This window comes from Thermobia domestica, chromosome 14 (genome assembly GCF_964235325.1).
Source record: "Thermobia domestica chromosome 14, izTheDome1.hap1.1, whole genome shotgun sequence".
Taxonomy (NCBI): domain Eukaryota; kingdom Metazoa; phylum Arthropoda; class Insecta; order Zygentoma; family Lepismatidae; genus Thermobia; species Thermobia domestica.
In genome coordinates, this window is record NC_137467.1 from 35,340,539 (window position 1) to 35,412,627 (window position 72,089).

Below are 72,089 nucleotides of genomic sequence, written 5' to 3' on the forward strand. Positions count from 1 at the left end.
TACGCCAATCGAACATTTGTCGTTACTTAACAAACGCAACTACAGATCGTTACAATGGGGTAATTAGGGGGCGCACGAAAAATTCGTATTTAGGTTCTAACCTTTGATTTTTGTAGCTTTTCCCGACTTTTCTGTTTACCGTAATATATTTTTGGTAATTAGAAGTTTTGTTCCTTAAATATCGTTATAATACTTGTAGGATACATTAGTGGTGTACCAATGTTTAATTTAAGATAGTTTCCGCCTGTCTGGTAGCACTGTTGCCAGCTATAGACAATTTTCATTCCAGATTTTAGGAGGAAATTTTGGGAAAATTATCTGTTTTGTCTCTATTATTTCCTCTTTGTTGGCTACATTGGAACAAATGTACCAGTATCTGGAAGTCTCGTCTTTGCTCTACACAACGCGCTATAGAATGCTTCAATAGGCTATTTAGGAGAAGTACAGTTGAGGTTTATAGTAGACCTTATTCTCTAATTGGATAGATAACTGTGATTTTTTAAAGGTAGAATGAGATATTTTTTATTGACATGTTTACTTTATTAGATATCGTCACAATACTTGTAGGATATATTAGAGGGATACCAAAGCTTATTTTAAGATAGTTTGTGTGCGTCTGATAGCAGTGTTGCCAGTTACAGAAAATTTTAATTCCAGATTTTAGGGGCAAATTTAGGAAAAATCCCTTTTTAGTTTCTATTATTTCCCTCTTGTTGGCTACACTCAAACAAACGTACCAGTGTCTAAAAGCCTCGTACTTAGCCTACACAGCGCACCATAAAAAGTTTCACTAGAATAATTAGGGGAAGTACAGTTGAGGTTTATAATAAACCCTGTTCTGGAAATGGTGAATTTCTGAGGTAGAATGAGATATTTTTTTAAATTTCATGCTTACTTTGTTAGATATCGACATGATACTTGTAGGATATATTTTTGGAGTACTAAAGTTTATTTTCAGATAGTTTTTGTCTGTCTGATAGCAGTTTTTCCAGCCAAACAATTAATTCCTGATTTTAGGTTAAAAAATCGGAAAATTTCCCTTTTCCCCTCTATTATTTCCCTCTTGCTGGCTACATTGAAACAAACGTACCACTATCTGAAAGCTTCCTCTTTGCCCTACAGAACGCACCATAAAGAGTTTCAATAGGATAATTAGAGAAGTTGTAGCCCCGGCACATCTGTTGATTTTTGCTTCTGAGGCGTAAAAAGTGTCAAAATTTCTTGTGTATGACGACAGAAAATTTTTCTTACTCTCTTTGAATGGAAGCCAGCGACTTCAGGATTTCACTGTATCTTGTCAAGACACCAAAGATTTTTTTAGGTGACTTGATTCCATATAGCAGCAGTGGTGTTAGATACAAAAAAAATGATATTCGGTTAGGGATGTTTTTGTAAATTTTCACCCCTACATTTCCCTCAATAATTTCCCACCCATTTGCAACACTGCAATGCAACTTACACCAAAAGATAGACACACCCATTTTCTAAAAAGCAAGGCCTTAACCATATTAATCGAATGAACGGTTTTTGAGCAATAAGTCACTAACTGACAAGGTAGGTAAACGCCAAAAATGACCTGGGTCCGAATGGAATAATCACACAATTTTGCTCGTATAGGTACAAGGAAACAAACGACATGTAAGTTACGAGGGCTTCGACTCAAGTTCTGTTGATTATTTCAATAATCTGCAACATAAATCAATAAATAATAGTTGCCAGAAAAAAAAAACAGACATTTGAAAAAAAACATGAAAAAGAACGATGTTTTTTATTGAAAAAAAACTTCACAGAAAAAAACCGTTTTTTTACAACACTAGGGCCAACACTGGGACTTGGTTGGTTGCTAGTTACCGCCTAAAGAACACTGGATCAACGTTGCTTTTGTCACCAAAGATCAATGCAACCATATTTTAACGTTGGCCCAGCCATTTTGGTTACATGGGCTATGACCATCCGACACCAATCGAATTTAAACACCGTTTGCGGCTTTTGCTTATGGGGAAAAATATAAATGAAATCCCTCTTTCAAATGAAGTTCGTATCGCGCAAGAAGATTATGGAGATTTCTTGACATCGAAATTATTAGAAGGAATTGTACCAGATATGACACAACCCTTGTCAATGATTGAAGGCGAAACCGAAATCGAAAATATCTTTGTATCAGATGACAGAACACCTACCGAATCGCCGGCTATTGAACAACAGACAGATTGCTCAGTGGAAGGGTTTCGATTTCTTGCTGGATACATCGCTCATCAAGGAAGAAAATACGACACATTAATGGGTACACTATCTAGAGATGTACTTTCTTCCATACCCGGTACACCATCTGAAGGGAGCTCCTCCGTGGCTAAGCGGTTAGCGTGGGAGAGTCGGGTTCGATTCCCCGCGGGAGCTCAGGTGGTTCGGATTCCACGTTAATCAGTAGGTCCATGTCTGATATAGCCTCGCTGCTGAACGGGACGTTAAACCCCAAATCAACAACAGCATCTGAAGTTTGGATCGAGTTTCTGTTGCGTTTTGGTCTCCTCGTTCCAGGAATGGATGTCAAAAATGAAAGGTTTTGAACTTATTTTCAATGACATTAATGGTACCAGCACTATGTCCGGTGAAAAAAACATTGTAAAAAGAGAACCGCGAAAATAAGTGAAAAGTATCCTGATATGAATGAACATTTAGTTAAGATATATGTAAGAACTAGGTCGTTCATTCGCATAAAATACATGAATAATAGAAATAAAATTCTAAAACCAAAAAATGCCCATAAAATAAAATCTCGACTAGGCATGCCTCAGCCACAGTGAGGCCTACAACAAACAACTAAGCAGAAAAAGGCACGTAGGTTTATTATTTAAAATTTTTTATTATTGTTTATTTCCTGTGCAAACCTTGTCTTGTCTTGCTTGTGGCTGTGCGCTTCGCGTGTCTGCTTCTCTACACTTTCTCGCCATCCTAGCTGCTCCTGCAGTGACGTCATTTCACCAGCCAATCAGCGTCCCTTTACCGATATAACCCAGCTTTATTCATTCTATTAACCTTGAATCACTTTACGAAAGAAATACGCAACCGCAGAAGATTGGAAAAATAAAGTTACTTTTCTGAAAGTTCTCGTAAATAATTTCATTAAAACACTGGCAAACAATATAAGGGAAGTATAAGAACAGTGGTAAATTCTTATATCATTTAAATTCACAATGGCTGGTGAGGCGTCTGTTAAGTTGGAATTGATGTGTAAAGAAGAAATTGTTTATGACTTACCTCAGGAAGATCCACTCGAAGGGAAAGGGTGGACATACGAACTGATGACTGACAACAAAGAGTTAATATTATGTACAACGGAAGGAGAGCAAACAATGGACAAGGGTACAGCTTTGGATGTGAAAGTGACCGTTGATATGCTGAAATCAGAATTTGCAGAATCAGATCCTGCATTGGAAAGTAATTTAGAAACGCTAAGAAAAATAGTGGTTCAGGAGACTTGCGCGTCGTACTCTAATGACTCCCAACAATTAACCACAAAAAATTTAAATTCAGTTCGGCCAGAAAGGTAATGTTCAATTTTTCATATACTAATTGGTTCAGAGTGATAATACGGTTACATGGGTTTGGAAAATCGGTTAAAAGAAATGCTTCGCAAGAAGTATTTAGGTATGGGAGATATCTCGAACGTAAGTTAATAAATCTACAATTTGGAAATGGCGTGGCACACATACGGTACACTATCTGTATACCAAATAATAACAAGAAATCGATTTTTTGTCAAGATATAAAGGATTATATTTTTTTTCAAGATATAAACTACTACTCATACAAATCTTATGTAGTTTATATCTTCATAAAAAAAATGATTCTTTTATTATTGATTACACATTACTCACTAATTGTTGCACATATTTAAAATATAGGTGGTCGACGATATTGTTTTATTTATATAGAAACTTTTGTAAAATAAGAAATCGCGAGAATGATATTCATCCTAAAATTTTCTAATTTAAACGTGGAATGTATTATATTGAAAAAAAAAAAAAAAAACTATGAACGTTTGTAATTTTACTCAGGATTTAGCTCAAATGGATCTAGCCTAATTTCTCCGGAGGGCTTAGAACGACATTAGCAAAATACAAAATAAAGAATAATTTTACCACAATGGATGTTCATTAATTGTAGAGGTCCATACACAAATCCATTTCATAGCTGCACTAATTTCTTTAAAGGAAGTCGACTTTTTATATTCTCAGCAATCATTTCTAGGGTATGGACCTCCATTTCTCAATATAGGATCACTTTAGGGGCTTAGTAAACGTACATGAGGTATGAATTATTGTACAAACAACTATAACGAGCATGCGCTAGATGGCCAGTAAATAGAAGATTGCTATGCAGATTAATGCATTACGCAGAATGTTGGTAAACGAGGATAGCGCAAAATACTGTATTTAGGATAAACTTACATGTCTTGCGTGTTGAATGTGTACTTGAACGTTCCTAAGTTTTTTATAGGTAACATTCTGAAATGCTTTCTTTGCTTGCATATTTGTGTTCCGAAGTACCACAATACATTAGGGACGTAATTTCTTAATTATATGGATTCCTTCATTCCCAAACATTTTTCTAGTCCCGTGTCATGATTTGACACATTGAATTTTGATACTCCATTTCGTTTACAGTGGTTACTAGATACCGTAACACAGGGTTAATTTGCACATTGGTTGTTAGTTTGCACGAAATATGAAAAGAGTTTCATAGTCCTCTGTCGGTACAACCATGAACTGTAAACAGGAAGTTTCAACTACGCTGTAAGATTTTGGCTATTTTGTTGGGGTTAGCATCAGTTCTAATTACCAGGAGGGTTTGTTGTAGTGGTACGAAAAGCAGTTACTGTAAAAACAGCCTAAATTTAAAAGAATTTCCGTCAAAGTTAAGTGATTTTCGTAGGATACTAGTGCGTTTAATTGGACTTTGATGCAGTTCTTGAAACTGAAATGTGAAACGTTTCATACGTGGGGTTCCTTTCAACAACATACAAAAAAGTATTACTTTGCAATGTTTTCATTCAGTATTTAAACATTTGGTTAGAGTGCAGTTTATGCCGAACAAGTGATTTTGTCACCGAAAGTGGTTTTGGAGAAACAGAATCACAGTCACTGGAACAGGTACGGAATCGTTTTTATTCCTTTTGTTGAGAATGTTGTTTTGGTGTTTTAGCGATCGGTGTTAGTGATATAGTCTCTTGTGCTGTGATTGGTTGGTTGTGTTGACGTCGCTGATTGGTAGTTATGTACTAATGTGTGATCATGCTGTATGTTTGAATTTGGTAGTCGAACATGTGTTACTTTGGTGAAGGAAAAAGAAGATAGTGAAATGTGCCAACTGAAGTTAATTTCGATGTCGGTTCGTTCTTGTAATTTTGTCCAGGATTTGAACAGACCGTTTTGCGAGTTTGATTGTTCTGATATTATTTATTATTATTATTATTATTATTATTATTATTTTTTTTTTTTTTTTTTTTTTTGCTTAAACATGTTTGTGATACTGAAGTGAATTCGTATCGTTTCGGAATATTGTGTGGATTGATTTAACATTGAAGAGAGTTTGTTCGGTAGACGCAAATTTACTGTCGGTCAAATGCGCTGTAGGCAAAGGTGGATAGTCGGTGATATATGCCGTGAAACTAATGAGATATTTTTGAGTGAGTGTAGTGAGAACTCTCGCAGTGCTGATTCTCTTTTAAAAATTATTTCTAAGCGTGTACGAATCCTGATTATTACTGATTGTTGGAAGGGGTACGTGTTTTTTTTTTTTTCGTCATGCTGCATTGATTTATAATTGGTGGTGAGTGTTACTTTATTTTTTTGCTGTTAGTTTTTCTGTATTACGTTAGATTTATAGTAGTGGTTTTATTATTTATTGTGGTTTTCGATGTTTTCTTTACGAGTTCTTAAGTTTCTTTACGAGTAGCCCCCCATTTAGATCTCAAAATTGATAGTCACCGTTTTACCTGAATTGATTTCTCGGAAGACTTTAGAGTCAGTTCTCAAAGATATTGCCCTTGTACTTAGTAATTGAAGAGTAAATTCTTAATGAGTGTGGTAGATCATTTGGTTAGCAATCGTAATATATAATCATTGTTATGATATATCTTAGTTTGCTGGTGAAGTTAGATTACGATTGCTTATTAGGTGGTCTGCAAAACTTCTGCAGAATTTACTTTTCTATTGCTTCGATTCATGGAATTATTTTTGGGAACAGATCTCTGAAGGTTCCGAGGAATCGGTTCAGCTGAATCGGTTCCAATGAATGTTCGGCATAAAGTGCACTCTTACCAAACATTTTATACTCTACACTAAACTGCATGCATTTTATTAACATTGATATTATAATGATGGTATCGGTATCAGTACTTACTTTGGTTGTTCCATTATGTTGGTGAAATGTAATTTATTTTTCCTTGTGATGCTTCACTGATTTATAATTAGTGATAAGTGTTTTTTTAAAATTTTTGTCCTTCTTACGTTAGCTTTATAGTAGTGGTTTGACTAAATATTATTTTTTTGGATGTTTTTATGGTGCTTGAGTAGGGTGTGGGTGGGGTGGTAGTCCCCATATAGATATCAATATTGATAGTGACCACTTCACCTGAATTGATTAAAAATGGTGTTTAGTAACATTTTGGCCCTTGTCTATATAATATAATTCTTAACATTGTACATTATTTTGACTCGGACAGTAACTAACCGATTCAGCTGATCCGGTTCCGGGAGCAAACTGGAGCAATTTCGGAATCATTCCTAAACTGCTTCCGACACAGGATCAGATAAATCGTTGCAGTCACTGTTTGAGTCAAAGTAAAGATTTGCCTAAAAATCTATTCCTAGTGATTCCTACGTGTATAAGCTGCAAGCCCAGTCCCCAAAAGTCTAGTGATTATTTTAAAAGTATTTTTAAATGAAGCGCCTCTCATACTACTTTTCTGGATCTGCCACTGTTCATTATTTGTTTTCTAACAAGCAATCCGTTCCAGCATCTACCTAAATAGGAAATTTACCTTAATTTAAAACACAGGAAGGATCCAGTGGTAATAATTTCCTGTCTAAGCGGTATTTTGCACTGATGCAAATTAACACCTAGTAAAGGCTTAAATGCCTTCTCCCAGTTTTACGTTTTTTATGACTTTATAACGTTTCGCATTTCTATTTCAACTACTGCATCGAAGTCCCATTATACAGGGTAGTATTCTACGGAACAAATTTAACTTCGACGGAAATTCTTATAGATGATATCTGTTAAATTCTATCATCCTTTTCAGTGACTTTGCAGCCTTTACCTCTACTAGAACAAACTTTCCCGGTAATTTGAACTGAATTAACCGCAAACATTATAGCCGAAATACAGTTACATGTTCTATCTTACGGTGGCAATTGAAACTTCCTCTCTATTGTTCATGGTTTTACCGACAGAGTACTGTGAATCTCTTTTCAAATTTTGTGCAAAGTAACCCCGTCTTATGGTACTTCAAAGTAGTATTATGCAAGACATCATAGTTTTGATTAAACGGTAGGTTATATATCATTATTTGGTTTACCTTAACTTGGGAAAAGGAAGTATTAAAGATGTTATTAACTTACTCTTTATCTTTCCCTGTCATCACGTTAGGAGGATGAAGCTCGATTCGTATACTAATATATAAGAGCTAGTTATTACACACTTATAACTAACATTATGGAGTAGGGTACTATAGACGTGAAAGACCCCAAAATATTAGGAAGAGTAGAGATGAGAAAATGATCAAATAGGGCCGCTATCACTATCGAATCCATAGTCTTCTAGCGCAGTAGGTGCTTCTCATTGGTATTTATTTTGTTTAATTTTTAAAATAATAGTTATTATTATGATTATGATAAGGAATTAGAAATGTACCGGAAAAGACATTAAAATCGCAAGATTGTTGCTTTCTTATTTATTCTTATCAGTTTCTTATTTCAAAATTTTTTGTATGCACATTTTTTGCCTGAACCTAGTGCTACTTCGCCTGGCGCATGGTAAAATACAAGTTTGTACAGTACTATAATATGAATTTTTACCTAATACTGCGGAAAAAATTTGCAATGTGTATGATTTGTTTAACATAACATGAAAAAGATATACCAAAAAATATATATTAATAATCATAACCGTGGACTATTGACTAATCGTGGACAATACATAATGATTCCAGTTATGTATAAAAATATTTATAATAATCTTTAAAACATTCAACGCTCGAAATCGAAAATGACATCAATAAACACTACAGTTTGGAAACACGTCTCAAATAAATAAAAAAATAAGAAATTATTTGTGATCCATATCTAGGCCCATTCTTTCTGTAAGGCCCTCGAAAATTTTAGTCATTTCACTTGTCTTTTAAATGGTGTGATTTCAAATTATAACCCCTATAATGAAAAGCAGAACGGACGCCATTAATAGTTCCAAATTGTAAACATGTTACAAATTAAAAGATTGGGTATAATTGTATAGCTCATACCTAGGATATTATTATCCCTTCCTAGATTGTAGAAAATGATAACTAATTATTTCACTCATCGGATAGCAATAACGTGATTTGAATTGAAACACCTCCACCTTAGTTCCTCAGAGCGCGTAAATGAGAAGTCAAAATTTAGAGTAGGTAAAAAAAATAGAAGAATTGGATAATTTTAGTTTCTTTTATCTACGGACATAATTGTATGTTTTATATTGTATCATATAACAACAAATGTGTTTCTCCCAGTTATTACGGATAAGACAATTTCAAATTATGTCCTTTGTGTTGAGAAGCGGAAAAACTATTATTATGAACCACAAGTTTGATAATGTTTCAAGAATATGGATTTAAAATATTTTCCCGACTTGTTTCGGATTTGTACCTTTTATTTGCAGCTATTCTACAACCAACTTTACGGAATAAATAACTTATTTATTTTCATTTTTAGTAGTTAACTGTAACAAATTAGGAGTTTGTGCTTCTAGAATTTAGAAATTTGTAAGAATATCTTTAGCTGGAAACTACAAAGAAAGTTGTATTTTTTGTATTGTATTGTATTGTATTGTTGAAAATTATATTTTTATTTAAACCAATTGGAAGTTTAATTGTGCAGTTGTGCTTTGAAAGTTCTCAAGAAAGAACTGTCCAATAAATATCATTGTAAAGCATATTTACAAAGCTCATCCCGAGAAATATGGTTGTATATTTAGAAATTTACTACTCTGGCCAGATGTGATATATGCTTTGTAAGCCCGAATCTGGCCAGCGGGCTAATCATTTTATATATTAAGAAGAAGGTGTTCTAGTTTTTATTACTTTTACTTTAATGTTACTTAATTATGCACCAAGGCAGACGGTGATGACAGCAATGAATGAACGGTAGAGTGAAAATGTGGGAGGAAACGTCAGAATACCCCAAAAACCCAGGTACACGTTTTTGTTCTTGAACTAGAAAACCCGATTGACGGAAGCTAAACGAACTAGCAGAGCTTTACCACTGAGCCACCGTGTCTCCAATAAAAATAAAATTGTACCACTTTACAGCTCTCCTACAATACATATGTTATACTGATATTAATTTATTTTGCAATTCAGGATCTAACTAAAATATTGTATAATTAAGAACATGCTACTCGAAACTATTGGCATAATAGATTTTGTCTCTTTTTTCCCTCTAACTTCTGCGCTGATGACGGGTAATTAATTAATGTAACTGATTGTAAAATTAATTTTCAGCACTTTTACGTCGGGAATCGAACTCTAGACCACGTGCACCAATGGCACACGCTAGCAATTCGAACAACGGCGAAGGCTTTATCCAAATGCACAAACTGTCCTATGACAAGACTAGTGATGGACAAATGCCCGGGAAGATTCCCAAAAATGGAAATTTTCTTCGAATTTATGAACAATCACAAATGAAAATGCATTCTATTTCTATATATCAGTTCAAAGTTAAAATCGTTTTTATATCACAGTATATTATTACAGTTGTCCCCAGAGGAGTCTTTAAAATGTATATTCTGAAGGATGTTATGTTATTTTATTAAATTTAGAGAGTACGCATAAATGGATATTTATTTATAATATGTTCTACGAAAGAAAATGTGTTTCAAAAAAGGTATAGTAAGTCCACGTACTTTTAAACCACTAAAAAGTTTAAATTTACATGTAAATGGATATTCTATACTTGACTCTACTACTGATATAAACATATTAAATTTTACATGTTATAAACAAATTAGGTTGGGTAACTGCCACAAGACACATGTCCCACAATTTTGTCAACATTTAGGCATAAATATGTATGTTCACAATATTTGCAAGAAAAATTCTTATCTTTATAATTTTGCATGTAATATTGCCACACGACATTTCTTTCTGCCCATTTCTTGAAATGTCATGCTTTAGTTCACATGTAAGTGAAGTCCGAATACCTCTTCAAAAATTCAAGCCAGAGACAGGAGACAGACCGACGTCTATTACTAACATTGTTTCAGGGTTTATTGTTAGTGCTATATATCTATTTCTACGTAATTCTACATTATTTTACAAAATGTTTCCTTTTCATCATTTGTAAATTAGTACTTTGCTATTTTGGCTATTGTTTATCTTTGGTGGACCATCATATGCGCCTACTTTTCGCGGTATTCTATTCTGATACAGTTGTTTTATGGCTTCATATGTTAAATTACGTTACCAACATTAAATTCAGACGGCATTGCCGAGCGAGCTTTAGCGAGTGAAGTCGGGATAGAGCCCCGCAGGGCTCTTTGTTTTCTATCTTCGTTACCAGCAATTCATTTCCTTTTCTCACATAAATCATTTCCTCTTACACTTACGGTTTGTGCAAATTCCCTACCGCCCTAAAAAATTGTGTTCGATACTTTCTTGAGTACTTCAACATCACTATACACTCTTTTGTTCCGTAAATTGTCCTACGTTTTGCTAGTTTTTGGCCTCTATACTAAACAATTACCCTACCTTTTAGTTCAAATGGAAATGGAACTTAAGAAAATCATATTATTAGTTATATAAAGTAGTCAAATAATTTTAGATTTTTTAACGAGCTAATTCTTTAAAAACTAGAAGTAAGTCATAATATATTAATATAAAGTTATTAGTCATATTGTTCTTATAATTTGGAGGATAAAGTAAAGAAATGGAAATAAATACCTTCCTGGAATTTTATAGATCAGGAAGATAACCCTGGAATATTCAGGGTCTCAAATAAGAAAGTAAGAAATTGTTTGATTCATATCCAGGCCCATTCTTTCTGTAAGGCCCTCGAAAATTTTAGTCATTTCATTGTCTTTTAAATGGTGTGATTTCAAATTATAACCCCTATGGTAAAAAGCAGAACGCACGCCATTAATAGATCCAAATTCTAAACATGTTACAAATAAAACGATTAAGTATAAATGTATAGCTCTTACCTAGGATATTATTATCCCTTCCTAGATTGTAGAAAATGATAACTAATTATTTCACTTATCGGGTAGCGATAATGTGATTTGAAGTGAAAGAACTCCAACTTAGTCCCTCAGAGCGCGTAAATGAGAGGTCAAAATTTAGTGTAGGTATAAAAATAGAAGAAATGGATGATTTTATTTTCTGTTTTCTACAGACATAATTGTATGTTTTATATTGTATCATATAGCAACAAATGTGTTTCCCTCAGTTATTACGGATAAGACAATTTCAAATTATGTCATTTGTGTTGAGGAGCGGAAAAAGTATTATTACTAACCACAAGTTTGATATTTCAAGAAAAAGGATTGGAAATATTTTCCTGACTTCGAATTTCCTTTTTTCAGATTTGTACCTTTTACTTTTGAGCTATTCTACAACCACCTTTACGGAATAAATAATTTATTTATTTTCATTTTCATTTTTAGTAGTTAACTGTAACAAATTATGAGTGTGATTTCTACAATTTAGAAATTTGTAAGAATATCTTTAGCTGGAAACTACAAAGAAATTTTCAACTCGTTCTATTTCAAGCGCTTTCCAATTCGATTTTTTTTTGTGTGTTGCTCTGAGCCTATCGTAGAGGTATATATTTGACATACTGCTACTCCTAGTATAAGAGCCAAGTAACTCGTCAGTATTTTTTTCAAATGAAGAAGGAAGTATTAATGTCCGTACTGACAAACAATGAAAGAAATTTTGATCGTAGCATTAAACTTGTTTCAAACTTGATCAGAACGGCTCCTACTCTGCAGATGGTATAATTTGAGACCGTTTCATTTCTTTTAGGCGAGTGAAATGAATTGAGATCTTATTCGAGAATATAGACGAATGTAAGAATAACCCAGGAACGAACTTTGAAAAATTTCCCAACCATTCTATTTGAAACATATTGCGAAATTTATCAGCTATTGCCAGTTATTTTGCTTCTAATTGCAGAGAATGTGATTCAAGATCAAGATATTTCTTATTATTTGATTGAAATAAATTTTGTTAGTTTGCTTTTAGATTTTAGGCAAGTGAGAATGGCCCAAGATACAAGTCCTGCAGGATTTTGTATTTTTTATTTAAGAAAAGCTTTGGAATAGAAGATTAAGAATAGATTTATTATTACAAAATAACTATGCAAAGTGTGTTTTTTGACAAAATAGAATCTTAGTACCTTTAACAATGTGCCCAACGTCGGCTTCTTCTTTTTAGTTTTCCTCTAAAGGGAAGTGGTCATTATGACTGCTAATCGTTTTCTGAGTAACGTTAGTTTCTGTTTTTGTTATGGGGCAGCAGCATTTTATCAGATAATGTTCTGGCAGTACTTTTGAGAACTGTATTTTATAATGGACTTTTCGTTCTTATATATAGAACTCCTGTAGCCTGACATCATCATTATTATTTAAATTCATTTCAGAACGATGTTAAGTCAAATTTCGCTTTGGATTAATGAGATGTACTCATAAAATGCCAGGAAAGCGTTATTTATTTATTTATTTATAAATTAGCCCTGTACAGTCCAGATTAGGAATATAATTGTAAATACGAAATTATTAAGTACATCCCGCCTTTCGAACAAAATATTTTAGTAGCATAGAAAAATATACTGTCTAAGCTGAATTTCATTCTGGATTGCAGGTTTACATTAGGAAAGCACGACCATGGCTATGAATCCAAGGTTTTATGAGAGAAATATATAAACTGCTTTAAGAAAAACTATTGTCCACTTTTGTTATATGTCTTACACGGGGGAATATATTCCATGATCCAATCGAAAGTGCAGGAACGTGAGAGTACAAGGAGCCAAGACTGACGAGAAGGTTATGGTGCTAATGGTTTATAGTTTACTTGTGTATCTGTTTTTCTATGTATTTTGTGTTTCCACGTATATTTCCCTTTTTTTTTTAATTTAACCTTTTCTCAATTTTTAAAAGTGTTTTTTTCACACTATTTTCGATTGAATTCCACCAAACTATGAGTTTTCTACCATTTTGTCAGTACTTGCGTGTATTGATAGCTTTTATCATACTTCATACTGCCTTTTTGGACAGTTCCATATTTTTTCACTTAAAGATGTAAACGCTGAGCTATTCCATATAAAATCAGGCAGCTTACGAGTGAAGCTTCAAAATTTAGAGTTAAATTTTACATTTCAAGTAGTATTACCAGTTGGCGAAAAAAAGTGGAAGGCTGAGATTTTTTCGAAGTCAGTTTTGAAATTACAGATACTGATAATTTACCAGCAAAATATTCCATGCTTGACATTTGTTTGATTAGCACTTGCAGAGAGCTCAAAGCTCATAGGATACTAGCAAGTAGGAACATAGCACTTGCAAGATAGATATTTTCTATTTTGTATGCAAGTAGTATGAGAATCGTCAAAGTAATTTAAATGATATTTTTATAACTTGTTTATGGTAATGAACAATTTGTTAATCAACTAATTTATATTTTAACTGAGTGTGACGTGAAAAGTCACGAAATATGAAAACTGTATGCAAGGTGGCTATAATATCATGATAGAAAAACACATGATTTGGGTACTACTTTCCTAGTGCCACCATTAGCACAGCTGCGGAAGTATTTCCAAATAAGCAAACGGAGTGAAATGAATTGTATATACTCAGTCAGAAATGTCCAGTATATACTGTATTCGCATCAATAGTAATTGTATTTAAGCGCAGAACTAAACTTTAACAAACTTGAAACCAGAAACTTAATGAAACGACATAATGATCTTACCTTCCTCCAGACACTATTATGTTTAGACCTTGAATTTACCATGAAACCATTGCCTCCAAGAGTCTTAGAAACACACAAATCTTGAGAGATAAGGTTGGTAGCTACTCTTTACATTTCTTATACGGTACAGCTTCTATACACTATTCATACAGTATACGGTACAGCTTCTACACAATATTCATCTTACCTTCTTGTTTCAAAAAAAAAAAACGCAGCGAAATGATAGCTATTTCACAATAAGTTACTAGGTTTGGAAACACACCTGCTCGAAACACAGGTACCATAGTGAGTCATCAAAATTGGCAGAAGGCAATTTTATATACACATCCAGGATAACAATGCTACCAACTTAAAATGTGCAAAATATAGCTACAGAACCAAATATTTAAACATGTACAAATTTTAGCATGAATTCCAAATTGAAAAGTTGAATATAATATAATTTAAAGATAGAGTAGTCACATAGATTGATTATTTTATATCTGTGGAATCAAACTTCAGAAAAACGATCATGTCGCATTTCATTATATTTGACCCAGAAGCCGTTGATTGTAGGGAGCGTAAACCCATGGCCGATAGGTTAGTTCGGCGTTTGGTCTACCATGCAGTAACATGTTAGTCAAATTTGATGTTTAATCTTCTAGTATAAAAATTACAGGATCCATGATCTGTAACAATTTCAATCGTTTCTTTGTGTAATTCTCTTTTACCTTTCTTAATTTTAATAGTCGGAATGTATTATTTCAATTTTTCCTTTTATGGTTAATTTTCACCATGTTCTGCATTTTCTTTTGATAATTCTTTTTAGCTACATTACTAATCGGAACTTTTAGAATTAATTCTTAAATGTTCACCTATTTCTTTTTAATACAATTTTTTATTACTCGTCCTAGTCAGCTAACCATTAACATTTAAGGAGGCTGGCGTTCTAAGAAATAGTAGCTCCTTAATCCAGGTGAATTGTTTCAGTTTATGTCTTATAGCTGGACACCGACCATGACACGCAAGGGCATTTCTCCAATTGGAGCAAGAAATAAGTAATATTTCGGCATCACTTAGAGAAGCACTAGATAGATAGGATAAATTACATTCACGTTGAGTTCTAAGAGATGAAAATTAATGCAAACAAACTTCTTTATTTCCACCTTTATCTTATTTTTTCTTTTAATACAGATGGCCGTATGGCACAATTGATAAATTAAGATTTCACGTACTCACAATAATCTTCGAGCGGTCAACTCCTTCAGGGGCGTTGCAGTTATAACAATCTCAGACGTTCCACGTCGGATAATCCCAAGGATCCGCTGGAGTCCTCTGCTGATAGTAATAAGCGATCGTCCAAGCCGGCACAATTATTCCTTCCTTTTCAATGATTTGGAGCCAGAGTTTGTCTCACAAAACTGAAATTAGAAACGAATGTTAAGGTGCTAACACATATGTACTAGTCACTTCACTACTGATTTCTGCACAATATTAGAAAAAATATTTTACACGAAGGAGTATGCAAATATCGTACAATCACTGATGATAAACTAAAAAAAAATCGGCTCTCACGTATGCAAACGGTAATTTAGCTTGCGAAGCTCAATCCGTACAAGGGGAGAACTCATAAGAGTATAACGTGTGTTTACTTTAGAACAATGCACCCCACTCGCCTTCGTGTGTGCCCTTCCGAGCGACGACCAGGCGTTCGTGCAAAGCACTCAAGGTTCTTTTAGCAAACCAAAGCTTGTATATGGTCAGCCGGGAAAATCCCGATTTTCACTCCTAGCATCGGGACCGGAATTATCGTCGTATTAGCTTTTAGTTATAGCAGTGCGTAGGAGGAGGGTGATTGTCCCGAAAGTCAGATATAAAGAAAGAGTCACCAGAAATGCAGCACTCACGTGATCAGTGTCCTCCTCCATATACGAAGCTTCGTTAATAAAGTTTAAAATTAACATATTCCAAAACTGGTGTCGAATCTGGCGTAATATCACGACTATTTTTTTTTAACTGTATACATCTCAAATACGGAAGTAGTTCAAATTTACTATTACATCCAATTTCATTACTTATTTTATTAGAGGAAGAGTGCTAAAATCTATCACTTTGCAGTTGCTTGTAATCGATTCTGCATTCAAATAGTATGTTCATTTTTTCCGTTGAAATTCAATTCCAACTGGACATGGTTAAAATTAGCCGTCTCCGGTTTCAACATTTATCGCTATAAAACGAAAATAATAACAGGTATGTAGTAGCTGTTGTTTTGTAAGTGATTAGTAATCCTGTTATCGGATTTTCATAGAGAAAAACTGTATAAGCTGTTGAGCAGCTTTTCTGCGATCGGGTCAGCGTCCCAACGATACGTTCTGTCTTCTTCCTTAGCTTTCTATTCAGATTAGAAGTGCTACAAATTAACAAGATTTTTCAACATTTATCTCTATAGAAATGAAAAAATAACGGATAACTAGTCATAGATATTTGAGATAGATCTAGAGTCCAAGGAACAGATTCCTTCTTCGATCTTGTTAATACATGGGAACATATTGTTACAGATGTACTACCTCATGTTTGAATATTGAATTCGCATAATTTGGAAGTCGATTGTGAAACGATACTCACTTGTTTAATTTGGGTATTGTATAAAATGTTTAATAAACCCCACCAGGTTGATACTTTTAACCATGCATAAAAAAGTTGTAGCCACGTAACAGCTATTTGGCAGAAGTTACGTGAATGATTAATAAAAAAAATGTGACACCTTCACACTTTCTTTTTTACTGGCATGAATTTTAACCTTTACCCTGATTTGAAATATTATTTTAGTACTAGGCACTGCTGTTATTTGTTCGTTTTCGAGCCAATATTGTATGTTTTAACCAGTACAAGATTTTACCATTCCGACATTTGCGTTGGTAAATTCACACGTTCCGCTAATACCGTATCAGTTGTTCATAAACACAGATATTTTACGAATTTTGTAACTTTTTGAACTTCATTATAGTTACCTTAGTGTAAACATAATGTTCAGCCGGCATTGTATATGTTGGTGATTCTACCTACCTGCACAATTGTGTAGGTCAGTGCTGAAAGAGTTAAAGATGGTTATTAACAATCAGGAAAAAGACGTTAAATTTTGAATAACTTACGTAGCGTGAGATGAACGAAAAGAAATTTTACGTGCTATATATTTAGTTAACAATTACAATAAAAAACATCACATTTTTATACAAATAATGAAATCGATATGTCTACGATAGGCGGGTCACGTCGCTTGCGTCACTAATATGCTTGTTAACTGTAAAACTTTTGTGAAATTTTGGTGTGTCAAAAAGGAAAAGATAATACTACAGGATACGATACTCTAAGAATGGGCTATGATGATGGAAGTTGGCATGGTTTAGTGTAGGATGATACCCAGTCGAGAAGTTAAATTTATGAGGTGTGGGACTTCGGGTTTGGTTAATCACTGGGTGAATGAGTTTCGCATATTCTTGAGTTTATACTAAAATTTAAAGTGAAATATATATTTTACTTTTTAAGCTATTACTGCTACAAGTACACATTGAAAATTACTATGAAAACTTCAAATGAAGGTCACGTTTCTTGCAATTGAGTTACTCTTTCGGCCTTCATTCACAATTTCGCGAACGTATGTTCAGTATGTTGTACTTTTTTGTAACCAGCGAAACAAACACCTGATCACGAGGGTGCTACCTCTGCAACAAAGTGTGCAGAAAACCAATGCTTAACTTCAACTTTGAAATTTCACAGATAGTACAGTAAATACAACCAGAACCAAGCTTATGCTTATTGTCCCTGGTTCAGGGTTTGTGCAGGAACTTGATTTTAATTCGTACTTTATTGATATGCGGACTAGTTTCAACACGCATTTATGCGAATAAAACATATTGACTGAAATAGTATAAACAAAATGTATACTTTCTTCGAAATGGGATGGTAAAGTCGGGAAAAGATTTTCTTGAAAATTTATTTCATATGTTAATTATTATTATTATTTTGTTGTTTTTACGTTGTGTTTATAAATGTCCAGTGTTCGTTACAACATTAGTCATATAGTATTACGTAATTCTATTCCACCAAGTGTATATTTAAAGAAGTTATATTATGTAAGATGCCGTTAAAGGTACGTAGATATACTTAGTAAAGAGTGTCCGTAAGTGTTCTTCCCTGGGTATTGTATTGTAGTAGCGCGGGAATGAAACAGGAAATATTACTGTAAATTATCGAGGAAAAAATTGTGATTCTTCGATATTTTTTCCCAAGTACGTAGATATACTTCTCCATATAAGTAAATTGCTCCATATAAGTAAAGAAAAACGTTCGGAAATGATAAAGGCGTTGTTTGAATGAGAAATGATGAAAATACTTTGTTTCGGAGTAATTTTTTAAAGTGGTATACAACAAGCCTTTTTGCTGTTTTTGGCGTTGCTCTTGTTAAAACATCTAAAGAAGTCTATAAGTTGATTTGAAGTTCACAGCTTAATTTCACAACATCCCCTTGAAATTGTAGTTTTTCTACATTTTTTATGCTAGCAAAATTGTGATCACTTGAGTGCATCAGATAAAGCGTGATGAAGTTCTGTAAATTGCATATTCATTTTATATCATATGGTAAATTTATGTATTATGAGATCTGCGCAAAATTTTCCGTTTTCATCTCGTAAGTCGTAGATAACATGCTCACTGGTATAAAGATTTTTCATGATAAATTTCACCTCCCAAGTATAATCCACTCATCAGATACTCTGCTTTTAGCGTAAGATTTATAGCTTTTCTTTTATTCGTAGGATATTCATTCTAGAGTCAGTAACGTAAGAAAAGATAAAAAGTTTTCTAAATGAGATACATCATACATGTCTGGCTAATTCCAGACATGTAAAATTTAATTTCAATCAATTCAGCCATTTCTGTTGGTAATACCAGATTAGGTTGATGTCAATTTTTTTGTACTGAGGTATAATATGCAGAATGTTCGTCTTCTCACTCTTGAATGTTGTAATTCCGAGAACACTGCTGCTCGCTACAATTTTTTAAAAGTAAGAAAGCTATTGTGCCAACTGTCCTTTCTCTAACAGGAGAGACCAGTTAGATTATAAGAGTTGACGTACGAATTTAATCCTCTTTCCGTCTTTATGATTCCCATTTGAATGAACGTAACGTATTAAAATGCCACTTAAATGTAGACGCTCAACATATTAAATTATTTATTTCAAACCGTTCAGCAGCCTGTATTTTATAATGTGATGCATAACAAATTTCTTCAATTTTTCGGTATTCAGAGTGTAGCATTTATCTTCGTACGCCCTATTTACTTTTAAAGTGATAAACAATAACGACTTGAGTGTTTCACGATGCTAATAACACTCGAGAGGCATTGTTTGCAAAAACCCTGTGATAGCAAGATTCCAAACCCAATATATATTTCGATTTGTGCGAATGACATTACACCAGGTTATGATAAATTTAAATTCTATCTTTACACCACAAAGATAAAAGCACTATTAATAATCTAGGAGTAACGAAGGTTTTAATGGTTGTCCACATTATCTTAACGTGGAATTCTGGAATCGTTGTATCATGTATTTCAAATAAGTAGATAAAAATTACAAGAAATTGAAAACTCTATGCTTCTCAAAAGTTTTTATTTAATAAGAATGTATGAGATGTAACTACGTAGCTACATATCAATATACGCAAAATTTTACTATCTCAAGGTATCAGACTATATAAGATCGCAACTAGAAATTTGTATAGTTAAGGGAAATCACGTATCTTGTGCAAAATTTTAAAAGTTGTTATATCGTCCCTTTGTTTCTTTGTAATCATAGCGACAGTTTTTTGTAGCTGCAATTGCAACAAGTTCTTCCGATTTTTAAATTTTCTGACACAAAAAGTAATGATATATAATTAATGTTAGTGACAACGGGTCTCTATTTTCACTTATAATAATGAAATGTTTATTCCACATAGCACAAAATAAGTATTTTGGTATGTACCAGGTTAACTCTGATATCGTATATATCGTGACGGACATAAGTCTTTGACCAGGTAATGGCGACTGCTTTGAAACAAATGCAGCTTATGAGAATTAGGTCTTTCATATCTGTATTTTCATGTGCACAAGAAACATACTTCTGGGTCATGATCGCAGTGGTTCATGGTGAGTGGGGTCGTAGTGTGTCATGATGGTGGTGGGTCGCAGTGGGTGATATGCTGTTGACCCACGACCGACTGACCAACCGATTCAATAAACAACTCCAACTGTGGCACTTCCCGGAATATCCGTACAGATTCTGGAAAAGTTCCAGACAATATGTAATGGTTACATTTTAGGTTAAGATATTGCTAGTCTACTGTTTTATCTTTGAATAGAATTGCGATTCGCCGTGGCTTTTTTCTACATATTTTTTCGTGAGAAAACGTTAATGAGCAATAGAAAATACAACTTTTTCGATTCGGATCGGTTTGGGTTAACAGCTTGAAAATAAAATCCTTTAATGTCCAACGATTATGCCTGTTAGGTTAAGGAAGACTATGATTAAAGCAAGTGAATTATGATAGACAAATTGATGAAATGAGAAAGTGGGAGTATCCCGAGAATACCCACGAGCACGATGTCAGTCTCAACCTTGCTTGCCTTGGGAACGAACCACGCACCCACACATCAGATTGTTTATTAGACGGTCTCACTTGCGATTCCCGATGGGAAAGCCTTTTAAATATTAAATGTTCTCGATGTATCTGTGTTCGTGTCCAGGTCGTTCAAGGTTATTGGAAACACCTGGGAAACAAGAATAACCAAATACAATAGAGATAAATTACGGAGATACTTTGGGTCTTTTTTAAATTTAATCTTGAATTCACTGTACTACACTATGTTATCTTGAGCAAAATCAGTGATTAATGTTAATAAAAAATTGAATCTTAAACGTTTGCAATTCGCTACATAGAAACTCTTTCATAAATGAGCAATTCGCAACTCTTACTTAAAAGAGCGGTCTTAGGGTAGTGGCTTGATCATTCGCTTTGTGTGTTAAAGGTCCGCTGTTCGATTCTCTTCGAAGATATTCAGAAAAAAATATAATTTAGAATGTTAGTATTTCTGATGTATAATAAAATGAAGAATTATCAATTTCTCTTTTGCTTACAAGTTAGAGTTGAAACGACTTCTTTCACAGGGAAAACTAATTACATGACGTCACAATCTCGATTCCTACTGTCTGAAAACTTCGCTTGTTTCGAAAACAATTCATGAATACAAATGGGTCATCCTTCAGGTCTATGAGTCACAAAATTGCCTGAATTGTTATTAACTGTTCTTCTACTCTCGCTAGAAACAATAATAATGTTTTCCTTCTCCATTTTCAACACGTTCCATATATTCATTCAAGAAAAATTGATAAATAGTAACTATTGTTTTTGGTATGTTTTGATGATATTTCAATATAACGCAACCATAATCCAACGTCTTTTACCCAAATAAAGGGTGTTACTTCGAAAGGGTATCGTGATGAAGACAAATCCTACTTCGCTTCTGTTAAGGCATTCGAAGTTTCGAATTTCATATTTTCCAGTAGCTGACACCATTTTCCTCTCTTTGCAAAGTATCTCTTATAACTCAATTCCTCCTTATAGTGTGTCCGAAGAATTTATTTTCATTTTCGTAATTTCAGTATGCTTATTTGCATCGCAGTAGGTCGCAATATTGAGGTATCAAATATTCAGTAATAATAATAATAATAATAATATAGATAAGAAATTCCGTACGAGGACACATTGTATTAAGCCTGTAAAATCGCCCGTAGCGTTAGCCAGAAGTTACAATGTAGTCGGGATTAAAGAGAAGTGTTAGGACTATCAGGACATACCCTCTCCATACGTCCCTACAACTAGCTAAATGTTATAACGGAAAGTTTCGAGACAAATTTCGTGTAGAAAGTAGGGATTCTGAATTCACAAGACCCGTAAGAAAATTTGTTTTTAAGTAATGGTTAGGCCGGCTAAGCTACAGAAGACGTCGATGAAGAGAACGAAAGAAATATTCGAATAAAGAAAGTGGGAGGAAGCGGAACACGGAAAAAACCGAAACACACTGTGTTTGTTCAGCACAATACTCACTAGGCGGGAGTTGGGTGAAACAGGTTGAACCATTAAATTTAGAACACTTCAGCAATAATAATAATAGTAATAATAATAATGGTATTAAATGTTTTAAAGTTGCTCTAAAATTTGGCAAAACTTACTTAAACGTAGAGGTTTCGGGGAAGGGGTTCCGTACCTTCGTGAGACATTTCTCCAGCTACTCAAATTTAATCGAAAATTTTCCACTAAAGTTTCATGTAGAAAATATTCTATTGTACGTTTTGAGGAAAATAACTGTAATAAAAAGAACTTAATATCATTGAACACTAAGGGTTATATTAAACTAACATGTGCAGTTTGCAGATGTAATTCTATAAGCTTTGCTACAAAAATATATACACCGACCATAAGTTAGTGTGCACTGAAATACAAGGTTACAAAATAATATATAAGATTCAGTCTACAGAGCAATTGTTACCTAAAGAGTAGCATATACTCTTTCGAGAATCGAGATGAGACGAGCAATGTTTACGATACTTTTCGTCTCGTCTAGATTCTCATCTCCAAAGCGTGACGATATTGTGAGTTAGCCTTGTCCCGTCTCGAATTAAAATGTTAAGCCTCATCCCGATTTTGTTCGGTATGTTTTAGGATCGAGATGAGAAATTCCCCTTTTAATGGGCAACATTACACAAAACCGAAATATTTTTTTGTGTCACGTTCTGCTTGTAATGGTATCACCTGTGCGATAATAAGTTTTTATTGTTTAAATATTTCACGAGATAATTATTATTATTACTAGTATTATTCCTGAAAATTTGATAGTTCAAGTATTGAAACAAACGAGTATTCAAATATTTGAATGTAATAAAACGTCTGTCATTGCCGATCAATCGCAATAAAACTTCGTAAAGTACAGAAAAAAAAAGTTGCTGGACGTGTATTTGGTGGTAGAACCTCCAGATTACTGGTCAAGCGTCTAGACCACTGAACCACGAACACTACGCTGTAAATGATTCGTCTTTAGTCTGGTTACATTAAGTCTCTCTGTCTCAGCTTGTAAAGTTGTATGTTACTTTTTTCTTCGTTTCGAAACGTCTTTCGTTTTCCACATATGATGATATAAGTGAATAATCTTCGGTACAGTTTATAATAATAAGTTGAGTTTTTCTTAAACCTTTGGTTCACAACTTTGTTTTTTCTTCACACGAAACTACAGATATGACAGATTTAATTCTAATACTCTCCATTTGTTTCAAAGGAGTCGCCATTACATGGTCAAAGACTTATGACCGCCACGATATAAATGATTGTTCAATTTGATATAATGAAAAAAAACTACAGCCTCTTATTTTGAAAGTAGAGAGATATGGAGCTTTCTCATTGGTACTCCATTTCTTATTTCTACAATATTTCATGTAATAAAACAAATTAAGCGTAATTTTATCCTGAAATAAAGCGAAAAATTACCTTTTTTTTTGCTACTTAATCATTATCTCCAATCACATTTCGTTATTTGTTGAATATCTTACAGGCCCGATAACGTATTTGCTTCCCACGGAGAAGAGAATACGTTTATTATATTAAAAAAAGCCATTTCTCATTCAGATGAGGAACGTCATAGTTCGACGCAGTTTGGCAAAGGATTTCATCGATCACGTTTGTCAAGACATATGCTGACACAGGAAAGTGAAAAGCGTCAAACGTACCAAAACAGTGATAAACGCTTTAGTCAAAGTTCAAATTTGTCAAGCGGTAAGTTAGTTCATACAGGTGAGAAATCCCACATCTGTGGAGTATGTGGAAAGGGATTTCGTGTATGCTCAAGATTGGGTAAGCACATGTTAATCCACACAGGAGAAAAACATCACATTTGCCAAGAGTGTGGTAAGGCATTTAATCAAAGTTCACATTTGGCTACACACATGTTAATCCACACAGGAGAAAAACATTACACATGCCAAGAGTGTGGTAAGGCATTTACTCTACGTTCAAATTTGGCTAGACACATTATAATCCACACAGGCGAAAAATCGTACACTTGCCAAGACTGTGGTAAGGCGTTTAATCGACGTTCAACTTTGGCTAGACACATTTTAATCCACACAGGCGAAAAATCTTACACATGCCAAGAGTGTGGTAAGGCTTTTAATCAACGTTCAAGTTTGGCTAAACACATTGTAATCCACACAGGCGAAAAATCTTACACTTGCCAAGACTGTGGTTTGTCATTTAATCGACGTTCACATTTGGCTAGACACATGTTAATCCACACAGGAGAAAAGCATCACATATGCCAAGAATGTAGTAAGGCATTTAGTCGACGTTCACATTTGGCTAGACACATGTTAATCCACACAGGACAATAATCACAAGTGCGGAGAGTGTAGGAAAGCATTTACTGGCAGTTCACATTTGGCAAATGGCAATATTAAAACAAACATTTCAATAACCAAACACATGCAAATGGTGGTCAATAGGATTTAGTTTGGAATCAGCTTTGGCAAGACATGTAACTAGACATAGAAAGGGATTTGACGCACCCACAAGATGTTAAGTCAAGTTTTGAAAAAAAAATTAAATTCACGATAAATATCGTACAAAACAGGTCTGCAATAATACTAAATATTAAAGGAAACAATAAGTCCTTCAAATGATATACCTTTACTTTGTAAAGGAATGTGTTTTGGAAGACAAGTTTTAAGTTCGTAATTTGGGCGCAGATATTACGGCAAATTGGTTCCGCATCTACTCTACGAGCTGCTCTTCTGCCTTCCCCTCACAGGAATTGCAGCATAGTGAAAAAGTGGCTGACGCCGAGGAAGATTCGAGTGACGATTCCTCAAGTGAATGTTTATCTGAAAATAATAACTCCAAATATACCCCTTCTTGAGTCTTCAAATATGTAATGGAGTTACGGGTAACAAGTTTAAGCGACATCGATAATGAGGGGAAGCTTCCTCATCAGCTACAAGTGTAGATCCAGCGGATAAACATGTTCCATGTCTATTCCAACACTAGGGCCTTCTGGACCATCTGCGATTTGGCCGCATCTTGCTGGCCGATACATAGTTGCGCAGGTTTGTTTTCACCGCATATATTTATATTTCACAAGATATTTTTTCATGCTCATTGACGGAAACTGGGCAAATTGAAGAAAAGTAGCGGTCAAAAATCAAGTCCTCCTCCCTTCCACATCAGTTAAATTGATCAGACGAACTTCACGCAAAAATCGTATTAAGGTTGTATGTGTCAAAAGAAGACTCACTAATAATAGTGAACATGATTTCACCCCAGTTGTTAACGTCTTTGATTTTAAAGCGACTTTAACGGCATTCATATCTAAAGTGTTAGTGACGGTAACGGAATTCGTGGTGTATGTTCGGAAAGAGTTTGTGTACCAAAACTTCGGTACACAGTATCTTCCACTCTTTTTCGCTCACTGTCGTTTCTGAAGCGCGAGATGATGTAAAGTGAATGTGCATGTGGGTTGTTGAAAATAAAGTTCGTAACTATGTTTCGTATTCCTTACCTATTCTTTATTGTGTACTCAGAAGTTGTTAGGTATACTGACTTACCAACTTCTCACTCGTTTTATAAGAAAAGTTGTTAAATCAAATTTTGAACTTTGTTCAAAAACGTTGTTTAACTTATAAATAACTGGTACTGTAAGACATCGCATACCTGTCAAAACGAACCAGCACAAAAAATTTTAGATCATTGTATTGATATATCGGTATTACAACATATTTCTATAAAATTTAAAGCGTGATCCTGTAAAAATCTAGCAATAATGAGTTAGCAACTTCTGATTCTAGTGCGTCATTTATTTCGCGTTCAAGCTTGGCAAGACAAATTTTAATATACACAAGTAGAAAACTACACATACGATGAGTTTAGAAAAGTATTTCGTTTGGCAGGACATTTTAATACAGAGATGAAAATCTCACACGCATGACAACACACAGTTAAAAAGAAGAATATATATATATATATATATATATATATATATGGAGTTCACATTTTGCAATACATATGTTAAAAAGACACAGGAGAAAACTTTATTAAAAAGAAAAGTGTTCTAAGTGTGTAGAAATGACTTAATTAAAGTTTATATTTTGCAACAGATATATTAATACAGATGGGGAGGATCTGCTCGTGTGAAGACTATGAAGAATGGTGTAATCGAAGTTCAATTTTGGGGGAAACATGCTATCTCATACAGGTAAAAGATGGCTATGCATAATTGTGAAAACGGCTTACATGAAGTCCACATTTTGTTAGTAAAAAAATATTGTAAGATATGTGAAGCGATTTACTGAAAAATAATTTTTGTACATAAGATGGTATTGTCAAGTTACACGCGTGATAAAATATACAAATGCGAAACATCTTAGTTGTCAAAAGTTCGCGATAAAATTCGTTAAATATCTCGTTCCTTACCTTGATCCGCTCACGTACTGCCAATTCACGTTTCCGTTCGCGACGACGTCAATACGGCCATCATCGATTAATCACATTTTTCAGCTCTGTGTATGATGCAAAGTGTATGTTTTGGCGCATTTAGCTTTCTTAAATTAAGACAAATCATTGTTGACCAAAAGTATACTTTTCATTTAAATTAAATTACAACACTCCTAATATGAGTGAACACACTGAACAAAACACAAAAGAACAGAATACAACCTAATCAACATCCATGTCACTGAGCTAGCAGTGATAATGTTGATATTTATTGCAGGGAGTAGTAATCATTAAGTGCTTCTTGCACATGTGTTTCCACAATATGTAGATTCAAGGCGGGTTCAAAGTTAATCAACATCCACGTCACTGCCCTCTTTCTGAGTTTGCTGGCATGTATTCCAAGTAGTAGTAATTGTTGACTGCCTTCTGAACACGTTTTTCCCAGAATCATTACATTTAAGGCAAGTTCTGTTTTCTCTCGATCCGGAGATGTAGGAAATATCTCTTCGGATTGGTTAGACCGGTTCATCATCTGTAGTTTGATTTCCGTATAGTGCCAAGAACAGGAGCTTTTTTTTTTTTTTTTTTAATTGAGATTTCAGAACGAGCTTTCAGGTTTTCATTTATTAGTTCTAATGCTAACTCATACAGATATGGTATTATTTTATTATTTTTATTTTAGGGATGTTAAAAATGAAACAGCGACTGAGAAATAATGAAAGTTTTACTTACACTTTATGTAAATGGGAAACGAAAAAAAATCACGTTTTGGCTCTCTCTGACGGCAGATGGGCCATCCACCCTCCAATACAAACTTTAAGATTGTACTGAACCGGAAGTAATGTCTTTGATAATTTTCTCGTACAGGAGTGATACGTTTCAGAGTAGCGAGATATTGCTTTAGGATGACACATAACTTTCTAATTCAGATTTATAAATGGGAGAAACTTGTTTTCCAAGAACAGGTTTCCCTGAAACATCTATAAAAATGAGCGAAAGTGGAAAAGAAATAACAGATGACGTCGAACGCAAAAAGGTTTAGCTTATATTGTCCTGTCCAGAGGTTCTCAGGCCGGAGAGAAAATAAAAGTAACTCATCCTCTGGAGGAGTGATAGATAAATGAGATAAAGTGGACGAGCGAGCGGATTGAACAGGGAAGTATGTTGACTATGCAGTTTAGAATTTATTACAAAATAATTCATTAAAATTTTCTGTTCCTCCCTCAACCTCTGCACCTGTTGCATCGTTGTACATTACAAGAGTTATCCTACAAGGTTTAGACCTAAGACCAACATTGTTTAATGTTGATGCTGGTGTCTGATTTTTTTAAAAAATATAGTCTAGGTATTTGCTGCATCTCAATATCTTTTTTATATGAATACCTATATCAGAAATTCTTTTAAAGATATGTGTTCATTTGGAAATGCATACCATAGTTCCTAAAGCTTTTTCTTATTTCGGAATGTGTGGCGACTCGGTTCGTAGTGCCTTGTTGGAAATTTCATTGTTTTTACTTTCTTGAACAGTACAAAGTACTTATTGTTGCATTAAAAACGTCGGCGAAAGATCCCACTGTCTTGTCTATTGTTCCATCTAGTAAAAGTGTCCACTGTAACACCATAGTACTTTAGAAATTTCATTCAAAGGCGCCTACTTCAGGCCGGCACAAACTTTCTTTTTGAGTTGGATTGCTGTCTTCTGGGATTGGGAGTAAGACATGGAACGGGGAAATCGCGGCCTGGGAGAAGCAACTCTTTATATGAAATGACACATTCTGTCGGAAAAATAGAGATGACATAACCTAAGCTGTTATTTTTACGCGCGTTATGAACATTGTATAACCCAAATCGAGTCCTTCAATAGAATTGTCGACAAAAAGGTGTCATTTGTGTCTGATGTTATCCCATGTTTACTGTCGATCGATATCTAAGCCCAAGTTATAGTCACCAAAATGAGCAACTATGATGGCAACTGGAAGTGATTCGTAGCATGTTTCAAGTAAACTTTGAGGACTGTTTCCATATGGTCTGCAGAAACACCCGACGAAGTTTGTGTTTTTGGACAGACTTACCTCAGCTCAAATAATTTCACACTTACGTACGAGATGATTCTGTGCTCTGCTGCCCCATTTATACTACGAACACTCCGCCCCTATGGTCTTGTGATCGTTTATCTATTTAGAGAATTGGTTGAGAAACGGCATTCCACTGTTCCTTACCGGTTCTTTCAAACATGTTTCACTCACCACTAAACATCCATATTCCGGCAACAAACTAATATTCATAGCACAGTCCGTAAAACTGTTTTTAACTCTTTGTGTATTTTGGTATTATACTTTAAACGTGGTTTTCTGTTCACTGCATTTTTGATAAGATTCTTCTGTACATCACCACATTAAACAGAGAATATGGAGCACCTGATTTGGCACACTTCTCTAGCGTGCGATCACGTTGTCCAAGTCACTCTCACTCTTTTCTTGGCATCTGTGTTGAACATTGTAAATTATATTAATTGAGTGTTATGTAGCAATAAGAGTTAACGGTATTTCACTGCATTTCCAGCTGGAGATACTGTCAAACGCAGACTCTAGCCGTAAGCTTACTACTGGATTCACAATGGAAATGATAAAGCACAGAGAAAACAAATATTTTTTCCGAAACAGCAGCACGAACCTCTATTTTCTACAGTTTGATGCCATCTTTTTGAACTTTATTCATAGACGATCCTAAGTACATTCAAAGTTTTCTTAGTGCCGAACACAGATTTCCGGTGTGGATAGCTGCATCATCCAAAATCTATCAAAAACTTTTGATCCTCTAACCATAAGTTTTCCACATAGGTTTCCTTGTCCGATTACCTAGCCCCACTCTGGAGTTATACCAACGCATAACTTTCCCCATATTACAGTACCATATCGAAAAACAATCTAACCTATATCAACAAACGCTTTCAAGCTCAGCATCCTTTATTCATGCAGTATCTAGTATCTCACTTTAGACCCCACACCAAATCGCTATCAGCATATCCCTTGTCCCTAATGTTTACGCTCTGTCAGTACACTTTACCCTCCTGAGATTCATCGTTCTTAACCCTACAGTGGTAATGTGAGAAAAAATTCATGAATGATAACATTTTGCCTCCTGGACCGAGAAACAGTTTTGCCTGATAAGATGTGAACTAGGATTTAAATTTTTATTATATTTACAATATTAAATACAAAATACACCAGACAGTGGATACACTTTAAGCGAAACTGTACATTCATTTCATTGAAGCAATATCTTCCTTGTTTTAATAAGCTCGATAACTATGTGACTATTTTATTGCTTAAATACCGGCACTCAAAATAAAATATTTATTAACTAGAAAGAAGTAAACCAGTATTTCTCCTAATAGCGGTGTATTACACATAGGGAAATTCACGTTTCAATTCTACAGCAGTCTCCACACATCATTTTTGCGTGCCTTAGGCAAACCCACTTACAACACTTTTGGCAAAAGTATCTCCTCTTTCTGTGTTTACACATGTAACATCGTCGTCGTTTTCCTAGTTGAGGAGGTACAGGAGCATCTTCTTCTAGAATCAATCCAGAAAACCTTGCCTCCGATTTTCGAAGCTCTGTGGGATTTCATTTATTCAGTGCTCTCTGTTTCATCAATCTTTTCCCAGTTCCTTTAGGTATTTTCTCTCTTAGAATTTACTCGCTCTTTTCGCTGAATGTATAACTTTACCATTGATCGCCTCTACATTTAAGAAGTGACAAAATAACGCCATTGGGCATCGCCTAGTGTTTCTGTCTTCGTCATATTCAGTACGTATCTGGTCTATTTTGTCCACCTCACCTTTAGTTTCATTGTAAAGTGTGACGATCTCTGGCTTCCCCTTATCTCCGGTACTCTCATCTAATTTGCTGTGATTATGCATACTTGAGATCATCACTACACACCGATTTTTCTTAGGTGCGTAGGAGACAATGGTGCAGTTCTAATGAAAACCAAACACACTCATGTATTCTTTCCTTTTTTTTTTGGCATTCACAAAGATGGGGGCAACTTTTCCTTGTTTTTAGGATTTGTCCCTATAATTGTTAACTTATTGTCCCATTCCATTGATTTAACTAAATTGTGGCTTGTAAACCAATAATTGTCAAAGTTCACGTTGCGAGATAAACCATAAATCGGTTGTCACAATCTCTTCACTACTTCCTCTGGTTTGTCATCTATCTGGAACGAACCTTCTGGTTCTGTCCCCACATACGCTTCCATATTTGTTGTGTAGTATAAAGTTTCCCCAACAAGACTAAACATTTTAATTCCATATTTTGCAAGTCTTTTGGCTATATAATACGAAGTCTACATCTTCCCCGGAAACAGACAAGTGTCTCATCCAAAGTTGCTAAGATACCAATTAAGAAAACTGTTGTTGCAGTTGTTCAAAAATAATTAAAAGAAAAGTGACGAATTGGGGCTAATCTGGGGCTGAAGGTTATATCTGATTATTTTATTCATTAGCATCTTCCACTCTTTGATCCATCGTATCCTGCACAGTAATCACTTTCTACTCAGTTTGGCTTACCCGGTTCCCATAATCCCATAGAGATGACCCTACGCAGAAGACACATTCACTTGTCTGATTAAAATACCCATGTATTGTCTTGTGCTTCGCACCTCCTCTCATTCTCCATCCTCGCTATCACTTTACAAATTTTTCATTTTCTCTAGTTGTATTGTATTTATATTGAATTAATCTGTCTATATTAAGTTGTGTGTTATATATGTTTACTTCCTTTATAATGCTAAGGATCAAAGTTCCTTATGCCCAATTTTTTGTTTTTCTTTTTGATTTTTGTTAGATTTTATACCGTATAATTGTAAAATTTCGATAGAACACAGACCAGCACTTACACTTTGCACGTAAATTCCTTTTCAGCACTCACGTTACAGAGGGCGTAACCTTCTCATAGGTTGCTAGCCATTTTGACTGGCCGGTAGAAAGTTGTGCATTCGCAAACTTTCCCAGCTGGATTACATATAGTGAGGCGTAGTTGCCAAGCCTAGGCTGTGTTTATTGCACTCGTGTGGGTGCCCGGTGATGCTGACACATTAACAGGTGAGAGGTTGCAAGAAATTGAGAGCTTTCACGAGCGGAAGCTAGCTGGAGTATACAAGTAGTATGATTTTTGATCATCATTATGACCGTTTTCATTCTTATACTGATCTCATCTCATAGTTTTGGATATTGCTTCAGTTCGGTTATTTTATCCCATATGATAATTAACGATGGACAGTCTTTTACGCATCCTTTGAAGGTAAATAAGAAGCGGAGAAATCGACAAGACAGAGCATACACTGAACCAAGTTATCAGAGTTTTCATTCTCTAATCAGTGCCAACCACCACCAAGCATCATCAACGAGTTCACCACCATTTAAGAAGCATACAAATGCACATAGCATCTCGAGCTCTGACGCTCACTCCGACCGGCTTATCGTTCTCTGCACCATGTCTACAGCTTCCTACTGCAAAACTACAATCCAAAGTACTTGAGTTCGAAGTTTTACTTCTGTAACTTCTCCAGTATCGGCAACGCAAAGATATTTCGCAAATGGTAGAAACAAAAAAACAAAAAAAAAAATGGATTCATCATTAAATCACAGTCGGCTAACTTCGCAAAATAATTCGTGACAATACAGTTTTGAAATGTTCAAAAAAACTGTAATTTTAACTTCTCTTAACAACATCCGACACTAGCAACCTCAGCCACATACCATGTCAATAGTAGTACGAGGGGTCCCTCCATCTATAACACATGACGATATATCAGCTGAACTACCTGAAGTGAGATGTAGCTTTAAAAATGCATCTGTATTCGGAACAATCAGGGACCAACGAACATAGTTCGAATTCTGAGAACATCACAGGATACTATCAACGACCGTTTGCATAAACAAATCTTCGTTTTCAAGAAGAGACGCCGATTTGAACCATCCTGCTCATTACGACCACTTCCTCTCCGAGGTAAACGCTGTCAAGAATACAAAGAACATCCTGTTAACAGGTGTATCCTATGAACTTGTTATTATACTAAGAAGTACATATTTTTTCTCTTCCTATCAAAAGCAGTCCGAATCTCCAACCTACAACACTTGGTATCAATTCCCGCCTCCGACATACAGCTAGAAGTGTAAGTCTTGGCTTGCTCCAGAAGAATTGAAGCCGAAACTTGTAGTACCACTATTGACTCATTATGTTAAAATCGAAAAGGTAAGACTTCACGAGAGACTAATAAATTTCTTTATATTCATAAACTATTAACATTTGTCACCGACACTCCTCAAACGTTCATCTTTTGTACAACCATTAATATTACAACACGTTCAACACACAGCTCGCAACATTCTTCACCTTGATCTTCATGCCACTTACAATGGTTCGTACGTGCACTTTCATGTATCTTCACTCGAAACAATTATTTTACCTCATAGTGATCATATACCTAGGTATTTTACTATGACTTTTATTTCTATTTCTCAACATTCTCTTGTACTTACCTCATATACTCATATTTGAACAACTATTACACGAGGAACAATTTCACACATTACTTATCAGTAGAACGCATCTCACTCCTAAACTTAGTTAAAAATTTACCTGCTATCAACTCATTCGACACGATAAGAAGCTTCCGGGTTGACGCGCCACCAGCGGCGTGGCATAGTATTTTATCCTTACACATGCTATAGTATTGACTCCCCACCTAATTTTCCAGAACATCTAATCATAACTATTTATTACAAATCTTTATGTGTCACAATGACAGTCATCTATGTTCGACCAGGTCGTCCTGTTCGTCTCCCATTCCAATATATGTCTAATGATTTCCGACATTGCTGATATCTTCTGATATTAACATCCGTAGCCGCTCAGACCGAGAGAAACAGCTTTTAACAATTTTATTACTGCCTCCACTACAGGCTTCATTCATCCATTACCAGAACCAATCCGTTCCTGATCTAACACTACTCCTGACATAATGATCACTTCATTTCTCGCCCACAGTATTTTCATCTACATCCTAGATCTCCTAGGTAGTGAACTTGCCCATTACACTCACTCTAGAAGTTTTCACTACTTCCTCCTCTGTCTCACAACCCCCTTTTCTCATACTTCGCTACTAAACTTACTAAACTCATACACTCTCAGCATCCTATCCCTCTTTTACTGAAAATGAATGTAACCCTTCGAATACAAAGACTGGGTCAATTTGGCCCATATGTTCTTTTATAAAGAAATGCTATAATATCAAAGAGAGGTAGTGGGCTAATATTTTAGGTATTCCTCCATTAACAACCATTTTTACTTTTGGAAATCGAAAATCATATAAACACAAAATACCCAAAAAATGACAGAAAAGGTAGCTAGGTCATTTTGACCTAGCCTTGGTACCCTGTGGTACGGCACACAAAAATAACATATTTTATTATTATTATTATTATTATTATTATTATGCTTATTGAAACGGTATTTTTTCTTTTACCTGCAACAATCACTTCCCCGTTCTACCGAGCTTTGATCGGGGTGAGATTAGTAGAAAGTTTTATCAAATACTTTCTTCCACTCTTTCCCCCCATCCCATCTGCACTACACATTTCTTTCTCAGCAATCGTTATATTTTTGTTCAGTTCCCTAAAGTATCTGGTTTTATTTTTAGCAAGACATGTGATTCTTCACACTTCAAAAGCATGTAAAATGTCACAAGCTTGTTTGCAAAGCGCATTGCACCAGCAAACCGCTTGCACGGACTGTCAGATGTAATTAAAATACAATGTGCGACAGAATTTATTCCTAATAAAGACATTGTATTTTTGTGTATACATTTCTAATGTTACAGTACTATAATTCAGGTATTCTTTGAAAAATCACGAGCCGCCACTGACAGTGTATACAGCGTATGTAATTTACTGGAATATAAAGAACGATCAGGTACATTGCCCTTTTCATTGTACGTTAGAAATTTTAACTCCCTGAATGAAACTTGACATTTTTTTTTTTAACAAGAAGCAGGAATGGGTCAAAATTACCCACGCATAGTACTTTACCTAACATTGTAGGCTTGGTACTCTAAGAGTTAATCAACGCTAATCTCTACCAGCAATCATTCAACTCGCAACCGAGCAGTTCATCCCTCAAACTGCATATATATCACCTCATCATCCTAAAATTCCTCCGCGCTAATTTCGTCTAGTTAAACACTCACCTCGAAACTATACAGAATATGTTTGCTCGGGTAACCGCGAAGCTCTTGAGCATCGTAGAGCCCTCCACCGAACAGTGTGTAAATATCTTAGAGTATACAAATTACGACAGTGGATTAAAACCTGAAACACAATTTCTGACATATCTGACACTCTGACACTCTGAATTTCTGACACTCCCTTCGCAATATTAGATGCGTTTCAACGCATTAAGTACTAAACCTCTTATCCTCTCTTACACCACGATAACACATTGCACAGAGACCAAGAAAAAGCTAAAACATTTGCTTCCTAATTATAGGAGATTTTCACACCCCTATCATTCACTTAGCATTTTATTTATCTTCCTGTAGACCATTTCAACTTCAGTTCATCACATATTCATCTTCAACCCAACATGGCGCACAACATATCTACTCACAAAGCACTCACTGCCTCCATTTCTACCACACAAATCACTAATGTCATCTATCATAAACGTTATAATGCCCCTGGAATCAATAACATCTATCGACATGTAAGACAATCCACCAATACTGCTCAATCATTATGGTCATATTTATTCCACGGAACAATTATGTACCAGCTCATTAGAAATAATCCAAATTTCTCTTGTTCCTTAAAATCAAGAACACAGTCCGATACAGCTCAACAGAATCTTCACCAAAATCCTAGGAAAAAATATCGTGAAAAGACTTCATGCTCATCTTTCTCATTACCATCATTACCACACCATCAAGCAGGCTCCCGCCCACAAATCAGCATCAACGATCAGCTTCTGCGTCTCCTCAACTGCATCCGTAAGCAGCATAATACCACCTAGCTATCCTGTCTGGTACTCTTTGATTCAGAGAAGGCATTTAATGTGGTGTAGTGTTAGGGTTTGCTTCTAAAACTCCTACATTTTCGCCTTATCGCATATATCCGTTTTATTTAAAATTTCTTGTTTGGCCACCGTACTTACGAATACATTAATCATCAGTTATATCAAACTATATTTATGCACACAGGCGTATCTATGGCTCTTTACCATCACCCTTATTATAACTACTTTATGTTGTTGACATGCCTCTTCCCCCACAAAATTTTCAGTTATTTCCATACGCTGATGATACAGCTTTTCTTGCAATTTGCCGTATTACACACTAAGTAAACAACGCCTTACAACCAACAATACACACTTTTGTTCTGCAGTGTAATAAACGGCGATTGAAATCCAATGCTGCCAAAACCCAAAACTACAGTATTTCTGCCTCCTAAGAAACGCTCCAGATTTCACAGTAATACACACTTACTTCCATCACTGTTAACGACAACCGTCTTAGAATCTTCAAAACCGTTAATACTTAGGACTCGCCATAGATAGACACCTAAGATAGACGACTAATGTCCAGGACATCAACCAAAAGGCATACAATCGACTCAATCTATTAAAACGAATTAGTGGCATAACCAGGAGTATTTATGCAAAGCTACTCTTAAACACTTATATAGTATTCCTTCGACCTGTGCTTAGTTATGGCCATACCGCTAGGACTCGGCAGCTACCCCCTTTGATCAAAAACTTAAGGTTCTCGAACATCACACACTCAGAATTCCATACCACATCAAACCCCCGAGCTCTGCTCCAAAGCTCTATGCTGGCGTGACTTTGCCGTACATTTGGTTCCATGTAGAAGAATTTTGCCGCAAATACTTCCGGAACGCTCAATCCCCATCATCCACTCCTCTTCGATTCCATCAAGGCCCATATCTACTTTTATATCGTTCACAGCATCAGTCATTCTACCTCTTCCTCCTCTTTTCAATGTATCATTATTCCTTACCACCGAATCATCAAGATCTTCCGCTCATCAGAAAGTTTCTTCTCTATCACCCTCCACACAATATCATACATATTCTACACAATAATTCCTTTGTCACTAACAGAGCTTCCCATCCCTTTGAATAACGCTTGAAGCAGTCCCCAAGGGACAAGAATTGCTTATATCCGTCACAATACAATATCCCATTTGTCTCGTTCAAATGCACCTCATCTCATAGATATTTCACTCATCAACGCAATATCATGAAATGTAAATCCAAATACTTTAATCATGATGTCTATAATACATTGTACAATTTCTTTTCTCCACTGTCATTATGATTACGATTGTAAAGACCGTAATGTCCTATTTGCTTACGTTATTTATGACATAAAGTTATTACGTTATGACAAATGTTGGAAATCCCTTAGACCATGTCTAACTCCTTTCTCGCACTACCCTTGACTTCTCTTTCCCCCATGGAGGGCATAACCCTCGAGCAGATGGTTAGCTAAAACTAACGCGCCATACCTTTACGTTATAATTTCACTTATAATGTTATTTCTAAAGGGTGTTTTATAGGTAATTTATGTCTTGAAGCAGCGTAGAGATCTTTGTTTTATAACTTTATCAAAAGACGAAGGCACTGTGAGACCGAAAGTAAACTTTTGAACAAATATGTACCCCATTGGCACTTTCAGATAATGATTTTTTAATAAAGTTCCGTATCAGGGAGCACACACAAATATAGGGGAAAAGTGTGAGGTTTGGGATGTGGGACAGTGATATATCTCTATTGTGATTTGTGTTAAGCCATAGTGGTTGCTAGCAGATGTGGTGGCAACACTTAAAAAGCATTGGTACCAGGTTATGAATGTGCACAAGTTTTGAGAAGTAAAGTCAAATTTTCCTTCATCGCTGATAGCTATTATGTGAGATTTATATTATAAAAATATTTGACAATATGAAGAGGTAGTAGAGGATTTAGTATAAGAGTAGAGAGTTAGGTATTGAAAGTATATTTAGAACATTTTTGTATGATTCTAATACCAGAGTTCGTAGCTTTATAGTGACAGTAGTAAAAGTGGGTATACACGGAGGATTACGGCATGATGAATTGAGGAGGATTGGGACACTGCCCTACTCCTTTCTACTCACAAGTGTGAAAGCTTTATTATAATTCCTGTGTTTCCACTTGGCTAACGCTATATTTATTTAGTATTTTTCACATCAGTGTTTCAGAAAAATGTCACGCAACTGGAAGAAAATAAACCTAGACTACATACAAACAGCAAACAGTGATATTTTGCAAGCCGTATCACGTCACGGAATTGCATCACTGCTTGTGATAAGAAATATGAACCACGTAACCGGCAGCAGACACCAAGGTTTCTTGTTCGTTTCTGTTTTTTTTTTTTAATTATTATTGCCCAAAATATGGATGGTGTTCCCAGGACACGTGGAAATACATGGAACACGCAGAAACACACATATAGCATTTACTGGTTCGAAATATCAGTGTCCAATTGGCGACTGTTCCCTTTATGTAGTTCGTAGAATCATTTCCACCGTCTAAAGTTATTCCACTTTGAGAAATGGCTGTTAGTAGTAAGCACGCGCTTCTTCTTTTGGTGCTCAAAAAGAATAAACGTAGAGGGAAAAAAGAATGTGTGTACTGTGCATCCTTATCCTATGTTATCAACGAGATTGAAAACTGGGTTGTATGATACTTTGTATCCATTTACCAATATTTTTGTTTATATATTTTTATTAGACCTACTTAGAGTTCAACTTCATTTCAACACCTACTCTACTAGGCTATATGGAAGTAGATCTACAAACTATAGTACCTGCCACCGGAAATTGAACCTGGCCCCTGCAAGAGCAGCAAAGTTCTAAGCACTTAGCCACAAAGAATCCCATCAATATATGTTTGATTTTGTAAATATCATATTTCCATCCTTTATTTCTTTCCTTAATGAGTTAATACTAATAATAATAATAATAATAATAATAATAATAATTCCTGTAAAGACGATAAAGAGGAGCACGCCTGCATTTTTTTTTTCAAATTAATATGAAACCCAAAAATTTCAGTAGATTTATAGCACGTATGGTTTTAGTAAAGAGGTTAGAGTCGAGATGGTATATGATTCTTGGAACACAATTGATTACAGAAAATAGCCTCTTCCTATTTATTACCGTTTTTACCTGATAGTGATCAACGTTTAAACCGGAAGTAATTGATTTATGCTACTTCTGGTTTGAACAAAGTGTTAAGAGAGAATAAGTGAACTATTCTTAGAGCGCTAAGTCGAATCTAAGGAAATCGCTTCTCGCTTTTTATCGATTTTCCTCTGTGTAGATTAATATTGAAGCCGGAAGTCGTGCTTGAATTTTACTACTTCCGGTTTTAATACAGTATTAAGGATGGACATGGAAATTACTCTTGGAACGCTTAATCGATTGAAGAAACCCCTTCTCGCTATCTATTACGGCTTTCACTCTATAATGACAACGTTAAAACCGGAAATGGTTGATTTCTACCACGTTCCGTTCATCAATTGCCTCCATTAACTAACTTGGACCAGATAACATAATAGCTCAACATATCTGTTGCAAAAACAGAATATAAAAATTGGAATTTGTTCAGAATTTATCGTGGGAGTAACGGACGGACGTACTAGTAGTACAATATTATAAGTTCCGGTACGTGATAATAATAATAATAATAATAATAATAATAATAATAATAATAATAATAATAATAGATCCGGAAATGATTCTTTTGGCATTAGAGGTCTGGCTGAAAACCTGATGATCAATATAAGTGACTAATATCAAAATAACAAAATATAATAAACGACTAGGCAATGTTGGGTTTACCACTAGACCCGGGATTGGGGCGCACTTTGAACGAAAATTTAATAAGCAAGACGAAGAAAAGTGCAAAAGTTGAATAATAATAACAATAATAACTGAAGTCAAATTAAACAGTCTCAAAATAATAATTGATTTAGTAAGTCTATTGGCTTCAATCATTGGTCGGCGAAGGTAAATGGAATTTTAATGTTGTACTTGCAGTAGACAGTACCGAAGAGTCGATTGAGTATGGCGTACTGCACTTCCTCCGCACCCCTTCTGCGGATGTGCCCCTCAACAAATTGTCATAATATCAATCTAGATAAATTTCAACAATCCGATTATGTTATTCATTTTAATGAAGTTTTTAGTGTTTTCAAACTATTCCGGATGAAAATTCAAAACGAATTCCTTTCATTATTGCAACAACGCATATTGTAAAACTCAAACTCATCATTCTCTGTAACTTTATTTAAAACAACAAAAAATATCAAGAATCTGTAGCAATTCAAGTCTTCCTTCACAGCATATGCAAAATTAAAATTCATTAAAATTTATACAAATAACGAAATAAAGGCATGCATAAAATAAGCCTTTCTTATCATTATTATTGTCTACTGATTTAAAAATTTCCGCTATTGGTGAGCGATGAAAACCCGCCACTAAATGAAGCGTACACATTCGTCTGACATTTTTTTTTAACATACCTTGACAATCACTGCAGTGTCCCCATTCGAAAGCCACAATTTAAAGTAGTGCTTTTCCTCGAGTGATGGACACAGAGTTACTCAAGATAGTTGCGCGAGAGCGGTCAGTGACGGCAACTGCAGTTGGTTCGTGGTGCTCCACTTCGACGTGCCACTCAGTGTCTTCGTCTGAAAATGACATTAGGGACACACCTGGTATAACTTAGGACGTAAACCTACGAACAAATCAATGAAAAACTAACCTGTGCTAGTTCAGCTGTGAAGGTATTTTCCAACTAACCTAGAAGTCAGTATAGGAACGACTATTTCTCCAAAGGCTAGAGAACAACCTATTATTCAAGCTCAAATTTCACATTCACCTTCGAAATGTATTACTCTCCCCTCCAAATGGAATTCTGTTCTCCAAATTTATAACTTTGTCCCCCCTCTAAATGTTCTTTTCTTCTCCAAATTTACCCTTCAGTAGGATTGTCAGATTTTGTAAACGCAAAACCGGGACACCAATCTCAGGCTATATATAAGGTCAGGGTTCCTACTCATTTGGTCAGAATCAATTAATTACCTGTGCTTTTCAGGTTACTCACAATTTTCTACTTCATTCTATACACAGTTAACACAAATGAAGCCAAACAAGGGATGTATAAAAATGTTAGAAGGTAACATAAGAAGAGCTTCTTGGCGTCCTTTATTCCAAATTCCGATTTATTGTGTTTAACAGGTCCTAAATATTGGGCTAATTACGACGCACCCTTCCATTTATGATTGAAGTGTTGTGTGATAGAATTTATTTGTTCAGAAGTCAGCCTACGTACAGTATATATTTTATACAAGTGATGCTGTCATAAGTGTTTACTACCTGGCTGCATTGTTTGTTGATTGAAGTACTTGATGATGCTGCCCTCTGCAATCTTTCGTGGTTGTGTAGCAAACATCCGCTTTTTACTTGGAAGAACCATGTAAGGAGGGAATGACTACCTTTATATTTCTTAGTAGTCACATTATCATATAGAGCAAGTTATTATTAGATATTATTTTGTGCCTTGATACAAAGTTCGTATAGTGTGAAATTGAAATGAAATGAAAATTGAATGGAATTTGTGTAATGAAGAACAACAGAAATTTTGTGGTGGAAAAGTTCTATCAATCCAGTTTGACCAGAAAGGCGTATATTTGAATTGGACTACCGTACCTATTTGTTAAGTTAGCTGAACTTTGGTATGTATGTTTTTCGTTATTCTTTGCATGGAAAAGAACATTGATTTTACAATTGGGGAAAAATTTTCCACAAATGAGAATATGCTCTAGAGACTTTAAAATTACCCATTATTATTATATTCTCGCGGATAGTCGAATTTGTTTGAAAGTGAAACTCAATCTATATTTTATTCTGTTTTCGTTAAATTAACATTCACTCGAGGACAATTCCCACGCCCTGTACATGCACCTCGTCTAGTTCCGAGGTATGATACAGTGAATTCGCCTCATTTCCGGGAAGACCTAGAACATTCTATTTCTAGCATAATGCCTCCAACTACTGAAACTGAACTTGTTTCCTGTCTTTCTATTATTACTACAGCAATTCAAACCAGTGTCCATCAGCACATTCCGACGCAGCAAGTACAGCCTTATAAACCGGCCCTACCACCATCATATCTTACGCTCATCCAGAAAGCCCGACATCATCTTCGGGATTATTATCGGACCAGGAATGAGGCATGCCTTCAGCAGCATCTCCAATGGCAACGAGCTGTTCATAGCTACCTTGTTGCATATAAACGTCGCAATTGGATCAAAACATGTAACACTTTATCCGAGGAAGCGCATCCATCTCGCTACTGGAAGCGATTTAATCAACCGACTGACAAGAACACCACAATAACCTACCCGTTAGTTGCAGATGGAATTCCTCTGTTCTCCGACGAAGAAAAAGCAAACGCCTTTGCGTTACAGCTCTAGATTGTTTTTACACCAACATCAGCCTCTAAACGGTATGAACGAAAAGGCCTCTCCTGCATTCCCGCTTTACAACCTTCAACAAGTCATGTCATTGATCCGGAGCATCCACTCACTGCACCCATTACTACAAATGAACTCCATAATGCATTAAAGAGGAAAAAGAACACAGCACCTGGGATTGACAATATCTCTTACCGACACATAAAAGAAGCTCCATACTTATTTCTGCTCATCCTGGCAACAATATATACTTTCATACTTGAAACTGATTTCTATCTCCCTGACTGGAAAGTTTCAAAAGTTTGTATGTTTCATAAACCAAATAAACCTTTACATTCTGTTTCTTCATATAGACCAATCCAACTCACCTCTGTATTCAGCAAGCTCTTGAAAAAAATTCTTGCCTGCCGACTTCATAAATACGTTGCAACTACTAGTCTCCTACCTATTCGTCAAGCAGGATTTCGGCCTAGATTCTCCGTCCTTAATCACCTCCTACGTCTCAGCACCATAATTACAAATTAGTTTAACAAAGGCTCTCCTTCTTGCCTCATTCTAATGGACATGGAGAAGGCTTTTGATAAAGTTTGTCACTACGGTCTAATTCAAAAACTGCAGCCATTTAAACTTCCCATCTGCTATTTAAAGATAATCTACTCTTTCATTACAAATCTGATTGTGTATGTCGCAGTTGGTAATACATTCTTTTTTCCTGTATTTCCACTTACTGGAGTTCCACAGGGATCTGCACTCAGCCCATTATTATATATTCTTTACACTTCTGACATTCCTTCAGTATCACGTAACGTTTTCACTTTTCAATATGCAGAGATACAGCTTTTATTGCACTTGGCAACACTGTCCAGCATGTTAGCTGTGCTCTACGAACAACTCTCGATAACTTCATCAAGTGGTGCCAGAGATGGCATTTACCTATCAACAACGACAAAACGCAAGCACTGGTCTTTTTACCACCTAACAGACGTTCCAGAGTCTACCGAAATCCGACACCCTTGCGAGTAACTGTCGATGCGCATCTTGTACGCCCTACCAACACTGCTACGTACTGGGGCGTCGTCTTCGATTCACAACTGACTTCGAATGCACACTTGCAAAAGCTGAGATCAAAGAATACAATTCGATTAAATCTTTTACGTCGTCTTACAGGCACATCTTGGGGCCTCAAACCCGACCCTGTCTTACTCCATACTTATAAGATGTTTCTCAGACCTATTCTCACTTTCGGACATACGGCCTGGTGCAATGCTTCTACTTCCTTCTACGAAAGACTTTACATATTGGAGCGTCATGCTATTCGACTAGCTCTTCGAATTAAACTTCCGTATTCTACGTGGCCCACGTATGAATATATCGACTTTTCGAAGATCACAGACCATATTGCACAACTTCGTAATCGGTACATTACATCTCGCATTGAAACGAGCCATCCACTATTCTTGGATATTCTTCGAACTGATGCTCTCACTGATGCCGCATATAGTTACAAGCATACCCCACTGAATATACTCATTTCCTTATATGTCTGCCATGCTGTTAATATTAAAACTTCCTATCTTTAGTTCCACAGGTCTCTTAGGTTAAGTTCTATTCCCCTAATCTGTAAGGTTAAATTCAGTTCACTTTCAAAACTCTTTTAGGTTCATCTTCCAAAATTCTAACCCATGAGTTAGTAACAACACTGATAAAATATCCTCAAAAACTTCTGTTACTCTTTTATTATTTCTCAAACTGGTACACTTAAAATTCTCTCTTACCATCACACTTTACAATTAACAACATTTCTTAATCTATCAAACTTAAATGCCAATAGATCCGTTCTTGAAGCAACTCTAACTTTACTACATTTTCAAATCAACAACATAAAACTGTCCATAGCAACATAAACATCTCTTTTCTTCCTTTTCTTCTTTTTTGGCTAGTGCTTTAATATTTTCTCAACGCTTACAACCTTTTCTTATAAACGCCTATTTTTTCTACCCCTAACAACCTCCCGGGGCTACCAAAGAAAAAACCCTTTATCTCTTCTCTCTCCTGAATTCACGTCTCTTCTTTGTGCCCTTTAACTGCTGCTCCATTATGGTCATTCTCATCCACAATGTTCTAATCTTATTCATCCAAGATACTAATTCTTCGAACACAAATTGAAAAACATCCTCTTTCAAACCTAATATCTGGTCTTCCATTAAACTCAACTTCTGATTCTTTACTTGCTTATTTTTCGTACCGTGCTCCCTGTGTACAGTTCTTCTTTTGCTATCAATTTCTTCTTCCGACTTGAGAAAAATACTGTCTTCCTTGGCGTCAATCAAAGGCTCTTTTACTTGATCATCTATAAGATTATAGTAGCCTTTGTTTGTCTGTAACTTTATTTGACGGTGTTTCTCTTTAGATTTGTGTTTTGAAAATTTCTTCTTCCTTTTAGTGCTCTGGTTCAGTTTAGTAGCTCCAACTGCATCTTCATTACTAGATAATCCAGTAGAGGTTCTCAGTTTAACCTTAGATGGTTCTGTATAATCCTCAACAACACCTGTAGATAGCATAGCATCAGGTTTATCCCTAGTCTCTTGATAATGTAACGTATCCAAAGTTAATACTTGAAATAAATCCTGTATATTATCTGCTTCTAATATTGCGGAAGATTTCACATCACCCTGTCTTAACTCTACATTGTCATGAACAACTTCAGCATCAGAAACATGAAATTGGAGTTCTTTAATTTCTCCTTCTGTAGACTGCACAACACAGGCATTAGCGAAGTGGTGTAAACCTGTACATTTGAAACACCTTTTTCCGAAAGCAGGACAAATTTCTTTATCATGTCTACGCAGGCAGCTTCGACACAACTTCGACATAGAGTCTGATGAAGATGAAGTATTTCCTGGTGAACGCCTCACACTTCTTTAGTTCCACAGGTCTCTTAGGTTAAGTTCTATTCCCCTAATCTGTAAGGTTAAATTCAGTTCACTTTCAAAACTCTTTTAGGTTCATCTTCCAAAATTCTAACCCATGAGTTAGTAACAACACTGATAAAATATCCTCAAAAACTTCTGTTACTCTTTTATTATTTCTCAAACTGGTACACTTAAAATTCTCTCTTACCATCACACTTTACAATTAACAACATTTCTTAATCTATCAAACTTAAATGCCAATAGATCCGTTCTTGAACCAACTCTAACTTTACTACATTTTCAAATCAACAACATAAAACTGTCCATAGCAACATAAACATCTCTTTTCTTCCTTTTCTTCTTTTTTGGCTAGTGCTTTAATATTTTCTCAACGCTTACAACCTTTTCTTATAAACGCCTATTTTTTCTACCCCTAACACATGCAAACCTCACAGTAACAGAACGCGACACTTATGCCATTTATATCATTCATGCTCATATTCCTCATGTTTTTCCATCTTAACAAAGATTTCCTCACAACTAACAAGGGCTTCCCCTTGTGATCATTAGTCCCGAGTCACCCCGCGACAGAAGATTTAACCTACATTTGTCTGACTAATTTCTATCTGTTTGTGATGTGGCGGCACTTCATCTCATCTTTCATTTTCATTATCTTACATTTTCACTTAAGATTTATCTCACAATATATATATATATATATATATATATATATATATTTGGTATTCTTGCACATTTGCGCCCATTTTGTCCTCAATTACATTTCGCTCTTCACATGATAACCTGTATTCATTATTTTCTTGCCTTATTTAATTTATTTATCCTTCGTTGTATATTCACATGTGGTATTTTCATTTTACTAACTCCTTTTGTGTACGTTTTCATAAAGATATAAAGGAAAATAAAATGAAAAAAATAAAAAAATGATCCTACACTCCATTCCAAAACTGATGCACAAATACCGATGTTAATAAGAAACTTAACTTAGCCCATCCCATTCTTTTCAAAATTACATTTGTACAGACAATCACATGCCACAGATAGGGCGTAACCCTCTGAGAGGCAGGAGAAGTATATAATTTTCCAGAAACGTATTGCATACATAAAAGTCAATTTTCCTATCCTCCTTTAAAAAAAATATTCTGTTATCAAAAACTAAAAGAAATTATTTGGTTAGAATTTATTGTTTTTCTGTTTCTGAAATATTAAAATAAAATTTGTTATTTTTGTTTAGTTGAAAAAAAAATCACATGTTTGCTTTTGCAACTAGTACTTCTGAGAATACACCACTAAACATCGTATCCGAGCGGCTTTTTATAAACTATCGTAAGAACCTGCAACAAGATATACTTTTTTTTCTGTTGTGTCATCGCCTGAGTCACTAACACTATCTTAAAAGAAATACAAATTTAATATTTAGCAACAAAGAAAATACATTTACGATAAATTCAGAACGATAAACAAAAAGTGAATGTATTTAAAGTTATACAGAGGCTCTCCAAAAGTTCGGCAGTAATAAATCCGGTATCAAAATTAAACAAGATACATACCTTTATGTGTTTTACTGCCATTTATTGTGCTAGAGTAAGTTGTTAAGGAATTTTAACCTGAAAATTACTGAAAATACGGCTTCATTCTACACCGAGAAAGAAATTCATTTCATTTCATTGCAAAGGTATGTATACACTGGATAAAACACTTCATTAGAATACAGCATACAAGGCGAAATAGTTTAAATGTGGTTAAAGTGCAGCGACTGAGAGCTGTATCGCTGTTGTTGATTAAAGTTCAAACAATGAAGCAGTTCTGCGCTGCCGATTGAAGTATAAAATAACTAGTAGCTAAAGCTAATCACCGGGGAAAAGACTTCCTTCTCCATTGAAAGTGATATTTAAGATATTATTGCTTAAACATACGCCCCTTTTGAATATTTTTTAAAATCTTTTTTTCCCTCTGGAAATTAAGAAAAAATCATAAGACGAAGAGTGGATATGATTTTCAAACTCCTTGTTTGTTTGTTTCGTCAAATTAAATGGCTATACAAATCTTCCGAACACCTTACGTTTTTAGGTGAAACATAATAGTCCTTGCAGGTTGATTCTTTTTTTTCTGAACTGAAGAACGAAAACCGAGACAAACAAACTTCACCAGTTTGATCGGTTAATTTCAATGAAAATACTATGTTCTCGAAAATGTTTTCATTGACGTATTCAGTTCTCCAGAACGGACTGTTGTAACTCGTGATGATAACAATTTCATAGAATAAATAAGAACGATGTTATGGTTAGCAATGTTGAAAATAAAAATCTACAGTTCACGTAGAGGCCTTCCTCTTTGTATATGGGTGTAGTTAATAGAAGAAAATCTAAAATACCATTTAGAATGCCTTAGTAGAGTACGTCCGAGAAGTTGCCCCCCCCCCATTGAAGCACTAATGATCTCTTCTAGTGGAATCGTTAGTGCTTCGTTAGTGCTTCTTAGAACACCAACTCCCAACATTAGTGCTTCAATAGTTTGGACGCTAGAAGCAAAAAACTTTGGGGGGCCAACTTCACGTTAGCCCCCCCAGAAAGCACTAACGATTAAACCAAGTGCAATCGTTAGTGTATCGTTAGTGCTTCCAGAAAACACTAATAGTTTCATTAGTGCTTCAATATTAGTGTAGATATGGCCAATTACATTACATGAAAAGCCCATAAGGAATACATGGGGAATTTTTCATTCGGTCAAATTCCCGCCAAATTCAAAAGCGCTAATGATATCTTCTAGTGTAATCGTTAGTGCTTCGTTAGTGCTTCTTAGAACACCAACTCCCAAGATTAGTGCTTCAATAGTTTGGACGCTAGAAGCAAAAAACTTTGGGGGGGGCAAGTTCACGTTAGCCGCCCCCAGAAAGCACTAACGATTAAACCAAGTGCAGTCGTTAGTGCATCGTTAGTGCTTCCAGAAAACACTAATAGTTTCGTTAGTGCTTCAATATTAGTATAGATATGGCCAATTACATATCACGAAAAGTCCTTAAGGAAGACATGGGGAATTTTTCATTGGGTCAAATTCCCGCCAAATTCAAAAGCGCTAATGATATCTTCTAGTGTAATCGTTAGTGCTTCGTTAGTGTTTCTTAGAACACCAACTCCCAACATTAGTGCTGCAATACTTTGGACTCTAGAAGCAAAAAACCTTTTTTGGTGTAACTTCACTTTAGTCCCCCAGGAAACACTAACAATTAAACCTGGTGCAATCGTTAGTGCATCGTTATTGCTTCCAGAAAACACTAATGGTTTCGTTTTGCTTTGCTATTAGTGTAGATATGCCCACTTATATGTCACAAACAAAGGTGTCCAAACTCATGAGGACGGCGCCCACGAGTTCGAAACATACGCTCACTCGACCTCAACCTCACGAACTTAACGTGACATCAGGCTGCTAATGTGAGCGTGAGGTTGAGTGAGCTCTAGGTGAGACTGGTGAGGTGAGCGTGAGGTTGAGTAAGCGTTAGGTCAGACTGGTGATGTGAGCGTGAGGTCAGACTGGTGATGTGAACGTGAGGTCAGGTTGGTTATTTGAGCGTGAGGTCAGACTGGTGATGTGAGAGTGAGGTCGAAATGAGTTTATGAGCTGAGGTCGAAATGAGTTTGTGAGCGTGAGTTTGAGTGAGATTAGGTCAAAGTGATCACCTCTGGTTACGAAACTCCCATAAATACATGGGGAATATTGTATTGGGTCAAATTTCCTACAAATTCAAAAGCGTTAATGATATCTTTAAAACAATCGTTAGTGCTTCGTTAGTGCTTCCTAGAGCAGTAACTCTTAACATTAGTGCTGCCATAGTTTGGATACTAGAAACAAAAAAAACTTGGACAAACGTGAAGTTAACTCCCCAGGAAGCACTAACAATCAAACCTAGTGCAATTGATAGTACATTGTTGGTGCTTCTAGAAAACACGAATAGTTTCGTTAGTGGTGCTTCATTATTAGTGAGGAAACTCACGTAAAGAAACATTGGGAATTTTTCGTTTAGTTAAACTTCCGCCCAATTCAAAAGCCCTAATGATCTCTTTTAGTGCAATCGTAAATATTTCTTAGACCACAAAATCCGAATATTAATGCCTCAATAGTTTTTATGATAGGAGCACAAAAAAAGAGGGCTAACTTCACGTTAGTTCCTCAGAAAGCACTAACGACAAAATCTAGTGCAACCGATAGTGCATCGTCAGGACTTGTAGAAAATAGTAAGAGTTTTGTTTGTGTTTCTATTAGTTCAGTTTTGGGAGATACATTTCATTATGTTTCTAATTTTTTCGTATGAAAATTAATCTTTTTTCCTTGGTTCATATATAAACAGTCATTTTATTATTTTATTATTTATAAATGTATCAACTCAACAGTGATGTGTATACACGACTCCAAAAGTGCATTACCACCTGTAATTCTCCTTTCCCTGCAATAGCAGGCAACCCATAAAACTTGGTGGTTGAGTTGGTTGCAAATTCGAAAGGCGTTGGACTAAATCTCAAGTTTGTCACAAATATATCACTGTGGCAAACTGCAAATAAGAGAATAAAACAAATTGGTAAGAATGACAATTCTATTATTGTGACTGAGTTGGATGACATCAAAAGTTAAAAAATGACTTACTTAAGCATTTCAAACAAGATGAATGGTCAAAAACTGATATAAGAAGAAAGCATTTCTCTCTTTCCCCCCACCCGCCCTAAAAAAGAAACTCACAAAAAGGAAAAGTCATAAAATATAAAGGTTTCATATAAAAGCGTAATAGCACAAAAACAAATAGCTAAACGAAACGAAAAAGAGACAAACACAGAATAGGGGCACCAGTGGCGTAGCAGACTTGCGGCCCTCCCATTCAAGATAAAGAGATGGAACCCTAGTTGTAAACCCCATTGTTATAATAATAATAATTATTATTATTATTATTATTATTATTACTATTATTACTATTATTATTATTATTATTAGAAATTCGTTTCCTTTTCAAAATCTCTTGATCTGCCTAAGAGCATGAATGCATATAGCGATGATGTGTGCACGTTTTGTCAAAGGACCAGTCCCAAAGGCCAAAACGGATGGAAATTTCCAAGAGAGAGAAATAAAAAACATTCTTATGGTAAATTCTAGTTCAAAGTTTGAAGCACTTGCTTTTGCACGTGATTTGTTGTTTCTTCTTTCAAGGAACACAAAAGTTTTGGCGTCTAAGTAATTATATCACATAATATTGCAAATTTGCAAGTGGATGTATTTACATTGCAATTTGTGGTAATAAAGATATTATGATTAGAAAACAACATTGTAAATATAAGTTTAATTTCTTCATCCATCGCAAGTCTTACGGGCCCCTTATACCTCGCCGCCCCCTCCCCGAATATCGATATCAAAAATTTAGAATGATATATTAATGTCCATATATTTGTGATATCGAATGTTGATATATGATAATATGGATTTCGACGATAGCGATGTATCGACATAACACAGGCCCAGGTACGAGTGATGCTTGAAATATAATGGAATCAACAATCAAATTCTAAATAAGTTCTCCATTTCCGTATTCAATGTTGAGGGGGAAGGGTGTAAACCCGAATAGAAATTTTAAGAAAAAACTGTTAAGATAAAAGTAGGTTTTCCATTTCCCTTGAATACAAAACTACTAACAGAAAACTATTACTGTAATTTACCTTTTACTTCTGTTTCTGATTGTTATCACAAATCAGCGACAGTACACATACTTTACATAGTATACCAATACACTCTATAGCTTTTCACAACCAAGCAAGCCGGAAGATGAATTTCCTGTGATATTAAAGTGGAATGTTCTACAAAATAGTCATAATTCATTGGCCATATTTCAATCAGTACTTTAGTACGAACTAAGAGCTACAAGACTAAAAGACTTCTGCATTTTCCTGAGAATTTCATTTTCTTAATGTAAGTCCCCTATCCTGGGCTAATTCTGGCTACCGCGGTTTCGAGGTAATCCGTAAACGAGAGAGTAAAGTTTGTCTACTCTCGACACTTTGTGGAAAGATATTTCACAGTTCATGTTGTTATTTCTTCGTTAAAAAAACACTTCTAGTTGACTCTATTCATGGTGAATTACTGAACTTAAACATTTACAATTATTGAAAAAGGAATAATTATTTTGAAACATAAAAAGGCATTACAGTTCAGTAGAATGCAGTAGTAGATGAAGTGAATGAAAATATTGTTTATTTGTTGAGATGTGCAAACTGAATGTGAATAATAAGTGTTTATTCACACATACTCTTCTCGAGATGCGGATCTACGATGGACTTCTGGGGACTCGGTGTTTGAAATAACTACTTAGAGCTACTTTTAAGAGGTCCAAACTCTGGAATGGGTTTTATTTATATATCAAATAAGAAAGATTCCCTTTCTGGGGGCAATCGGTCTGATCGCCCCCTGGATCCGCCCCTTCTTGTGTTGCATACTTTGAAGACACTTAGTTCGTGTCTACTCCTGACGATGCTGATTAGGGATGCCCACATCCGGATAATCTTTTATTCGGATATCGGATAGAAACTTATCCGGATTTGCAATATGCGGATGACAGGTAACAAAATGGATGACGGATAATGGATAATATCCAGATGGCGGATAACGGATAATATCCGAATAACGGCTGACGGATAATATCCGGATGACGGACGACGGTAATATCCGGATTTGGAACCGAATCACGGGGAAAGAAACGGTGTGTGTTAAACTTTTGGCATGATCCAAGATGTGTCTCGGAACTCTACAGTGTCACTGGAAATTATTTAATTTGACCACCAAGTTTACTATTCGTTTTGAAAGTGACTTAATGAATCTTTCAAGCATTGTTTATTCCAACAGTTCTGAAAAATATTTTAAAAAAACTCTATTCCCATATTATCAGTGGACTTCCTGAAACGGAACTTTCTAATGCTAAGTTCGTTTACTACGTCGAATATTTTTATCTGTGGTCCATTTTCTTTCTCTCCTTCTGTCTCTTTTTCTCTCTGTCTCACTTCTGTACCTCTAACAGATATTTATACGTTTTAATTTTTCATTGAGAAGTGTTTAAAATTCTCCCTGCATTAATTATAAATTTCGTTTCGTCTCATTTTTATTCTTTCACTTTATTGATACTAATACATGTATATTTTGAAATTAGAATTGTGCTCATGTTGCTGTTGATTCTAATACGGGAGAAAGGAAACGAGAAGAGAGGGGGTGGTCCTTTTACCAGACACGACTATGGGATAAGGGGTATATTGGATAGTCTAGCTGCATGGTGTTACCTATCACACTATTTTTTCGTGTTTATAAGTTCAATAATTCACCATGAATAGAATTAACCATAAGTGTTTTTGTAATGAAGAAATAACAACATGAAATTTAAAATGTCTTTTAACAAACTGTTGAGATTTGAGAGTCGACAAACTTTACACTTTCGGGTACCGACAACGTTGAAACATCCAGTAGCAACAATTATCCCGAGATAGGAAGCTTATTTTTAAAAGAATGACATTCTCAACAAAAGACAGAAATCTGAGAGAAAAGGAGGAATGAAATATTTCATTTCTAGTTCTATTAGTCTTGTAGCTCTAAGTCTGTGGCAAAAGTACTGATAGAAAAAGGACAATGAATTATGAATATTTTGCAGAACATTCCACTCTAATATCACAGGAGTTTCATCTTCCGGTTTACTTAGTTCTGAAAAATATAGAGTACATTGCTATATTATGTAAAGTACCTGTACTGTCGCTGATTTGTGATGACAATCAGAAACAGAAGTAAAAGGTAAATTACAGTAATGGTTTTCTATTAATAGCTTTCTATTTATGGGGAAGTATAAATACTTTTAACAATGTTTTTGCCTTAAAATCCTTTGGTATACGGGATCCCGGGATCGATTCCGTGTGGGAGAGCTTTCGAAATTTAAATGTCCTCGATGTTTTGTGTGCGTGTCCCAGTCGTTCTAGTTTACTGAAAAATCAAGTTAAACAAGTAAAAAGCGAGTAAAAGTAGAAACGTACTAATAATTAGATAAGCAAGTTAATGAGGCACGTTCGGTCAACAGTTAACTTTCGAAACAAGTGGATTGCGAGACAGGTTAGTAAATTACATGTCTTCTATGCGGCAGTTCGAGACAACCGTAATTCTTTCAGTCTTTTTCTTTTTAAAGAAATCCATCTTTCTGAACATTAGTAGACACTACATGGGTAACAATTTATATTATGATAGCCTATACCATGAATATTAAAAGAAAAAGTGCAATCACTCATTAATTATTATGTAGTAAGTTTTCAATAGGTTCAGTACTTCATCGTGCCGTCTGTGAATGTTATGAAATATGAATTGTTTTTTTATTTTATGATGATCAAGGACGCGAATATGTGTGGTCACAACTAGCGCTTCCAGGAGCTTCAAGTTCACCGGATATCCGTCATCCGGATAGTATCCGTTATCCAGATATTATCAGTCATTCGTCATCCTGATATTATCCGTCAGCCGTTATCCGGATATTATCCGTTATCCGTCATCTAGATATTATCCGTCATCCGTCTTATCTCTCATCTACATATTGCAAATCCGGATAAGTTTCTATCCGATATCCGAATAAAAAATTATCCGGATGTGTGCATCCCTAATCAGCATCATCAGGAGTAGACACGAACTAGGTGTCTTCAAAGTCTGCTACACAAGAGCAGGGGCGGATCCAGGGAGTGATCAGGGCGATTGCCCCCAGAAAGTGAATCTTTCTTATTTGATATATTTAAAAAACCCATTCCAGAGTTTGGAGCTCTTAAAAGTAGCTCTAAGTAGGAGTATTACAAACCACCGAGCCACCAGAATTCCATCGTAGATCTGCCTCTCGAGAAGAGTATGCGTGAATATACACTTATTATTCACATTCAGTTTGCACATCTCAACAAATAAACAATATTTTCATTCACTTCATCTACTACTGCATTCTACTGAACTGTAATGCCTTTTTATGTTTCAAAATAATTATTCCTTTTTCAATAATTGTAAATGTTTAAGTTCAGTAATTCACCATGAATAGAGTCAACTAGAAGTGTTTTTTTAACGAAGAAATAACAACATGAACTGTGAAATATCTTTCCACAAAGTGTCGAGAGTAGACAAACTTTACTCTCTCGTTTACGGATTACCTCGAAACCGCGGTAGCCAGAATTAGCCCAGGATAGGGGACTTACATTAAGAAAATGAAATTCTCAGGAAAATGCTGAAGTCTTTTAGTCTTGTAGCTCTTAGTCCGTACTAAAGTACTGATAGAAATATGGCCAATGAATTATGACTATTTTGTAGAACATTCCATTTTAATATCACAGGAAATTCATCTTCCGGCTTGCTTGGTTGTGAAAAGTTATAGAGTGTATTGATATACTATGTAAAGTATGTGTACTGTCGCTGATTTGTGATATCAATCAGAAACAGAAGTAAAAGGTAAATTACAGTAATAGTTTTCTCTTAATAATTTTGTATTGAAGGGGAAACGGAAAACCTACTTTCATCTTAACATTTTTTTCTTCAAATTTCTATTCGGGTTCACACCCTTTCCCTCAACATTGAATACGGAAATGGAGAACTTATTTAGAATTTGATTGTTGATTCCAGTATATTTCAAGCATCATTTCTCGGACCTATGTCTGTGTTATGTCGATAACGCTATCGTCGATATCTATATTATCATATATCAACATTCGATATCACAAATATATGGACATGAATATATCATTCTAAATTTTTCGATATCGATATTCGGGAGTGCAACGAGGTCCATAAGGAGCCCCTAAGACTTGCGATGGAGGAATAAATTAAAGTTACTTTTTACAATCATTATATCTTTATTACCACAAATTGCAATGCAAATATATCCACTTGCAAATTTGCAATATTTTATGATATAATATCTTAGACGCCAGAAGTTGTCTGTTTCCTGAAAAAAAGAAACAAAAAAACGTGCAAAAGCAAGTGCTTCGAACTTTGAACTAGAACTTACCATAAGAAAGTTTTTATTTCTCTCTTATTTGCAGTTTGGCACACTGATATATTTCTGACAAAATTGTGGTTTAGTCCAACGCCTTTCGAAGTTGCAACCAACTCAACCGCCGAGCTGTTTGGGTTGCCTGCTATTTTAGGGAAAGGAGAATTGCAGGTGGTAATGCACTTTTGGGGTCGTGTATACATATCACCGTTGAGTTGATACATTTATAATTATTGAAGTATGCCTTCTTTGTTTTTATTTGGTTTGTGTATATTGAATAATTAGTAGAACACTGCTTGGTATTAAATTTCGTATGTTACTGGTAACCCTGTTAAAAATTTGTATTTAACGTAGGAGATGTCTGCTGGGGTAACCGGGGTGACAACAGGAATCTCTTTAGAAGAATTATTCAAGAAAAAGGTTAATCAGTAACAGTTACTTCACATTAATTAATTACTCCACATTAATTAACTGTAAAGACACTTACCTTGTTTTAATTACAGTCTTTTTAGCATTTTCATCTTTTTATACAACTTTGAATCACGAAGCCTAAAGTTCAGAAATAAATAATACTATTGTAAAAGATCAATTAACGTTATGTTCCAAAACCCGTAAAAATCATTTTACAAACTCAACAAACAGAATTAAACATACTAAAATTAGCAAAGGATTGTAGTTAATTTTTATCGTATCGTAAAGCAATGCAGAAGAAAAAAAATAATAAAATGACTGTTTATATATGAACCAAGGAAAAAAATTACATTTTCATACGAAAAAATTAGAAAGATAATGAAATTCATCTCCCAAAATCGAATTAATAGAGAAACAAACAAAACTATGACTGTTTTCTACAAGTATTAACGATGCACTATGGATTGCACTAGATTTTGTCGTTAGTGCTTTCTGGGGAACTAACGTGAAGTTAGCCCTCTTTTTTTTTAACTCCTAGCATCCAAACTAATGAAGCATTAATGTTCGGATTTGGTGCTCTAAGAAGTATTAACGATTGCACTGGAAGAGATCATTAGTGCTTTTGAATTTCGGGAAGTTTAACTCAACGAAAAATTCCCAATGTTTTTCTTACGTGAGTTTCGTCACTAATAATGAAGCACTAACGAAACTATTATGTGTTTTCTAGTACCACCGACAATATACTATCAATTGCACTAGGTGTGATTGTTAGTGCTTCCTGGGGGCTAACTTCACGTTTCTCCTTGAATTTTTTTTGCTTTTAGTGACCAAACTATTGCAGCACTAGTGTTAAGAGTCACTGCTCTAAGAAGCACAAACGAAGCACTAAAGATTGTATTAAAAATATCATTAGCTCTTTTCAGTTTGTCGGGAATTAGTCCCAGTGAAATATTCCCCATATGTTTATGGGAGTTTCATAACGAGAGATGACCACTCAAGCTCACGCTAAAAAAAAAAATAATTTCGACCTGACCTCACAAAGTCATTTCGACCTCACGCTCACACAACCTCACGCTCACAACACCATCCTGACCTCACGCTCACTCAACCTCACGTTTGCATCATCAGTCTGACCTCACGCTCACATCACCAGCCTGACCTCACGCTCACCTCACCAGTCTCGCCTAGAGCTCACTCAACCTCACGCCCACATCACCAGCCTTATCACACGCTCACTTCGTGAGGTTGAGGTCGAGTGAGCGTAAGTTTCGAACTCGTGACCGCCGACCTCGTGGGTTTGGACATCTTTGTGACATATAAGTGGGCACATTACACTAATAATCAAGCAAAACAAAACCATTAGTGTTTTCTGGAAGCACTAACGATTGCACCAGGTTTAATCGTAGGTTTTTCCTGGGGGGCTAACATGAAGTTGCACCCAAAGAGTTTTTTGCTTCTAGCGTCCAAATTATTGAAGCACTAATGTTGAGAGTTGGTGTTCTAAGAAGCACTAACGAAGCACTAACGATTACACTAGAAGATATCATTAGCGCTTTTGAATTGGGCGGGAATTTGACCGAATGAAAAATTCCCCATGTATTCCTTATGGGCTTTTCGTGAAATGTAATTGGCCATATCTACACTAATATTGAAGCGCTAACGAAACTATTAGTGTTCTCTGGAAGCACTAACGATGCACTAACGATTGCACATGGTTTAATCGTTAGTGCTTTCTGGGGGGGGGCTAACGTGAAGTTGGCCCCCCCAAAGTTTTTTGCTTCTAGCGTCCAAACTATTGAAGCACTAATGTTGGGAGTTGGTGTTCTAAGAAGCACTAACGAAGCACTAACGATTACACTGGAAGATATCATTAGCGCTTTTGAATTTGGCGGGAATTTGACCGAATGAAAAATTCCCCATGTATTCCTTATGGGCTTTTCGTGAAATGTAATTGGCCATATATACACTAATATTGAAGCGCTAACGAAACTATTAGTGTTCTCTGGAAGCACTAACGATGCACTAACGATTGCACTTGGTTTAATCGTTAGTGCTTTCTGGGGGGGGGCTAACGTGAAGTTGGCCCCCCCCAAAGTTTTTTGCTTCTAGCGTCCAAACTATTGAAGCACTAATGTTGGGAGTTGGTGTTCTAGGAAGCACTAACGTAGCACTAACGATTGCACTAGAAGAGATCATTAGTGCTTTAATAGGGGGGGCCTACTTCTCGGACGTTAGTAGAGTGCATGGTCGATATTTAAATATTTGTAGACCTGTAGTTTAAATGAGGGTAATAGATAGCAGCACACATTCATACTACAGTCTATGGTTGGATCTCATTAATATTATACAAAATTTGTCATAATTTTTTAGCAGCAAGTTTCTTGTAAAAGACGTATTTAAACAACTTAGTCAAACTAGACATATATGAAAACACTTATATCAGCTAAGTCTGAAATTTCAAATTTTCATTATGAAGAGAAGGAAGAGCTTGGATTGGGGTTCGAACAAGGTGATACTCTTCGATCCGGCGTGGGTGGAGTACATCTACTGTAACGAGTACTTTTACCATACTAGAAATTTTTTCGATGATGATTATTTTTAGAGAAGCAAGTTATGGGTCATTTATACCCTTGCTTCATTTTGCGAATTTATATTAGTGATAGGAAATTTCGTTCTATTCTCGGATTCTGTTCTTTTCATTCTATTGATCTGAATTACTGGTTAAAAAGAACGATTCTTTTCGAGCATTTCATTCCTGATCGATTTTTGTAGTTTGCTTCTTTCTTTCACCCATCTCATTCAATTTGCAATTCCATTCCGCGCATCGTTTTGTCTCGGAAATAATCGTACTTCCTCGGGCTGTCCAACCATAAACATGCACCCATAGTTTTCTGTAATTTTGTATGTGTTTGCGCGTGTGAGAAAGACAAAAGAAGAGGATTATATTTCTCGTCACAAACATCTAGCATCCCTCCTCCTCCTATTCTTTCTTAATTTTTGCTTCGCGCGAAACAGAGATACGATGGGAAACAAATATGTTCTTCATGTTTGAGAGATGATAAGCAGAAAATCGGTAGCTGAGCGGGGGTCACAGTCAGAAATGGACTAGAGAGGAAGGACGAAGGACTCACGTTTCATGTTCTTTCATTCGGAAATAAGTTATTTTTGTCATTCCGCATTTTCCACCATCTGGGTGACCTTCCGAAAATCGGTTCGCCTTCCACAGAACCAGTCTCGTTCCAGCCAAATGAATCCAGTTGTCTTCTGAGGTCATTTCAGGAGGAAACTGCTCTGCTACTTTTTCTTTCGGAATACCGTAAACACAGCTTGATAATAAAAAATACAATGTAAATCTGAACTTCTCTCTCTCTCCTTCTTCTTTCCTTTAAAAAAAGAAAAATTTACTTTTCAGTTATCACAGATTTGACTAGTTGCACACTGATAATGGTATACATTTTTTATTTATCATGAATGATTTATTAATTTATTTACTTTTACTTATTTATTACTGAGCTACCCAGCAAAGATAACAACACTGAGATAGGAAGGACAAAGTAGACGACCACGGCCTGTAGGTTAAGGTACCATCCCGGCATCCGTTTGGTGAAACTCAGGAAAACCCTGGAAAGTCTCAGTCAGGATGGCCGAACTCCGGATTCGAATCCAAGACCTCCTGATTCAAAGCAAAAAACGCTAACTACTACCCTAATTAACACAAAAAATATATTCACAACAATAAAAGAGAAGGTACACTTATTAATCCTAGCTGATATTTGTTTCTTTCTTGCCATAATAAATACATCACATTGTAAATGCCGTTTCATGTGATTATTAATTTTATGAAGCCAGAGAAGATATGAAAGGAGGCAGCCCCAGCCAATATTTGAGGAACTATCTCGGTATTAACTTCATGAGATGAGGGAAATTCCAGCGACGTGTATCTAATCCAGCCAACCACGGGCGTCGTTAACGAGGGCGTCGGGTGGTCATGATCCCTCATTTTCTTTTTAACAAATGTAGAGTATGTAAAGAAACTAAGACAAGAATATATAATAAAGGCTATAATAAGCTATTGCTTCAACACGGACTCTTTTTAATTTTACGCGTACATTACACTAATACTGGATCACAATAAATTGTGCATGGAATGGCTCTGAAAATATCTTGGTGCAGGAAAGAATTAAATAGCTAATGATGCTCGTGACCCAACCTTTTACTTATTAAATACCGTATTCATTCATACTCAATGTTCGTATCGTTGTATTGAATCAATTTTGGGGAATGTATTGACAACTAACTCGATCTCAAATTGTAGACAGTCTATTGAATGTAAGTCGAACTAAAATTGGAGTTTCATTTGTGATTATCATCCGAATGGAGGAAGTTTTAAGTACAAGACATACCATTTACGTAAGATCGGTTCAGAACCATACTTGAGTTTGAGAGCAGAGCAGTCAATGGCACTCCCACTACGGTATATATATATATTATATATATATATATATATATATATATATATATATATATATATATATATATATATATACCATTACATTATACTCAGAGGCGGATTAAGGCTTTTAGGGCCCTGGAGCCGTCTATTTTAAGGGGGCCCTATGTTACGAATAATTTCACCGCATAAATTTTCTTTGTTGCCTTCCATAGCCTCAAAGACGTATCATCACATCGAGAGCTATGATGCAATATTTTAATTTCCTCCAAGTTTACAATAATTAGTTTAATTATATCCAGGCTGGTAGCCAGCCCAAAAATTTAGGGGGTCCCTGCAGAAGTTAGGGGGTAGCCCGATCCAACCATAATATAGTTCATCACCATATTATAGTTCATTTACAATTCTATCGTCAAAATTTTAGGGGGGGCAGTGAAAATTTAGGGAGGCCCGGCCCCCCTATACCCCCTGGATACGGGCCTGATTATATTCATTACCTACGTCTCTACCCTGTGAAAGACTCTTTTTCTAAGGAAGGACAAATAATAACAAAAAGAAGAAGCCGGTTAATTTCAAACAAAGTTAGGTAGATCCTTTTTCTAAATTCAAATTTGTAAAACATTATAGCTTATGCGTGATTTGCACATCGTAATTCTGTTAAACAATTGTCCCATTTTTATGTATATATATTAGAAATTGAAACGTATTTTTATTTTTATGTAAAAGCCACAAGACAATACTGGTCATTACGACCTGTCATTTTTCTCATTTTTAAGTATTTTTTTCTAAAAGTTGTTGAAAGCAAAACAATGCGGAATGTTTCATTCATTGGGCATGATGCAGTGGCGAAGGGAAGGGGGGCCCGGAGGGGCCGGTCCCCCCAAACAGGTCCGACAATGTACTTTGGTACTTTGATGTTTGTAATTTTTTATATATTTTTAATTGCAATTTTCCTATATGTACCTATAACAGCACTTGCCCCACCCCCAAACGCACACCCTGGCTACGCTACTGGCATGATGCATTACTGTAGTGATATTTCGCGACATCCGCCACTCCTGGAGCCTCGACCCCCAATAAGCCGGAAAAATGTCCAAACGGAGTTTCTAAGACGACTTTGGACAAAGGCTCACCGGAGGAAAACACATGAAGTGAGTACCATTTGCTATGCTTTCTTCTGGATTATAGGCTACGCATGCCCGAAAATTTCCGTTTCTCATTCCATTCTATTGCTTGTGAAAACTCGATCTTTTCATTCCTTAACGAGTTCAACACTTTCAACTACGAATCGTTTCAGCCAAATCAATCAGTTCCTTTTTGAGTTTCATTCATTTCGTTCACCTAAAAGATTCGATCTTTTGGATCGAATCATTCACGAACGACCCATCTCTATTTGCTATTAGGATATCCAAGCTTAAAATTTTACAAAGATTTATATCAAGTTTACGCATATGAAATATAGGAAAATCATGTATGGTGGAAAATGAAATGAAATCTTTGAGTTTTACGTACCACGATTATGCCGGCTAGGCTACAGAGGACGGTGATGTTGATAAATGAATGAAATGATGGAATGTAGAAACTGGGAGAAAACGGGAGAACTCCGAGGAAATCCACGCACACGGTGTGTGTCCACCACAAACTTCACTTGGCGGGAGCTGGGACTGAACCCAGGACACCATGCACCTGAGATGAACGCTCTACCAGCCATAGCGGCCATATGCGTGGTGGAGTAGCCTCCTGGTTACAGATATAGTTTTTTGCGTAGTTGGTGGTACGTTTATGCTACCTGTAGTAGTAGTTCCAAGGTTCTTTATCGCTGAGCGCTCTATTACTCCCAATTCGCATGCAGTGGTCTATAGAAAGGGGCTTTGTACCAACCCTGTACTTCCTCGGGGACGCTGCAGTAGTCCCAAAATGCGATAGTCTTAAACTGCAGAATAAGGGTATGCTCCGCGCAGCACCACAAAAACTACAAAATTGATTAAATCGAAATTATGTATGTCCTCTATCTTTACGTACAGAATACAAAAAGATCCACAATACAGCACAAATATCAGTTCCCCTGTTGTAGCACAAAACCCGCTTCTAGCTGGAAAAAGTTTGCGGCCACGGTTATGTAATTTCTGGTATGTTAAATAGGAATTAGAAACATATGCCATAACCTTAAATCTCTACATAGAAGGTTGTAGGGACATAATAGTTATAGTAATAGTTTGTTTTATAGACATGACTTTTAGTAATAGTCTCTTATAATTTTTGATATGTTGAATATGATCGTAGTCTGCTCCTGTGTATTCGGAACCGGAACTGACACTGGAATTGACTTTGGAACTGAACATACGTCACTAAGTACCTCGTTAAGCATGTGTGTGTGTGTATGTGTGTCAACTAAAATGCAATTTTAAAGCTTTACGCCTCACATTTATGCCGAATAAGCTAAATAAGAATGGCTTATCCACCACACGCGAGCTGAGAACGAACCACTGAACCACTTCAGCTGTTTTAGGGGATGAAAAAAGTGCTCTTAAAAGGCAACTCGTTGCGTAGTCTGCTCCTGTGTTCAATCGGAACCGGAACTGACACATGAATCGAAACTGTATATATGACACTAACGAGAAAACGGTCTTAAGTGTAAACAACCGATTTGCCTGGGGTCCTCCTACTTTGGTCTCCCGTAACACATATCCGGACCCCAGCCAAATCGGTTGTGTACAAGTAACGTCTTTCGCTTCCTAGTTATAGCATGTAGTGCCACTTTGCGGCCCCGTATTTCGGAAATTTCTGCGTATGGGCCCAAACGCCAAAATACCTGTCTCCTACTTTGGTCTTCCTTAACACATATCCGGACCCCAGCCAAATCGGTTGTGTACAAGTAACGTCTTTCGCTTCCTAGTTATAGCATGTAGGACCACTTTGGGGCCCCGTATTTCTGAAATTTCTGCGTATGGGCCCAAACGCCAAAATACCTGTCTCCTACTTTGGTCTCCCGTAACACATATTCCGACCCCAGCCAAATCGGTTGTTACACTTAAGACCGTTTCCTCGTAAGTGCTCTGTAAATCATATATGTGTGAGAGAGAGAGAGAGCAGAATAACCAGTTATAATATTTTTTTTTTTAAATAAGTGTGGCATAGTCTTTTTTCCACACCAAAAACGAGTAATACGGCGAGATATTGAATGTTATTTAGTGTCAACGCAGCTCTCTAGGGGATGCTGTTATGCCTTTCTTGTGTAAAGTCTACAATAGGTAATAGTCTTTTTATAACGGTTGAAGCGTTCTAGAGAGCCATGTATTAAATCGCAAAGATGGTATTTGAACTGGCGTTTCCAAGTAATGGAACAGATGCAATGGCCGGGGAGTATGGCGGATGCAATATTGTTTCCACGTGAGGCTTACGTGGGCCTCTTTGTAACAGGATGACAGGCTTCAGAGTTTTGACCAGCTGGTAGCAGTCCACTAAACACACAGAGTGAACACGTACTGTTATTTAGGGAATGAAAAATAGGTCATACAGGTACTTTACTTATATTTGAGAACTTTTCTTTCCCTTCTAGGTGCGAAGTTATCAATCAGAATCTCTATCATTACTACTATTACCAGTTTTACTTTTTTTTTTTCTTTTAGAGTGGTGGGTATTAACAGTATGGAGTTGGAAGGTGGTGGGCATTAATTTAAGCAAAATATTTGTTGATTGCTGAAGAACTTGGAATCAATGGGTGTAAAGAAACGGCCACTAGAGGGTTTCGCCCTCTCTCTTGGCCAGGGGTGTGGGAGCATCAATTATTCTTTATTAAACTCATAGCTGGTCAACGAGCTGTGAAATAATCATTGTTATTATACACTAACAAAAAATAAAAAAAATATATTAAACAACAATAACATTAATAATATATCAATAATAACAAGCTAGTAATGAAAGTTGCACATACAAAAAGATAACAAAAGGTGCGGAAGAACCTCTGAAACTAATGAATAACGTAGAAAATTAAAAAATGGATAAATGATGATGAGTGAGGTGCTCGTAACGCCACAATACAACATATAGATGTTAGTACAAACAAATGAAGATTAATCTTCTGTCCTGGGGCGTCTCAGGACTGATGAGAAACATGCGGTAAGCCCAGATTAGTGTTGTAGAGAAGCAAGTGCTATGATGGAAAAAGATGTAGAAGATGTTGACGGATGAGTTGGTCACCGAAGAAGGTGGCATGGTGGTGATCTGCTGGAAGAGTGCGGATGTATATGAAAAGCAAAACTCTGAGAGGTGTATAGCAGTACGTAGATTGAGATGCTTGTTGTAAATCAGTAAATATGGTGTTAAGAAAGATATCTTTACGATCATGGAGACTGATAGTTATGAATTGTGCTTTGTGTTGAACAAGCGGAGGAAAGGTAATTTTGTCATACAAGTCATTATTATGATACGGAAGTTTGATCCTAAATGCAAGACGAATGGCATGTCTCTCTAGAATTTCAAGTCTACTGTAAAATTTCAGAGGCGCTGTCATCAAAATACAGAATACTTATTCCCTCATTTTACGCCTACAATATCTGTGCATAATTTCATTCACTTCGGTCGACTTCTTCTTGCCTTTCAGGCGTCAAATTTCAAAACGTTGGATGGGGGATTTTGCCCTCTAAAACCATTGTTCCGCAGAAAGTAAAAGAAAAAAACACGTATTCGTTCATGTGTAGTGTCTACCTCCTAAATTTTATCAAAATCGAGTGCTACACTTGGTAAGCGCTTCATATAAGTCAATTGGTCTTCCTCCTCTAGAAAATTCCCAATAAAATATCTTCCTTCATAATAAACCATATGCGTTTTCAGATTCAGAACCCGGATTTACTTTCAAATTCAAACTCAGATGTTTCGCAGCGAAGTCGAGTATGCTAATAATTTTAAAAAAAAATCATTCGACATATTTCCTCCTTGGCCTTTTATTTGCTTTGAAACTTCTTCCCCTGTATATCCTTTTATTACAACACATTAGAAAAACAATTTTAAAGATCCAATCCCGATGCCCGATTCGAACCAACAACAGTCACAGCGTGTGTTCTTTATCCTAAATCTTATATCGGTACGGTTATATCACGATTTCAATTGAGTTGATTTTGAGTTTAACGACCCTTTCAGCAGCCAGGCTATTTATAAGAAGTGAAAAAATTAAAAGACCTGACTATCGCTGATTGTTAGTATTGCGATTTAAATCCATATCGGGAAGAAGGAATATTGTATTTGGTAACATTTTGTAAATTGACAAAATTATGAATTACACTTGCAACTTTTAATGGAAAACACAAGCAGTATATATGTGTGTGTGCCTTCATAGTACGGATGCGCTCGAGTCGAGTCGAGTCGAGATTTAAGCCTGTCTCGACTCGTCTCGAGAAAATGTCTCGACTCGAAAATATGGTGCTGTCTCGACTCGACAGTCTCTGTCTCGACTCGACTCGAATTCGAGTCGAGACAAAATATACGAGTTAAAATATACACACACATCAGCCAGACCGTTACGACTACCTATCTAATTGTTAGTATGTCCAACTTTTGGCACGAATAACAACGGCAACGCGTCTTGGCATGGTCGCAATGTTCCTCGGTGGGTCGCTGGAGAGAGTTGGCACCACATATGCACACACAGGTCATCTAATTTCCGTAAATTCCTGGGATGGGGTGATGCACCCTCACGTTACGTTCAATCACATCCCAGATGTGATCGACTGGGTTCAGATCCGGGGAGTTTGGGGGCCAGCACATCACTTGGAACTCGCTCCTGTGTTCCTCGAACCACTCCATCACACTCCTGGCCTTGTGACATTGTGCATTATTTTGTCGAAAAATTCCACTACCGATGGAAAACATGGTCGTCGTGAAGAGGGTGTACGTAGTCTGCAAGCAGCGTGCGACACCTCGGTCGTCATGGTGCTTTGCTGGAGCTCCACTGGACACATGGATGCTCACCTGAATGTTCCCTAGATAATAATTAATGGCATGGATTCAATCAGATTATCAATGAGTTCTTGGGGGATGTTGTGCCACTCATCCAGAAGAGCGACTTCCAGCTCTGGAATGGTTGTTGGATTAACTGGCCTAGCAGCAATTCGTCTGCCAAGCATTATCCAGACATGCTCAATTGGAACGAGATCCGGAGAGCATGCTGGCCACTTCATCCGAGCGTTACCCTCAGCATCAAGCATCTCATCCACTAACCGAGCTATGTGAGGACGAGTATTGCCATCCATAAAAAGGAACGAATCACCAATGGCACCAGCATAAGGAAGAACAAGAACTTTCGTGTTCTCATCCCTATATCTGAGAGTCGTCAAAGAGCCATTTCGGATGATGTGGAGCTCAGTACGCCCACCAATGCTGATTCCTGCCTACACCATCAGTACACCACCATGATACTGGGATGTTTCTCGCACAAACATGGGATTGTGTCGTGTTCCACACTCTCTCCAGATGAGAACACGTCGATTATCAGGCTCTACACTGAATCGAGAATCGTCAGAGAACAAAACATTGCCCCATTCATTGCGTCCTCACCCACGATGTTCCTCCGCCTAAGCTCTTCGATCAACACGGTGTCATGCAGTTAATGGGACACACACCATAGGCCTACGTGCATAGAGACCACCTTCTCGAAGGCGATTGCGGACCGTTTGAGTAGATACTGTGCGTTCTGTTGTTGTTCGGAAGGCTCGCGGCAGCAGAGTTGTATTCTGACGCCGGTTTCGACGGGCTGTTAACAAGAGACAACAATCGTCTCTGGCTTTGGTTGCTAGTGGACGGCCCTGTCCTTGTCTTCTTTGAACACTTCCAGTTGTTTGAAATCGATTCCACAATCGGGAAATCACACTCTGTGCCACTCCTATGGCATGTGCCACCTCCCGCCATGACTGACCAGCTTCCAACCTCATTGAGGGCCGTGGTGGCTTAGTGGATATAGCGTTCACCTCTGGTGCTTGGGGTCTGGTGTTTGGGGAGAAAATGTTGTCTCGACTCGACAGTCTCTGTCTCGACTCGACTCGAATTCGAGTCGAGACGTCTCGAAATTCGAGTCGAGACAAAATATACGAGTTAAAATATACACACACATCAGCCAGACCGTTATGACTACCTATCTAACTTTTGGCACGAATAACAACGGCAATGCGTCTTGGCATGATCGCAATGTTCCTCGGTGGGTCGCTGGAGAGAGTTGCCACCACATATGCACACACAGGTCATCTAATTTCCGTAAATTCCGGGGAGGGGGTGATGCACCCTCACGTTACGTTCTATCACATCCCAGATGTGATCGATTGGGTTCAGATCCGGGGAGTTTGGGGGCCAGCACATCACTTGGTACTCGCTCCTGTGTTCCTCGAACCACTCCATCACACTCCTGGCCTTGTGACATGGTGCATTATTTTGTCGAAAAATTCCACTACCGATGGAAAACATGGCCGTCATGAAGGGGGTGTACGTAGTCTGCAAGCACGTGCGACACCTCGGTCGTCATGGTGCTTTGCTCGAGCTCCACTGGACACATGGATGCTCACCTGAATGTTCCCTAGATAATAATTAAGCCGCAGCCAGTTTGTCTCCGTCCAGCAGTACAGATGTCAAGGAGCTGTTCCCTTTGAACACGACGGATTCACAACCTCAAATCGTCATGATGAAGAAGATATCGGGATTCATCAGACAATGCAATGCTCTGCCATTGTGCCAAGGTTTGGTGGCAGTGGTCATGTGTTCATTTCAGTTGTAGTTGCCGATGTCGTGGTGTTAACATTCGCCATCGTTAGGAGTGTTCGATGCACTGTGTGTTCAGACTAGTGTTGTGAAGGCCTGTGATAAAAACGGAAATTTTGGGTAAAAACAGTTTTTTTTTTTACTGTTTTCCCGAGCTGGGGAAAAAACGGAAAATTTGAGTATGATCAGAATCATCATTCTTGTTAATCACAGAATCATTTTAGTTAATATGTTAAATCAAACATATATTTCATAGAGATATCTTCATTGTTCTATGTAAAATTCCAGAAATTTTGAAACAATTAGAAAAAATAATTTGTTCGGAAATATTGGGAAAAACAGGAAAATGTAGTTTAAAAACTATTTGTTGGTCTGATGCTAGTGATCTTACTTGCTGTAACATGTCTGCAACATATACAGTGGGAAGTGGAAAATCCGAACTAATTGGGACCACAGGTATTCGGATTTTCAAGTTGTTCGGATTTTCGAAAATGACCAAGAAAATGTCTTTTAGGCTTACATATACTGTACGGTATGTTCTTCTATCGATACAGTGGTTATTCAGTACATACAGTAATTATAATACCGCACGTAAGGCTACTTACATTTAATGTTTCTGAAGAACTTGCTTGTACTCTAAGTCACACTAAAAACTTATAGGCCTAAGAAAAAATAAAAATAAAAATACATGACAAACAATTACATATAAATGAACTTTTGTAAAAACACTGACTTCACATAACGTCGATGGACACGCTATTGTTTGTTTATCGCTAGCGTTAAGACAAAATGTAAAAACCTTCTAGGGACCGCGTTTGGATTTTTGACGTTAGGATTATCGACGTCCTAGTGTATATACAATGTATTTCGCTAACGCAAAAATACTTAGAGCAACAGGTTTTAATTCTACTTTACACACATATACCTCACAAGTGAGTAAATTTGAGCAGCGAGAAATATATTAAATGAAACTTCCGTTAGTTATTACACACTAGCAGAATATCCGTTCTTCGCACGGGGAGAATACGTTTCATTTTTGGACACAAAGGGCACCAAAACTGTCACCAATGAACTTGTGGAGCCCCAAAACTATGAATTTGACATTCATATCGATAATTTTCAATTATCTGTACATGTCACCATCCTCCTTAGAGTACTAATAGGGCTGAATTTGTGAATTTAAACGGCATCTTCTGTTCATCTCAGCGAGTATGGATTCGAGGCCATTTTCGGTCATGTATATATATATATATATATATATATACAGAGGCGGATCCAAGGGGGCTATAGCGTCCCCTTTTACACTCAAGTATACACTGCATAAAATGGGCTTCAATCCTGCTTTACACTGGACAAAACTGCAAACTATGGTTTAGCCCCCCCTTGATCATATCCTGGATCCGCCACTATATATATATATATATACTGTATATAATGCTCAAAAAAATTAGGAGTTCAGCTGAAATATCACACAAGACCTTAAGATAGTGTATGAATAAGCTTGTGTTTGACTCATATTATCATACAAGAAGGAATGCTTTAAGATACACTAGAAAAATGGGGCACATACTGGTGTTGGGGCACGGAAAACCTTGTTCACGTGGCTCATGTCACAAGAGGGTTATGTGTGCACCTCTCAAACTGCTCACAAACAGGCAAGGCAACAACACTGATTGTTCCTTAATATGTCATATGACTACTTCGAATAGCCAACAGGGCCTCACACCTGCGTGGCATGGATTCAATCAGATTATCGATGAGTTCTTGGGGGATGTTGTGCCACTCATCCAGAAGAGCGACTTCCAGCTTTGGAATGGATGTTGGATTTACTGGCCTAGCAGCAATTCGTCTCCCAAACATTATCCAGACATGCTCAATTGGAACGAGATCCGGAGAGCATGCTGGCCACTTCATCCGAGCGATACCCTCATCATCCAGCATCTCATCCACTAACTGAGCTATGTGAGGACGAGCATTGCCATCCATAAAAAGGAACGAATCACCAATGGCACCAGCATAAGGAAGAACAAGAATTTTCGTGATCTCATCCCTATATCTGAGAGACGTCAAAGAGCCATTTCGGATGATGTGGAGCTCAGTACGCCCACCAATGCTGATTCCTGCCTATACCATCAGTACACCACCATGATACTGGGATGTTTCTCTCACAAACATGGGATTGTGTCGTGTTCCACACTCTCTCCAGATGAGAACACGTCGATTATCAGGCTCTACACTGAATCGAGAATCGTCAGAGAACAAAATTGCCCCATTCATTCCGTCCCCACCCACGATGTTCCTCCGCTTACGCTCTTCGATCAACACGGTGTCATGCAGTTAATGGGACTCACACCATAGGCCTACGTGCATAGAGACCACCTTCTCGAAGGCGATTGCGGACCGTTTGAGTAGATACTGTGCGTTCTGTTGTTGTTCGGAAGGCTCGCGGCAGCAGAGTTGTATTCTAACGCCGGTTTCGACGGGCTGTTAACAAGAGATAACGATCGTGTCTGGCTTTGGTTGCTAGTGGACGGCCCTGTCCTTGTCTTCTTTGAACACTTCCAGTTGTTTGAAATCGATTCCACAATCAGGAAATCACACTCTGTGCCACCTCCCGCCATGACTGACAAGCTTCCAACCTCATTGAGGGCCGCGGTGGCTTAGTGGTAGAGCGTTCACCTCTGGTGTTTGGGGTCCCGGGTTCGATTCCAGCCCCTGCCAAGTGAACTTTGTGGTTTACAAACACCGTGTGCGTGGGTTTTCTCGGGGTTCTCCCGTTTCCTCCCACTTTCTTCATTCCACCCTTTCACTCATCTCTCATCATCACCGTCTCCTCTAGCCTAACCGGCATAAGCGTGAGACGCAAAACTTAAAGATTTTTTCCCGACCCGCATACAATTATAGCTTAATTTGCAAATCATCGCAAATGGAAGTGTCACCATCGATATTAGTGACCGCGAAAACTATGGATTTGACACTAATATTGGTCATTTTGGATTACTTTTACATGTCTCGGTATCCGACCCCCCCCCCTCCGGTGACCACCGGCCCGAATAGAGTGAATTTGTAAGTTAATGTGATCAGAGTTTCACCATTGATTTCAACGACAGCGAAAACTAAATTCGACAGTAATATCGGCCATTTTCTACCACTTTTACATGTCCCTGTAAGTGCACCCTGAGACCCCCTGGTTCGAATTTTGAAAAAAAAAAGATTCGTCTTGATCTGTGGCCTGGGCCAGGGTACCCCTGACTAAAATTTGGTAACTCTCGGTCCACTCGTCTGGTCCCCAGGCTGCATACAGACAGACAAACACAAACAAACTATTTTATTTATATTAGACTGGACAGATTCTTGCAAATTATGCCAGATTTTCATATTATCTTTCCGAACTAATTTTAAAGACCCGCTCATACTTATCTTTATATATATATACACAGTATATCTATATTTATATCTATCTATATCTATATATGTATATAACAAACGCAGGAATTACACCCTAAATAACGCTCCTGGAGGACCCCTTTCTCAAAAAAATTGCTGGGGAAACACTTGTAGAAACTTCAGTTTTCGTGCCAGACGATTACCGAGACCTGGTGAAAAAAAAAACTTTAGCGATCGAATTAAAAAAATATTTCTCCTCAGGTTAGTATTCACTAAGAATATTGTTATGAAATTTAAATTTTGTGGGTAAATCAGTAGACGGAATATATCCACATCGTATCCACTGAGTTGCGAAATTGTGTACCTTTAGATATGGGCGGTCGAAGAAAATTTTCTAGGGGGCATCTTCAATGTTTGCTATATTAGTCTTGCATTTAATGTGCATGGTTTGTTATATTACGTATACGTGAGCCAGGGAGGCTCATTCTTATCAAACACGGAGATTATGAAGGAGCAGATCTACTGTACAAAATATAATAAAAACATCTCTTTCGGATTTCTATCATCCCGCAGTCCAACCCCGAGACGGAAACATAAGAGATAGGCTTTTTGTTTTTAAACAAGATAACGTGCCTAGCGAATGCTTTACACTGTGAAGATTATATTAGTGAAAATTAAACGAATATAATTTTACAACTTAATATACATATCACTAAATGTTGAGCTCCCCGTTGCTATGTGGTTAGCGTATGCGCCTTTCTCAAACGAGGTTTGATTCATGGTAGGAGC

At 36.5% G+C, this 72,089-nt stretch overlaps 1 protein-coding gene across 2 annotated transcripts; it reads left to right on the forward strand.

Moving 5' to 3' along the window:
* The first annotated feature begins 3,018 nt into the window (after nucleotides 1-3,018).
* Nucleotides 3,019-26,296, forward strand: LOC145669625 (uncharacterized). 2 transcript variants are annotated; one of them, XR_014128219.1, is made up of 3 exons: nucleotides 3,019-3,547; nucleotides 13,121-13,302; nucleotides 23,847-23,895. XR_014128219.1 is itself a non-coding variant. In XM_081737862.1 (2 exons), the coding sequence occupies exons 1-2, from the start codon at nucleotides 3,195-3,197 to the stop codon at nucleotides 24,679-24,681; spliced, it is 1,188 nt and encodes a 395-aa protein (XP_081593988.1). In that variant the 5' UTR covers nucleotides 3,022-3,194; the 3' UTR covers nucleotides 24,682-26,296. The 2 variants fall into 2 exon arrangements, 1 of the variants encoding a protein (XP_081593988.1); XM_081737862.1 differs by lacking the exon at nucleotides 13,121-13,302 and having other exon boundaries at nucleotides 3,022-3,547; nucleotides 23,847-26,296.
* The last annotated feature ends 45,793 nt before the right edge of the window (nucleotides 26,297-72,089 follow it).

Coding starts and splice junctions, on each gene's coding strand:
- LOC145669625 (XM_081737862.1), top strand. CDS start 3,195: ATGGCTGGTGAGGCGTCTGTTAAGTTGGAATTGATGTGTAAAGAAGAA. Junction 3,548..23,846: donor AATTCAGTTCGGCCAGAAAG/GTAATGTTCAAT, acceptor AATATCTTACAG/GCCCGATAACGTATTTGCTT.